The 72,089-nt window shown below is 47.3% G+C and overlaps 2 pseudogenes; one reads left to right on the top strand and one right to left on the bottom strand.

Annotated features, from left to right (window-relative positions):
* The first annotated feature begins 15,206 nt into the window (after window positions 1–15,206).
* On the top strand, window positions 15,207–41,583 carry LOC149299251 (neural-cadherin-like; annotated as a pseudogene).
* Window positions 41,584–62,515: 20,932 nt separating this feature from the next.
* LOC149299250 (alanine--tRNA ligase, cytoplasmic-like) lies at window positions 62,516–67,049 on the bottom strand (annotated as a pseudogene).
* Window positions 67,050–72,089: the final 5,040 nt, after the last annotated feature.

Below are 72,089 nucleotides of genomic sequence, written 5' to 3'. Positions count from 1 at the left end.
TCAGTATGCTGCATGAAGAACACACTCACTATTTCATTTACCAGCTGCTTCTCTCGGTGCAATGATCATCCATCCCCACCAGAGGGCAGCAAGGCCCAAATATATCATATATAATTTTATAGCAAGACAGGAGGCTTCGTATTTTGCATTAAACCTTCTTTACTGTTAACCTCCAGCAGCAAAACAGTTAACAGAGAAACCTTAAAAAACAACCAATAGGAACACATGAACAGTCTATAAATGTCAGCACATCCAGAAACTCCTCCTCTTTCTTTGCTGCTTAACCTCCAGGTGAGAACATTCCTTTTTATATGTGGATATTCTTATATCCATTATTAGATTTTATGTGAATTATTTTTTCTGATTTGGTGTATATTTCTGTGTTTTTGGTTCCTATTTCGGTACCTTCCTATCGGATTTACTTTGATTTTAGTTCCCTTTTCCTTTTACTTGTGCTCCACCTTGTGTCTTTGGCCTTTACTTTATTTTACCTGACTTTTATCTGGCTCCGCTGTTTCAGCGTTTCCTCCGTTGCTATCTCTGCCTTCGGGTGTTCCTCCTGCTCGTTTCTGTCCTCCGCTCCGAGGCCACGTGCTGCCTCGCGCTTCTGCTACTCCCGTTCATTGCCTCACGCGCCCGCTTTCGGCCGGCCGCGTGTGTTTTTTGTTCTGTCTCCCGGTCTCCCGGTCTCCCGGTCCCTCGTTTCGGTGCCGCTTTGCGGTTTTCGGTCCGGGGTCGGTTCTGCACCCCCGTCCTCGGCCCGCGGCGCGGTGATTTCGGCGGGCTTGTGCTGCGGCCGTTTATTTCGGCCGTGACGCACTTGTCAGTTTTTCACCGCGCTGCGCGCCATTTTGTCAAGTTGTTCCCCCATATCGGTATATTTATATATATATATTTTTTGTGTAAGTTTTTTTTGATTCTGCTATTTTTCCCTGCCCTGCCATTAGTGGCATTTTGTAATTGCTTTTCAGGTTTTCTAGCAGGTGTTTTATTTTTAGGTTCATATCTCGGGCTATTAAAGTGGTATTACCTCAGGGATTTAATTACTGGAATTACACTACTGCCTATCTTTAAGGTGGACCCCTGCTGTCTCTTCCTGGGGTGAACCCCTGCTGCCTCTGCTTGGGGTGACCCCCACTGTTATTGGAATTTGATCCTAGCCTTCCCCGGCTTCGGAGTTTGAAATTTGCTTTACAGGTGCTTGCCACCTTGCTTTAGGGGTGACCCCCTACCATTACACCTGACCTTTGTGGGCGAACCCCATTTTCCTACGGGCGAACCCCGTGTTTTGTTCCAGCCACATGATTATGATTATTTCCACTCACCGCCTGCGTTTGTGTTATCCATAGAGTTTCACCTGGGTGTAAAATGGCTGATGATTCCCAAGCTCAGATTCCGGCCGCGGTCCAGGCCTGGCTCCGCTCTGCACTGGCCGTATCCTTCCCTGACCACGCTGAGGAGCTCCAGTCTCGCTCCATCCAACCTCCTTCCCCTACGGACGTGGAAGATGCGGAAGCTGGCGGCTCCGCTTCGTCGGTTGTGGCCAGGTCTTCTCTCAAACGCTCCTGGACTGATGCCCCCTCTACATCTGGCAAGGGGAAGGCTCCGCTCAAGAAGTCTGGCGGCGCCATTCTCCCTATCATCTCTCCAACTGAGGATCTCACAGAGTATGAGATATTGGACGAGTACAGTGCGGGCTCCTCAGGTCCGACCTCGCCTGTTCGGGCTCAGGGCCTAGTGCCTGAACTCCCTAAGACCCGGCACACCCCGTTCAACGCACCAGACCAACCTTTTGAGGTGACGGACGATTGTGGCACTCCACTTTTCGACCCCAGGGCCCTGCGCCACCCACGCTCCTCTGAATGGACACCTTCGGCCCATATTGCCAAGTTTCTAAGATTTTGGATCCGTCGTCCTCTTGACAAGGAGGTTCGTCAGCGGCTGCGTTCCGAGTGCCCTCGTCCCACCATTCAGGACAAGGTGTTGCACACACCGGAGTTTGATCAACCGTTTGTTACATTCCTCACCTAGAACGGCAAGGACCCTCGTAAGGGCATTGAATTGGGGCTACGTTCCGCACAGGACAAACTGTTGGATGTTTCTGGCCCTTTAACTCAGGTGTTCCAAATGGCAGATGAAGCCATAACTGACGGCTCCTCCTTGGATCCCCATTTGGTCCGTGACTGGACCCAGAGGGCCCTATGTCTATTGGGCAATGCAAACTGTGCAATCTCCACGGAGCGGCGCAAGGCAGCCTTGTTTAAGTTGGATGCCAAACTGGCAGACCTCGCACCCAAGGAACTCGGTGCGGACGCTAAGGGCTTACTCTTTGGTGAAAAATTTATTAAGGACCTTAGCCAGCATGTTAACGTGTTTACGTCACTCACGAAGGCCCAGAGCAACATGAGGCGAGTCTTCAACACGGGGAACCGTTTTTCCTCCAGAGCTGGTCGGCAGAGGGGTCGTGCCACCAGCAGATCGGCCTCGTATGGCGCAAGACCCCGGTTCCCGGAAGCCTCCACTGTTTACCGCTCACAGTACCGGCTCCCTTTCCCCAGAGGTGGATCCAGAGGCAGAGGCTATTCATCCAACAGAGGAAGATCAGCCTCAGGTAAGACTCACCTCTTTTCTTCCTCATATTCCTATCGCTGGTCGTCTCGCCCATTTTTCCCATGTCTGGTCCCGGCTCACGTCGGATCCCTGGGTTCTGCAGACCGTAGAGGGTTTCCGTCTGGACTTCCTCTCTCCTCCCCGTCAGGATTTTGTCCCTCGGTTTCCCAGGTTGTCTCGCGCGGCGGCGTCCCTGGTTCATTCCGAGCTTTCGTCCCTTTTGGTAAAAGGAGCCATAGAAAGGGCCGAGTCTCCGCCTCGGTTCCTCAGTCACGTCTTTCTGGTGCGCAAGAAGTCGGGGGATTTCCGCCCCGTCATCAACCTCCGGTCCCTCAACCGGTACGTTGTGTATCGACATTTCAAGATGGAGGGGATCCATCTCCTCCGCGATCTTCTCAGGGAGAACGATTGGTTCTCCCGTCTCGACCTCAAGGACGCTTACCTGACGGTTCCTGTTCATCGCGACGATCGAGGTTTCCTGCAGTTCCGCTGGCAGGGCCGCCTCTGGCAGTTCACTTGCCTCCCTTTCGGCCTCAGCTCGGCTCCATGGTGCTTCACGAAGCTCATGAAGCCGGTCATGGAGTTCCTCCGGGCGCGCGGTATCCGCTCCATCATTTACCTGGACGACATCCTTCTCATGGCCCAGGATGTCGATTCACTTCGGCGAGATACTTCTCTCACGGTTCATCTTCTGCAGGACTTGGGCTTCGTTATCAACGAGACCAAGTCGGTTTTGACCCCGACGCAGACCATACAATTCCTCGGTTTCTCGGTAGATTCGGTGGCGGCGGTTCTCCGGCTCCCTCGCGAAAAGGTCCTGGGCATCAAGAAGGAAGTTCGCAGGCTCCTTCGTGGCGGCCTGGTCTCTCTCAGGAGCTTGGCCAGGGTCTTAGGGCTTCTCTCTGCGTCCATTCAGGCCATCTTCCCGGGCCCGCTCCACTATCGGGCCCTCCAGCGTCTGAAGACACGACACCTTCGGGAGTCGACCTCCTACGACTCTATGATCACTTTGTCGGACGAGGCTCGGCTAGAGCTCCATTGGTGGTTGGTCCACATGGACGCGTGGAATGGCCGTGCCATTTTCGGGTCAAGCCCAGACTTTGTCCTAGACTCCGATGCAAGCCTATCTGGTTGGGGGGCTGTTTGCGGGGACGTGGCTACCGGGGGTCCTTGGACCACGGAGGAGCACGGTCTCCATATCAATTGCTTGGAGCTCATCGCTGGCTCGTTCGCGGTTCGCAGCTTCATGAAGGATGTCACTCATTGTTCTCTGGTGCTGCGCATGGACAACGTGTCGGCCGTCCGTTACATCAACAGGCTGGGGGGCTCGAGATCCAGGCTTCTCAAGGAGCTCACCAAGGAGCTTTATCGCTTCTGCCTGGACAACCATCTGTCTATTCGCGCGGAATACCTGCCTGGCAAGGAGAATCTCGTGGCCGACTGGTTTTCTCGCCATTGGAGAGACGTGAGCGACTGGCGTCTTCGTCCGGATGTGTTTCACTCTCTCCACCTTTGTCGCGGTCCACTCCATCTAGACCTGTTCGCGTCCAGGGCGAATCATCAGACCGACGCCTTTTTCAGTTGGCTTCCGGATCCGTTGTCTTCAGCGGTGGATGCCTTCCTGCAGTCGTGGCCACTCCAGGGAGCTTATGCCTTTCCCCCGTTCAACATGATCCTGCGGGTTCTCCATTCCGTCAGTCGTCAGGGTGTTTCGATCCTCCTGATAGCACCCCTGTGGAGGACACAGCCGTGGTTCCCTCTACTTCTGGAGCTCTCGTGTGCGGATCCACTGATCCTTCTTTCATCCTGGGATCTGCTTCAGGATCCGGGGGGGAACCCTCATCCTCTCATCCTCCAGAATCGTTTGATTCTGGTGGCTTGGACTGTTTCCGGGGATCCTGGCATGTGCCAGGCTTATCGGAGTCAGCTCGAGATCTGCTCTGGGGATCCTAGGCCCCGGGCACCAGGAAATCTTACCTCCAGGCTTGGCACGCCTGGGGTAGCTGGTGTCTGGTTCGACACCTTGATCCCCTTACGGCACCTGTGACGGCGGTCCTTAATTTTTTGGCCCATCTTTTTTCCCTCGGCAGGTCCTACCGCACTATTAACTGGTTTCGCTCGGCCATTTCGGCGGCTCATGTTCCGGTACAGGGGCTGGGCGTTGGTAAGGATCCTGCAGTCTGTCGTCTTCTTCGGGGTGTTCGCCTCTCCAGGCCCCCTAGGGCTCGTTATGACTCCTTTTGGGATGTCTCCCGTGTACTCCGTTTTTTGGAGGATTGGCCGGATAACGATGGTTTGTCTTTCCGTCAGCTTTCCGCCAACACCGCTCTTCTTTTGTGCCTCGTTTCGACGGGTATCTGATGTTCGTGCTTTTGATGTTTCCTCGTTTGTGTTTTCTCCCGAGGGTGTTTCGGTATCCGTCTTTCGGCGGACAAAATCTAACTCTACGTCGGTTTCTTACCCTTATTTCCCCGACCGTCCTCGTCTTTGTGTGGCTCGGTGCGTTCAATCTTACCTGGCCAGGTCGGCGGAGTTTCGCTCTTCTCGGTCAGGTCCGTTTTTCATCTCTTATGTGCGTCCCTTTCGCCCTGTCTCGGTTCCCACGCTTTCCAGGTGGATTCGTTGGCTTCTCATGCTGGCTGGCATTGAGGGTTCCTTCGGGGCGCATTCGGTTCGTGGTGCGGCCGCCTCCGCGGCATTGTCGGCTGGCTGCTCCCTCTCGGATCTTTTGTCGGCGGCGGATTGGTCCAGGGAGTCTACTTTCCGGACCTTTTATTTCCGGGCCCCGACGCATGCCGCTTTGGCCTTGATTTAGGGGCGTTAAAACTGCAAAATACGAAGCCTCCTGTCTTGCTATAAAATTAGGGATTAATCTAGCCTTGGTGCAGTATTAATCTAAATTTTATTAAAGACAGGAGGCGAGTATTTTCCCTCCCTTCATATTGTTTTTCCCTCCCTTCTTCTTGACTTCGGTCTCGCTGGTTTGGGGGGGTTAGTAGTTGGATCTTGGTTTGTTTCTATTGATGTACCTGTTATTTTATGTCATGCTCGACATTTTATTGCTTGGTACTGTCACGATCTCTGTCTTTTCAGGTCGTCCTCCAGTTGTTTGAGGTGTGGGAGCGATGGTTTTCATGTTCGGTTCCGCTCCTGGGTTCCTGAGTTCGTCTGCTGGGAGGTTATTCCTGTTGTTGCAGTTTCTTCGCAAAGAAAGAGGAGGAGTTTCTGGATGTGCTGACATTTATAGACTGTTCATGTGTTCCTATTGGTTGTTTTTTAAGGTTTCTCTGTTAACTGTTTTGCTGCTGGAGGTTAACAGTAAAGAAGGTTTAATGCAAAATACTCGCCTCCTGTCTTTAATAAAATTTAGATTAATACTGCACCAAGGCTAGATTAATCCCTAATTGCATGTCATGAAAATGCTGACCCCTGCTGGTCACTGGTGTGCATGCCGGTTCCATTAACAATATTAAACTGGAATTTGTAATACTTTGGCGCCGTCGTGTGGACATACTATGTAATTACATGACAGGTTAAATGGTGTGAAGTTAGGATTTGTTATCCTTTGGCATCATCATGTACTGTATTACACCATATACTGCATGACAACCTATGAATACATATATATTTAATGGAGTCTGATTTACCCTGTGATGTTATTGTTTCCATAATCTGTATGCTGCATGAAGAACACACTCACTATTTCTTTTACCAGAAGCTTCTCTCGGTGCAATAATCATCCATCCCCACCAGAGGGCAGCAAGGCCCAAATATAACATATAAAACTGTCATGAAAATGCTGACCCCTGCTGGTCACTGGTATGCATGACAATTCCATTAACAATATTAAGTTGGAATTTGTTATACTTTGGCGCCGTCGTGTGGACATACTATGTAACTCTGCGTCCCTCCTCAGGAGCTCTCACACTCTGCGTCCCTCCTCAGGAGCTTTCACACTCTGCGTCCCTCCTCAGGAGCTCTCACACTCTGCGTCCCTCCTCAGGAGCTCTCACACTCTGCGTCCCTCCTCAGGAGCTCTCACACTCTGCGTCCCTCCTCAGGAGCTCTCACACTCGGCGACCCTCCTCAGGAGCTCTCACACTCGGCGACCCTCCTCGCACTCTCCGCGTCCCCTCGGCGCAAACACTCTGAGTCTCCATACTCTGCGTCTCCCTGCTCACACTCTGCATCCTCTCTCATCCCCTCTCGCCAGCACTCTTCGACCCCTCAAGCTCACACTCAACATTCCTTCTCGCTCACACTCTACATCCCCTCTTGCCCGCAGTGTGCATCTTCAAACTCTGTCTACTCTTGCCCACACTTTGTGCCCCCTCACATTTTGCGCCACCTCACACACTGCGCTCAATCTGTTTCCCCCCTCTCGTGCGCACACACACTCTGCGTCCCCTCTCTCTCGCGCGCGCGCGCACAGACACTCACTCTGCGTCTCCACACTCTGCATCCCCTCTCGCCTGTACTCTGCATCTCCACACTCTGCATCCCCTCTCGCCATCACTCTGCATCTCCACACTCTGCATCCCCTCTCGCCTTAAGTCCAGACGGTTTCTTATGATGTTGTTCCGATCAGAGTATATCATGGAGTTCTGCTTTTGAGGTCCCTGCATTGCCCCTAAATCAGACTCTGTTTCAAGAACACACCCCTCTGATCACATGACCGATTATAGGACACCATCCCCAAGAATTGGGTCCCATCTTTGATGTGCCAATAAGTTATGGTGGGGTAAAGGTGATGGAAACCCCTCCACTTAAGAGAGGAATGGAATTCCTATAACTCGGGGTCCTTGTCTGTTAGGCCACGAATCACCACAGGGGTCCCCTGGGAAGATGACACCTCCAGCCAGAACAGATACAGAGGGCATGCACAAAGAAACACATTTACACCCTCTAAAAACTTAAAAAGAAAAAAAAAAACACCGGAAGTTTGTCTTCTGCAGTCACAGGGTGAGAATGCCAGCACATCCCTCAGTATAGTTACAAGGAAGAAACATCTGCAAGACAATTCCCTGAGCAGAGAGGTCATGTATAAGATTGTGGCTGACGGTGACAGAGGCTTGCGATCTTGGTCTGTAGCTGGATTTATTGGCTATTGCTGGTGTCATTCAATTGAATGAAAGGAACTGTAGCCCGTCTGGTGAAGAAGAACTTGAGAGGTCATAAAAATAAGACAATTGTAATGATTCAGCTAAAATAAAATGCAGTACGAGTAATCAGGACGTTGATACATTATTACACAAAGTGTTACATCCCTAATACATTCCAGCATCTATTATTATTATTATTATTATTATTACTATTATTGTTATTAATATTATTACTATTGTTATCGATACAATAATTTCTTTGAAAAAATGTTGCATCATTGAATATGTTGGTTGACAATGATTAATTTTCCGGTGCCCCCTGAGGCTGGGGTGAGGATGAACAGACGCCATGTCTGAAACCTTATATAGCACATGCTATTGTCCAATCTTATAGCATAAAGTGCAGATATTGCCCCGTTATACATCGTTCACATAATAATGATTATTATTGCCCCTCTCCATGCGGTAGGTGCCCTGTTACAGCTCCTGTAGCTGTCCTCCGATGAATATCACGGTTTATTCACGTATTGTTACTGCGAGGTCTGCCCCTCGCAGGCTGTCAGGATCTCCTGGTAGGAATGGAGGTGGATCTTGCAGGTAGAGGGCGGCCCTGATTGATCCACCTGGGTCAGGACTGCTGGGCTGTTCAGTGATTTCCAAAGAGCTGCTTTGATGTTGCCTCTTAATCCACTCTTTCTATTAAGAAATGGAAACCCAAAAAGACCCCACAAGTTTGCGTGGGGGGCTGCTGTCAACTTTCTGCCCCCCTGAGAAGCCTGTTTGGGGTGAATTGGGGAATTATCTGCTCAAACAAGCAGCAGGCCAAGGCCCTGGAATATAATATTGGTTGCAGATCGGAGGAGCTCTGGGGTCTGGATTATTACATCGAAATCTACCCCATGGAGGGATTGTTTGGACTCCGGCTGAACTGTTACAGTAAGGACACGGAGGGCCGGTGAGTGGCTTGTTTATAAGACAAGCATGTGGTTTTATTTATCAAGAAATTGTTTTGTTTTTTTTAAATACAAACTGGGCCGAAAGGGTTAAACCCTGTGTTTTATGCTGTTGTGAAGTAGCATCTGAGATGTTTGCCGCTCGCTTCTATGTCTTTAACGATACGATTGTGTTTGCCTTGCGATGGGCCTCACGCCGTTGTGGCACACAGAGGGTTAATATTGTAGCGCTGTTTACTCTTTGTGCAGAGTTTATGTCCATGTTCTGGGGTTTGATTCGCTCGCTGGGCCGCGGCGTGCCGGTTACCCTCTCGTGTGTGTAAAGCTCTTGGTGCTGATACGTTGTATATAAATAATAATGCCGTCTGCCATTTTTGTTTGCTATGTGTTATTTAAAGCCTCCCGCACGCCCCTAGATGCCCCTCGGTTCTCTGCCGTGTGTGATAACAAATGTGATAAGGATTTGGCTCTTTATATTATAACTTTGTATCTGCAGATTTGTATAATAATGCGCCAATACTGGATGCAAGAAATCCGCTTTGGAATGTGGATAAATTGATTGAGTAATTGGAGGGAAAGGGACCGGGGAGGAAAAACTAGAAGCGTACAAGGGGTCACAGGTAAAGTGATGGAAAGGGCCGGCCCATGACTGAGTAATGAGGGTCCTGGTCCAAGACATTTTAGGGAGCGGGTGGGAGGTTTACCTACTTGTATTTGTGTTGTAACCCAAGGCATTAAGTCCTTTTGAGGGCTATTATAAGCAGAGGATCACATGCCCATGCGCAGTCTTATAGACACGCTGGCCTTGGTGCCTTCTCGCCCCCGCCGTAAAGAGAAGGGATGCGTACCCGATGGCGTGTATTCCCCGTGGGAATCCTACTGCCGTGGAACGTGCGTGCATCCGGTGACATGAAACGCACGCATACCCTGTGTATATTGGTGGGCCCATGCGCGTACCCGGTGCCGTGTATCCTGTGCACACATGTGTTAGCATACCCGGTGCCGTGTATCCAGGGCACATACATGCCTCGGAACAGGCTTATATCCTATGTGTGCCCGGTGCTATGGAACGTGCCGTGTTTCAGTGCACCTACGTGCGTATGCGCAGTGCCATGGACCCAGGGACATCCCGGTGCCGTGCCTGAGCGATGGAACGTGCGTATACCTAATGTGTACCCGGTGCCACTTAACAAGCATATCCCCTGTGCCAGGAAGCTTACACGTGCCATGGAGCGTGCAGTGGACCTGTGCGCGTACCCGGTGCCGTGCTTCTGGTTCACATACGTGCGCATACCCGGGGCCGTGCATCCGGTGCACATAAATGCGCGCCGACCCGCTGCCCATTGGACCCGCTGCCTCTGCGCGCCTGCCGGCGGCCTCGCTGCCCCTGCGCGCCTACCGGCGGCCTCGCTGCCCCTGCGCGCCTACCGGCGGCCTCGCTGCCCCTGCGCGCCTACCGGCGGCCTCGCTGCCCCTGCGCGCCTACCGGCGGCCTCGCTGCCCCTGCGCGCCTACCGGCGGCCTCGCTGCCCCTGCGCGCCTACCGGCGGCCTCGCTGCCCCTGCGCCCCTACCGGCGGACTCGCTGCCCCTGCCCGCCTACCGGCGGACTCGCTGCCCCTGCCCGCGTACCCCGCTGCCATTGCGCGCCTGCCCGCGTACCCCGCTGCTCCCGCGCGCCTGCCCGCGTACCCCGCTGCTCCCGCGCGCCTGCCCGCGTACCCCGCTGCTCCCGCGCGCCTGCCCGCGTACCCCGCTGCTCCCGCGCGCCTGCCCGCGTACCCCGCTGCTCCCGCGCGCCTGCCCGCGTACCCCGCTGCTCCCGCCCGCGTACCCCGCTGCTCCCGCCCGCGTACCCCGCTGCTCCCGCCCGCGTACCCCGCTGCTCCCGCCCGCGTACCCCGCTGCTCCCGCGCGCCCACCCCGCTGTTCCCGCGCGCCCACCCCGCGTACCCCGCTGCTCCCGCAGCTCCGATAAAACTACAGCCATGCAGAGCAGTCCTGGATCTCTAAAGAGCACCTGGGGGCGAGAGAGCTCAGCCTGGGACTGGATGGTGTTTGAGAACTGATAGGTCGCTCTGGGAAAGGAGGTTCAGGTGTTGGGTGGCATTCCCTTCGGCTTTTCCTCCCATCTGAAGCAGAGTGGAATAGAATGGGCGCCTGGTTAGCTCAGCACCCAGTGCCCCTCTCTTCCGTACCACGTGGTGTTCCGCATGGTCTGGAATCTGGGATGGATTCAAAGAGTTGTGAACGTTCTGTGGTGCCCATTGCCGGTGGATCCATATGTGGCCGGTCGATCCTGGCTCATGTTTAATACAATCAAGTTACTAGTTTTGGAAAGCCTTATGTGTCATCGCAGAGGACGTTACCGATTGTTATCTTGTTAGACGTTAGCCGCAGAATACACACAGCAGGGATCCTTATTTATGGGTAATGGTTTTTGCATACATATCTTTAAGTGCGATTGATGACATCATCTTTATGAGGCCAGCCCAAAAAATAATTGCAGATGATAGAGACAGATAAGAGCTACATAGTCATTCTACGTTCCAAGCCTCATGTTCTGGGTAGCAGAACGCCTTTGACGTGCATGTTAAATTTCACGCACTGGATTAACCTCCATAATTGGGATGTCTGTAGATACAAAGTTAGGGTTTTCCTTTTCTTGTTTGGGTGAATTTGTGGCATTGCTGTCTGCGATTGGCGCTTCTTGGTGATTGCGCTGGAAGGTGGCGCTTCTTGGTGATTGCGCTGGAAGGTGGCGCTTCTTGGTGATTGCACTGGAAGGTGGTGTTTCTTGGTGATTGCGCTGGAAGGTGGCGCTCCTTGGTGATTGCGCTGGAAGGTGGTGTTTCTTGGTGATTGCGCTCCTTGGTGATTGCGCTGGAAGGTGGTGTTTCTTGGTGATTGCGCTCCTTGGTGATTGCGCCAGAAGGTGGGGATTTTTGGAGATTGCGCTTGCATGTGATTCTATAGCAGATGAATCCGAGACCCATTTCTCGTGGTTTCAGTATTTGCTGTATGTGAGCCTGAGCTGGTCCATCTCTGAAAGTATTTAGAGTAACATTTCACATCCCGTTCCCAAATGTAACAAGATAGTATGTCGCATAAATAACTGACGGGAAGATGGGGGTATCCAAGACGGTCCTAAATTAGGCTACAGGCCATCCATGCGTTGATGATTGTCTCCGATGCTCTTCTCCCTGCTCGATAGTAAACTGTCTATGAGAGCCGTGTCCATTGAGTTTAGGAGAGCCATTAAACAACAAACTATGTACTTGGCAGCAGTGGAACGCGCCTGCTTACTTCATGGATCATACTCCAATGATGCTCCAGCTCAAGGCCTGCTTCCCTGCTGCCCTCACCATAATAGATTAGCGACCTACTCGCATTTAAACGCGACAAACCCATTCTCCACCCGTAATCATCAATTCCTCCTTAATGGTTCCCTGGCACTTTAAATGTAATTTTGGATTCTTTTAGCCCCCTACCGTCTAATTCCTCAGTTCACTTGAATATATGGGGATTTTTTATGTGCGTTAGCCTTCTGCATGAAGTACAGAGCCTCGCGGTGTATGCTCTGCGCCATCTCTCTGATTAGTATTAATGGCGTAAAGTTTACATTAAATTGTCCCCGTAGTAATAAAAGTCACTTTGTAGAAACGATACCCTGGGGATACCAGCATATTTTTGGCTACGGCTTCCCTGTTCTATTTGCATAGTCTAATAGTTAAGATCATTTTTATGTTCTCTCCGTCACAATGAGAATAAGCACCGCGCACGTTATAAATGAACTCCTATTTCTGCCGCAATCTGTTGCCAATTGTCTAAGATTCATATAATGAGTTACAGAAATACTGCTTCGGTTTCAGAGATGCCCTCAGATGTGCAAAAGTCAGAAACCCACTCCAAAAACAAAAAAATTGCCCCGGAGAACCATTCATCAGCCTGTGTGATCTTAATGGTACAGAGCAAGAGCCAGTGTGATGGAACCTGTCTGGGGTTGTGATGTACAAAGAAAAATAGACAAACCCTACGGCTGCTGCGGATCTTCTTTGGAAGCTAAGGTGTCGATGGCAGCTGTAGGGTTCTAAAGGGTTCCTATTGTTCTAAAGCATTTAGTCTGTTGGCTGGTGAGACTGTGTGAATGATGCAGACAAACCCTATGGGTGCTGTAGATCTTATTTGGAAGCTAAGGTGTCGATGGCAGCAGTAGGGTACAAGTTGGGTTCTTAAGGGTTCCCACTAGTCTCATAGCGATGAGATTGTGATGGTTTACACAAACCAGACAACCCCTACAGCTGCTGCAGATCTTCTTTAGAAGCTAACATGTTGATGGCAGCAATAGGGTACAAGTTGGGTTTCAAATGGTTCCTATTGTCCTACAACATCTAGCCTGTTGGCTGGTGAGATTATGTGAATGATGGAGACAAACCCTACAGCTGCTGTGGATCTTTGGAAGCTAAGATGTTGATGGCAGCAAAAGGGTATATGTTGGGTTCTAAAGCATTTATCCTGTTGGCTGGTGAGATTATATGAATGATGTAGACAAACCCTACAGCTGCTGCAGATCTTCTTTGGAAGCTAAGAGGTTGATGGCAGCAGTGGGCTACAAGGTTGGGTTCTTAAGGGTTCCTATTGTTCCACTGCATACATGTTGGGTTCTAAAGCATTTATCCTGCTGGCTGTTGAGTTTGTAATGATGTACCAGACAAACCCTACAGCTGCTGCAGATCTTCTTTGGAAGCTAAGATGTTGATGGCGGCTGTGGACTACAAGTTGGGTTTCTCAGGATCTGCAGCAGTTATGAGCTTTACAAAGAGGATGGTTGATGACGGACAGTTCTGCTTGAGTTTGCATGAGCTCTGAGGTCTTTATGGATACCCCACGTTGACCTCGCCGAGTGGGATTGTAGATTTCATTGCCGTAGATATCATCGGATCTATTTGCACGCAGAGGAAAGATGAGGGTTATCTAAAGCCTGATTTGTGGTCTAAAAGCTGGCAGCCAATCTCAATGTGTAGCCCATTTGGAGAGGTAATAAACTGTAATGCACCTCAATAAGTAGTACTTGAGAATAACTCCCCGGGATATCATACACCAAAGACTGCATCGTACAAATGACATCGTAAGCGGCTTACGGCTCTACGAGTAATTACGTTTGCCACACATTATTTAGCCGAACGCTCGCAGATCTTGTTAAGCTCCTATAGAAACAGCTGGGCTTTGTCACTCTTCCTCGGAATCGGTCACACTGACAGTTTTAAGAGCCGGCTTCCAGATATTTCCTTTCATAACTTTAATGGAAAAAATGTTGTGTCCATAAGGTTTCTGCGTAGAAATATCTGCTAATGTTTCCAAAGGTCACTTGAAGAATTAAAATGTTACTGGGGGGAAAGAATGGTCTTAAAGAAAAAAAACCTGACGTGTAACATTTTAAAAACGTTCTAGAACGAAAGAAAACACCTCAAGTTCCCTTTTTCACGTTACAGGCAGAAAAATATATATTTTTTTTGGATGGGTATTTTTTTTAGGTCTCCCCCCCCCCCCGAAATTTTTGGTGACTTTCTGGTTTGAGGACGTGTGATAATATCACTGATACGCGTAAATATAGAGAAAGGGGGACATTCTCCGATTTAACCTTGTTAACCCAAGTGGCAAAAAGACCGGTTCTGGCACACCGAGAGTTAACACATCGTATATTGTCCCCAATGGAAAGCTCACTGATTTAATTACTGGATGAATCTCAATTCCGCCGTTCTTTGCCTCGTTCTGTGGTAATTCTGAACGTTCTTCGTACCCCGTCTCACGCATCGCTTAGTATATCAAAGGCTTGTTTTGGTAACTGAAATGCCCCCTCCTCTCCCTTCCCATCACATCCTAGCAGACCCCTTGATGTCTCTGCCACACACAGAGAGCGGGCTGAAGGGCTCCATCTCCACCCATAGGTGGTGACCTAAACGCCTCCAACTTGACCAAATCTCTGGCTTTCTGCATCAAACTGCCTTCAGCTCCAGGAGGATCGCAGATGTTGCTGGGTTTTGATACATTGTATCTTCTCGTTTCCATTGAATCTCCTTTTCCTAGCCTGCTGGGGGTGATGAGGACCCGGCTCAGGGGCTGCCTGCTCTGCATCCTCCTTTCCAGGTGGGCTCTGGTGTCTCTGGCCACCTGGACTGATGAAGGACCTAAACTCAGAAGACATGTCTTCTCTGGGTCGGTGCACGAGAACTGGCCCATAGGGACTAAAGTGAATGGGTTAAACATCCCCCTGAACAGGATCAGCCCCCAGCGTTGGTGCTCCGGGGTAACAGGTCGCCGGCTGCATCTGGAGCTGCTCGGGGACAGAGGGTCTCTGTTTGAGGTCTATTTCCACCACAGGTATGCCGAGCTGTCTCTGAAGACCACCCAGGTGCTGGACAGGGAAGAGAGCTCCCGCTATGTGTTCAGGCTGGGGCTGTGCTGCCAGCGGTGCTCCTCTCCGGGGCATACCGTCAGCGAGCTGGCCGTGCTCACCGTGCACGTGTTGGATGAGAATGATAATGCCCCCCCGGTTTGCCCCCGTAAACCGCTCCACGATCAACCTGGGTGAGACGGCGGGGCTGAGGTCCGTGGTGTTCAAAGTCTCTGCCCACGATCCGGATCAAGGGACCAACGCCGAGCTGGTGTACTTCGCCGAGCCCACCAGCGACTACTTCTTCATCGTTCCGAAGACCGGCCAGGTGGTCCTGGTGTGGTCCCTTCTCAACGTCAAGAAGCCCCTCAACCTGACTGTGTGTGCCCGGGACCACGGCCAGACCCCGCTGCGCAGCGCCCCCCTACAGCTGCGTATCTGCCCCAGGGCCAAGACGTTTTCGGTGCCCAGTAAAGAGGAGGCATCTCCGGGCATCTTCAGGCGGAAGAGGGCATCCCCCGTGCCCCAGGCGTTCTATGCCATCTCCATAGCAGAAGACGCCGCCCTGGGCTCTGCTGTGAGGGCCCTGGAACCTGGAGAACTCAGTGGCTCCTCATTCCAGCCAGTCTCCCCTGGGGACTGTCCCATTGGGGTGAACTGGGAGACCGGCGCCGTGACCCTCTTCAGGACCCTGGACAGAGAGTCCGTCGCCAAACACCTCTGTCTCTTCAGAGTGCTGGATGGCACCGGTAAGGGGTCCATTCGGAACTCTGGTTTCCCCCTTTCTCTCTGTTTCCCCCTTTCTCTCTGTTTCCCCCTTTCTCACTGTCTCCCCCTTTCTCACTGTCTCCCCCTTTCTCTCTGTCTCCCCCTTTCTCCCTTCTCTCTGTCTCCCCCTTTCCCTCTCTCTCTGCTTGGAGTGATGCTGTGGGGGTGTAAATGTATATTTCGTTGTGAGGGGTATCGGGGTAATGCAGTTATATGAGGGTCTGGGTTCCCTTTCTGGTGATCTTCACTTATCTGAGTGATTTATTAACTCTTTGGGTGTATTAACTCGTTGGGTGTATTAACTCGTTGGGTGTATTAACTCGTTGGGTGTATTAACTGGTTGGGTGTATTAACTCGTTGGGTGTATTAACTGTCTGGGTGTATTAACTCGTTGGGTGTATTAACTCTTTGGGTGTATTAACTCTATGGGTGTATTAACTCGTTGGGTGTATTAACTCGTTGGGTGTATTAACTCGTTGGGTGTATTAACTCGTTGGGTGTATTAACTCGTTGGGTGTATTAACTCTTTGGGTGTATTAACTCGTTGGGTGTATTAACTCGTTGGGTGTATTAACTCGTTGGGTATGTACAGATAAAGGACAGCCAGCCGGTATCACTCTCTAGCTGATGCAGAACAACTCTCTGGCTCCGGATCATGGGAGTTATAGTCCATAACAAAATCAGCTAGCTATTTAACCCAGATGTTTTGTACAGAATGCCACCCCATGTCATTGTCCTAAACACTCTGCATTGGTGACGTGTTTCATGTCTCTCACAGTCACTGCGTGTTAACATGTGCTTCTCAATGTGTTAGGAGACTGTAAGGGTTAAATACCAGGAGCCCCTCTTATTTTAACCTTTCTCAAAATAAATGTGAATTATTACTTCCCAATCTTCATCGGCTAGCTGGCAAGAGTTACCTGCACTATCCAGTGTAAAGTAGTGGGTGCTGGCGTAAACTCCCAACACGGGTGGTAACGTATAATGAGTGATCCTGGCGAGACCCGCTTCTATCAGTTTTAAGTGCGTTGGTATTGACTGGCTCCTCTCGGAGATAAGGGGAATGATGCGTTATCAGCTGGGTGACATCACAGCCTTCGCCGCGCACTAGATCGCGATCAGTCTGGAGTTAATGAAAGATAAAATAGTGGAATTTATGCATCAGAAAGATATCGGCTCGTGTGCCGGGACGTGCAACGCTGACGCACGCGTTTGGGGAGAACGCACCCCGGCAGGAGACGTTTAGTGGCTTGAGATGTCTCCGCGCGCATGGTATACATTTGGATGCGTTGCTGTGTTATGCAGATTGGATATTTTTCTCATTGAATATCTTGCAGGTGGCGGTTGGAATCACAGATATTAATGACTGCAAGCCGGAATTTCAGCAGCGAATCTATAGCAAGGATAACGTACCTGAAACAGTGCCTGCGGCAGCCGCTCTCTTACAAGGTTAATGTGATAGTCCTTGCTGGCGTGGGGGGGTCTTATAGCTCTCTACCCGTACGCCCCACGTGATAGAATGCACTTTTCAGGTGATAACTCTCGCTTCTTGGTATATTAGGAGATAGCGGCTGAGAAGAGGATCTATCTGTTAATTACTGTAGGAGGTAGCATTTATTATGCGCTTAGAAACCGAGACTGACTCTTCTCCGTTCTGGGATTGGAAAACTTTCATTTTTTAAGACTGTCATATTTCTATAGTATAATATATGGTATAATATATAGTATAGTATATGGTATAATATATAGTATAGTATATGGTATAATATATAGTATAATATATGGTATAGTATATGGTATAATATATAGTATAGTATATGGTATAATATATAGTATAATATATAGTATAATATATAGTATAATATAGCTTCCTGCATCAGTCGGAAAGATGTCACCCATGCGGTGAGATACTCGGTGCTCTATTTCTATAATGCTCCTACTTCCAGAAGTGGAATTAGCAGAGTATGTATATGTGTGTGTGTGTGTGTTTATGTATGTGTGTTTGTGTGTGTATGTATGTGTGTTTGCATGTATGTATATGTATGTGTGTGTGTATGTATGTGTGTGTATATATATGGATGTATGTGTGCGTATGTGTGTGTGTATAAATATTTTTGTGTGTATGTATGTATGTGTGTATGTATAAGTGTATTGGGTAAAATGTAATTTTCCCTTTAAGGCTTCAAAATAATTTTCACCCAGTGATATCTGGGAAACAAAGAAAGTGAACGTCGAGCGATCAGCAGCAGACTCAATTACAGCCGTAATCCCCCAAACCGTCCGATTGTCCTACTATAGGGCTGTTTCAGCTGCCAGCTGTATTGATGTGTAATTATATGGTGTATCAGAGCGCCGCGCATGCTTATTGTTGTTATGTTTGCTTCTAACCAGTGACAGCCACCGACTGCGACTGAATGGCGAGGTTTCCTATTATTCTTTGAGCCCCGATTTTGGCATCTCCGAGGAGGGCGTTATCAGCCCCGTCCGGGAGTTGGATTACGAGAGGCCCAACCATCTTTACGAGTTTGTGGTTCTGGCGATAGACCACGGAGAAGACCCAAACACCGGGACAGCCACCGTCCGCATCCGTGTCTCCAACGTGAACGATGAAGCTCCGGAGTTCTTTCAAACCACGTAGGTTGCAGCTCACGAGACTCTTCTTAGTTAGGGTAGTGCCGACATGTAGGTGGCAAACCTTTCCCCTTCACAGCGTGGAAGTAATGGATCCAAAACAGATTCAAACTTGAGAGTTTTGGGCAATCTTTCCCAAAGATTAATTGTTAAACTTTGGGCAATTTTCTAAGCTTTGCTTCCAAAGGGGAGGGCAATACAATGCTAGGTGATCATTTTAGAAGAGGGATAGTGTTGTCAGGTAATTAACAGCCACTCTGAATGTCATTCCCGTTCAGCAATGTGTGATCTATACTGCCCCCCGCAGGCCGGGGTAATGGTGCACGCGCTCCGCGAGGCGTATGAAATGCCGTTTCTGTTGTCCTGTATGTTGCACTCGCTCTACCCGGGGTGCCGTATATAGCCCTGATTGTCAGAATGATTGCAGGGCCATTAGTCAGTTTAATGAGCGTGAGATGGTCGTTTAAAGAGAGGCGTCTCGAGGGGCCAAAGTTTGTTTTGTTTTGTCCATTAACGCATCTCGGTGTATTGCCGGAATCTTTCTTCTCTCCCTTCTTCTCCCCATCACAAACTTGCACCTTCTGTAACTGATACATTGTTGCCCTACTTTTATTCTTTAAAGCCTCCTTTGTCTTGCGAGACCTTCCTGCAAAGTATTCCAAACTCCCATCTCTCTCCCCCTCGTCACTTTATAGCTTTAAAACTGTCAAAGCTAAAATCAATTTGCTCGTTAGACCGGAGGCAAAGACAGGGCCTTGGGCTATAATTTGTTGCCGAGCGGCGTTAGCTTCCCTCCAGCCTGGTGCATTAAACGAGGGATTCCCAAATAATCTCCTCTCCAGTCTCCTTCAATTTGCAGCCGTGTGATCCGGACAGAGCAGACGTCTCGGCGTAATGGCCGTTGGTTACCCTTTTTTCTCATTCAGGGTTTTCTCATTTCATATTTCTTCCGCTTGCACAAATTCATGCAATTGTTTTTTTTCTTTTTTAACCTATTATTAACGATGACATGTCTGTAACTGCCGCGATTCTTTGGAGCGCGATACGTTTTAAAGCCGGGCATAGAACGTCTATTACGTCTCTGCCTGGGAGAAGGTCACGGTTCGGTCTTTTTTCTTTATGGCGTAAAATATTGTAGCTTCACTCCCATAACCTAATACATTGTAATACATTGCGGTTCATCAAGTCTCTCCCAACAAAGGCTCGAGAGTTTGTCCCAATACGATCCATAAATGAAAGGCGACTGCATAGACTTCATTCTATAACTTCTTTGCCAGGGCCGGTGAGGCTGGGATGAGTTTTTAGGTTCAGAAGACCAGTAGGTTTGGTGTTGGCCGAGCCTCGGGGTAGGAGGTAGCACTGAATGGGTCTCTTGGCAGCGTTTCTCTGCGGAGGAACTTGATTATGTACTCCGTTTTCCAGATACAGAACGTTTGTATCGGCGGAAGCTGCTCCCAACACCCTGGTTGCCACCGTACATGCCTTTGATCCAGATGGAGATCATGTGACTTACAGCATTTCGGAAGGAAATAAAGAAGGGAGCTTTATTATTGATTCCGAGAAAGGTACGTAGAGCTATATTTTGTATACATCCATAACTAACCCCCTCTCCATGCCACCGATGCTTTTTACAGATACCTGACGTTTTCTCGCATATTCTGCTACATAAAGAAGAAAATTAGTCATCGAGATAAAATCGAGTTCCTCACCAGAATTCCGTCACAGTAACTATAACTTGAAGTTCCTAAATAGTTGAGTAGGGGGTATCACTTACCCTGGGTTAAGGATTTGTAACAATGGGACTGATTTATCCTCAAACCATTTAACAGGAATAATCCGTCTTGGGTCTAACCTGCTTCCAAAGCATCATGGAGCCGAGTATGTTCTGTATGTGACCGCCACAGATGACAACGCTTCGGGGGGTCCTCACAGCCTCACCAGCACAACTACGGTTGTAGTGACAGTCGATGACTTCAACCAGAACAAGCCCGTCTTCCATCAGGTACCTCATACATTAAGTCAAACTCCAGAAAACCGCTTAGGAGAATAATCCCTTACTGAACGCCAATGAACTAAAGCCGCGTTAGAACTGTCCTTGGCTCCAAGATGTAGCCAGATCCTAAAAGAAATGTGTGGATTTAACGTTATTTCCAGTGTGCCCAGTACCGTCACCACACCGTAGTCCTGGAGAACCAGCCCCCAGGAATGTTTGTGTTGCAGGTGGAGGCGAAAGACGCAGACGTTGGCGTCAACGGTCAAGTGAAGTACGGGATCGTTCATCGCGAGGGCTCTCTTCCTGCATTCAGCATCCATCCGGACACAGGTGCCACCGCCTCCTATACCTTAAAGCCGTTTAAACATTGTATGGAGAGACGGGCTGCGGCACGGTGACCGAGGACACACTTTCCTCCCAGTGTATTTGTGTTCTAGGTTTTTAATATGCTTTTTGCTGGATTGGTGGATACGCTTCTACCCTTCTACCCCAGGGTCAACAGCCAGAGGTGACATCAGGGAGCTTCATTTGATTCTGTTAAAACCAGTGGGTCAGATAGGCTCGGTGATGCAGGTTTTAACCATGGTTGTAGGTCAGGTTAATCAGCCAAGGTGTTTTTCTCAAAAGCTTATGAGAAAATGTTCTTCACGTGTTATAGCAGGAATTGCCAGTCACATCGCCTCCGTCCTTTCTTTAACACGTTTCCCACGCAGGAGTCCTGACAACCCTTCAGAGCTTTGATCGGGAGAAGCAGAAAGAGTTCCCCGTCACCCAGTAGCGTACCTAGCGGGGGGCGGGGGGGGCGGTCCGCACCGGGTGCCGCTCATCAGGGGGGTGCCAACTTGCCAGCACCCCTCCAGAGACGGACAGTAATGTCCGCCGCTGGAGGAGCAGGCTCGCGAGGGAGCGGTATCGGAGGTCTTTAACAGACCTCCGGCTCCCTTGAGTGATGTTAAGCCGGTTCCCTTAAAATCACTCAAGGGAGCCGGAGGTCTGTTAAAGACCTCCGATACCGCTCCCTCGCGATCCGCGCGGCAACTGCTGCTGTGCGCCGGGGTTTGTTGTCAGATAACGGCGCACAACACTGAAGCCGCGCCCACCGATGTCCGTGCCCTCTGAACCCGGAAGAAGACAGAAGAAGCGGAGCGAAGAGGAAGAAAAGTAGCTGACTGCGTAAGAAGAAAAGAGGAAAGGTAGGAAATCATTCAGTGAGAGTGGATTGGTATGTGTGGATTGGTAAATGTGGATTGGTATGTGTGGAATCTGTGGATTGGTAAATGTGGATTGGTATGTGTGGAATCTGTGGATTGGTAAATGTGGATTGGTAAATGTGTGAGTGATGGATGTTATGCTGTACCATTTCCAATGTCTTTTTCATTATATAATTATGCTCTAAAGTACATCATAACTCCCATCACTCTATACCGTTCCATACAGTGGCAGAGCTGGGAGACAGAGGCCTTGCACCCCCACTCCTGAACTCCTGAAAGGTAAGTGAACTTCAAAGGGGGGAAAGGGTAGATAGGAGGGGGTAGATAGGGAGAAGAGAGTGAGACGGGGGGATAGTGGGGAGAAGGGAGTGAGACGGGGGGATAGTGGGGAGAAGGGAGTGAGAAGGGGTAGATAGGGAGAAATCATAGGTGTATAGTTGATTTGTCAAGAAGGCAAAGATGGTATAAGCAGGGTGTTTATGGGACAAAAATAGCACAGGCAGGGTGTTTATGGGACAAAGATGGCACAGGTAGCGTGTTTATGGGACAAAGATGGCATACACTCGGCTGTTTGGGAACAATGCAGACTCATGCTGGGCTGTTTGGGGGCAAAGATGGCACATCCTATGTGTATGTGTAATTTGGGTGCTGGTCAGGTTCTATGTGGGCAATGTGGACGCCCGCTTTGGGGTGTGCAATCTGTGATATATGCCTGTAATTTAGGGGGTTTTATCTATACCTTTTTTTATGTGATTTCTAGTTGATCTATACCTGCAATGCTGTTTCCGTACATTATTATTGTATATCTGCAAATACAGGATTTGTATGTCTGATTCTATGCCTCCAGTGCGGAGTTCACATGTGAACAATAATAATAACAATATTAATATATATATATATATATATATATATATGATTGCTAACAGCAGTCACACTCCTATCATACCCAGGCAACCAGTACATGCTAGAACCTGGGTATGCATGGGCATGATAGCTGTTAACAATCAATGTCTGCCTCAGTATAAAGTGATAGGTGACATGCTGTACCTCTGTCATTGTCTGCCTCAGTATTTAGTGATAGGTGTTATGCTCTACCCCGTGAACGTCTGCCTCAGTATATAGTGATAGGTGTAATGCTGTACCCCCTTCAATGTCTGTGCCAGTATATAACGATAGCAGCTATGCAGTTTTAAAGTGTGTCTGGGTGGGTGCCACATACAGGATCCGCCCCAGGTGCCAAATACTCTAGGTACACCCCTGCCGTCACCATCAAAGCCACAGACCAGGCGGCCGAGCCTCTCATAGGGCTGTGCCAGATCAACATACAGATCCAGGACCAAAATGACAACGACCCCAGCTTTGAGAACAACCACTACGAATGTAATTGAGTCTCCGTGGGTAGAGTATGAGATCTCTACAAGCACCAAGTCCCCATCATGTTCTTCTGTCCTCTTCTAATTATAGCTTTAAGTGATATTCAGCGTTAAGAGTCTTCCTAGATCTGCTGGTCCACAAGAGCTTGGCCAGCTCGCCCATGGGGTATTTGGGACCTCAGTGGACAACATAGAATTCAAATGTTTTTATTCTTGTCCCAGATTTCCTGAGAGAAGATGCTGCCGTGGGAACCAGCTTCCTCTGCGTTGCGGCCCGTGATGACGATTATGGCGTGAATGGAACGATCACGTACTCCGTGTCTGGAGAGGAACCAGTGGCCTTCAGCATTAACACCTCTACGGGGTGGCTTTATGTTCGCCAGCCAATATCTCGGGTAACGTAGCAAGCGTTTACATGCCGTGTTTAGAGAACCAACTTACATTTCAACAAGTGATAGTACTCTTAAATGAAAATATCGCGGGGTCACCTTCTGACCCCAGACCCCTTTATACAATATGACTTATAGTAGGATTGTAAGCCACTATAAATATAATGCAGTAATAAGATATGGCGCACTTGTATCTCTCTTTTGTTCCTAATATTAAGTAACCGGTTTAATGTACATATTGCAAAACTACAATGTATCTCTTATGACAGCGAGTAGCTTTGTGTTTGCATATTTCAACTTTATGCTTTGCAAACACAGCTGGTGGCTTTTTAAGTGGGGACGTAACGGGGCTTTTTGGATAGTTTTAAGGCATTGTCAAGCTGTCATGTTTGCTTTTTCTGAAATCCAAAGTCTCTACGGCCAGACGATGACATCTGGACACTGATTGGAAGGCCCCCGTGTGAGTCCCCGAGGTTACCGCTAAATGAGACTCTCCATTGCAGAATGCCAGCTGTTTGCTGGGAATCATCCACTGTCTTTTTTTTTTTCTTGTTTGTTTGTTTTTTTTTTTGATACGTGCCTCTGGGTAGCTCTGTAATAGGAAATCAGTTGGGCGATAGAATGAAAAACCCTCTAGAAAAAGTACCATACAACTAAATAACACTGAGTACCAGAGTATGTGAGTGGTGCATGAAACTCCTCAACCATCTGTCACTCACAGCTTTTAAATCAATTGGGAGAGCAGTTTTGGGTTTGTTTTTTTTGTCGGGGAGGTTGCTGAATGGAGAAGGTTTAAGTGAATGTAATTAATTTTTTTGTCTTAACCTTTTTTTTCCCATCAGAAATCATTAATAACACTAGCAGTCACCGCCGCGGACGGAGGAAATAGAAGCACGCAGGTGGAAGTAGCCGTTCGAATCACAGATTCTCAGAATCAGCCTCCGGTCTGGGAAAAACAAAGATATGACCTGGTGATTCCAGAAAATACCATGAGAGAGACGCCTGTTGTGGTATGACGTGACCTCTGACCTGGAAACCAGTGGAATTTTTCCACCCGTCGGTGGGAACTGTACAATGCTTCCAGCCATTGGTTGGGCACCTTACAATGCTTCCAGCCATTGGTAGGAGTCATAGAAGGATTCCGCCCATTGGTGTATGATCTCATTTGAATAAGGATTTCTCCCTCATGCCTGGCTACCAGGGATCATACCCATCTAGACATCTGCTTCCCGTTAGGCCTGATATGAAACTAGTGAGAGGAAACGGGGGTATGGAGACATCACCTCTAAGGAGCTTTAATCACCCTTCTAATGTCTGTCATTTCCGAGTGGACTTCCTGCTGTTGAGGGCTTCTTTTTACTGTAATTTACTGTTAATTACACAATGTTTTGCCATTCCTACAGACCGTTAAAGCTTCCTCACTGCTGGGAGACCCTCGTGTGACGTACAATTTAGAGGAAGGATTGGTCCCAGAGACTAACATGCCCGTTCGTTTCTACCCGACGGTAAATCGAGAAGAAGGCTCTGCCTCCGTTCTTGTAGCTGAACCTTTAGATTATGAAACAACCAGGACTTTTATCCTGAAGATCCGAGCTCAGACCGTTGCTGCTGTGCCATTGGCTGCCTTCACTACGGTGTACATTAACATTACAGGTAGAATCTCCGGATATCAATTATGTGCCTGCGCTGCTAGAAGAGCAAATGTGAAGCCGGACTTGTTTATATTGCAGATGTGAATGACAATGTGCCCTTCTTTACGTCGTCCATATATGAGGTCACCGTTACAGAAGGCCTTGAATTGGGAACATTTGTCCTCCAGGTGTCTGCATCTGACCAAGATCTCGGACTGAATAGAGAGGTGAGTTCATACGTGAAACCTCATCACACGCACACTCTGACTCCTATAGCTCTGTGTTCCTAGGTATACTAAATGCGGTACCAACTTATAAAATCTGCACCCATTGACGCATGTTCTTCAGATATCCCTGGTCCTTCTAGCCATAGCATATATTCCTGTAATTTGCACATGTAAAACAAAGTGCTTTATGGCCATATCAATCCGTAGGACAGGGCCATACCAATCCGTAGCACTGGGGCATACCAATCCGTAGGACAGGGGCATACCAATCCGTAAAACGGGCATACCAATCCGTAAAACAGGGGCATACCAATCCGTAAAACAGGGGCATATTAATCCGTAAAATAGGGCCATACCAATCCATAAAACAGGGCCATACCAATCTGTAGGACGGGCATATCAATCTGTAAAACAGGGCAATACCAGTCTGTAAAACAGGGCCATACCAGTCTGTAAGACAGGGGCATACCAATCTGTAGGACAGGGGCATACCAATCTGTAAAACAGGGCCATACCAATCTGTAAAACAGGGCCATACCAATCTGTAAAACAGGGCCATACCATAGGGGCCGTACTGGTTCAAAGGACAGGGGTGTATACCAATTCATAGCACAAGGCCATACCGATCCATAGGAGAGGGGTGTATACCACTTCATAGTACAGGGCCATACTGATCCGTGGGACACGGCTATACCAATATCTACACTAGACCGGGGGTCAGCACGTTAACTAGAGTTACTGATGCCACATAGGGGGGTTTTCTTGCCTGATAACACTGTCTGTTATTAGGGATAGATTGTTGATTGTTGAGGGGTCACGTGTCAGTTAAAGCCACAAATAAATAATAAAGAGAAATTAAATTGGTTTGCGGCAGAGCAGACAGACATTTTGCTCATCGGATCGCAGCATTTCCTGCGCACCGGCATTACTGTTACATTAATAATATATGTAGTCCTGGCAGCACATGTTCAGTAAAAGCTTCCAGGCCTTTGCAACAAAGAGCATTAGTGATTTTCCATCAGTTCCACCTTATATCAGCAAAGTGTTTTCAGGCCAGCCTGCGCTAACTGTGGTCTGATTGTCTTGCTCCAGATCACCTATTCTATTTTAGAAGATCGCAGCGGAGACCATGCTCTGTTCCACATCGATCCCCAGACAGGAGTCAATTACACAGCTGTCGTGTTTGACCGGGAGACCAAGGGCTCGTATCTCCTAGACGTTATGTCGTCAGATGGATCAGAGTCTGCTCGACCTGGAAAACATGGGCAACCCAATTCTGGTGAGGATAATATGGGGTTTATTTTGGCACAGTGGCCTTACTGCTCAACAGAAATGCAGCATACATCCCAAGATCTATTACTAAATAGTTGCCCACAACCCTCCCCATCCCTAGGTCCTGCCGAGATGCCCATAGCCCTCCCTACCCCAAGGTCTGATCCTGCTGAGATAACCATGCCACTCCATACCCCAAGGTCTGTTCCTGCTAAGTTGCCCACAAACCACCCCCATGTATGTTCACAAAGCAGTGCCCATAGCCCACAGCCCATAAAACCCCAATGCCTCATCCTGCTGAGGTGCCCATAGCCCTTCATACCCCAATGTCTGATCCTGCTGAGGTGCCCATAGCCCTTCATACCCCAATGTCTGATCCTGCTGAGATACCCATACCCTTCCATACCCCAACGTCTGATCCTGCTGAGATACCCATGTCCCTCTTTACCCCAACATCTGATCCTGCTGAGATACCCATACCCCTCCACACCCCAACATCTGATCCTGCTAAAATACCCCAAAGTCTGATCCTGCTGCAGTGCCAGAGGGAGGGTCAATTGTTACGTTGGTAACTCTCAGCCCTGTTACCTCCTCACCTTTTAAATATTTAGGGTTGGGTACACCTGTCAACATGTAAAGAAACCCAGGGATTAACTCATGCAGTTCTGTTTGTATAAAATGACTTTAAGCTGCCAGAAGCTTATGTAAATCATGTCACTTTTTGTGTACTTAAATTAAGTTATGCACAAAAAATGAAATGTATTCTTTTATGCAATGCTAATGAAAATTATTCTAGAAGCAGCTTCAGGCTTCACAAACGGCTTATTATTGTGAATTTAGAATGGTGTTCGGAAGGATCTACATCCTAACTCTCCTCTGAAGAGCAGCGCGGTTTGCAAATGAGAACAAATGAACCCCAATAAAATGCGTTATTGGGGCGATTGGGCCAGAAATTTTTTTTAAAAAAAATGAGCCATTGACATGGGGCATCAGTTATACTCGTGTTATCCATTGAAACAAATTCCCGTCCACATTCATCTCATCTTCAAGAGCTTTGGAATAACGCGGCTGTATAAATTGTTTCCGAGCCGCAGGGTCTGTCCGCGGATTGTCTGCATATTAGTTTTCCGTGAAGAGACAGATACTTACTTTCTTCTTATTGAAGTTGAAGATGGCAGAGGAATGAGTTCCACCGGTACGGCAACTATTCATGTTCTAGATATCAACGATCACGCTCCGGTGTTCACCCAGGATACGTGGCATGCTACAGTCTGGGAGACAAGTGAAATCAACTCTAACGTCCTTCAGGTGGTGGCAGTAGATGAAGATGACGGAGAAAACGCTTTATTGTCATTCAGCATCGTTGGAAGAGACCCAGGCCACGCATTCACTATTGAAAGCAACCAAAAGGAGAAACACGCGATAATTAAACTTAATAAGAAGCTGGATTATGAGATCCCTGAGGAACGGAGATTTAACCTTACCATCGAGGTCCGGGACTGTGATTTTTCTTCAGTTTCCCACTGCCTGATCGAGTTACAGGACTGCAATGACCATCTGTTTTGAAAGTGCCCCCTTTCTTGGAAAATATAACCGTGGGCTCTACCGTTACGCATGTCACAGCTTCTGACGCCGACTCCGAATTAAATGGACAGTTTGCTTATGGCATTCACGCGGAGTCTGATGTCTTCGGTCAGTTTTATGTTGACCAAAGTGGGGCTGTCAAAGTGGTGAAAGCCCTAGACCGGGAGGTGACTTCCCAATACCACCTGGTCATTGTAGCCTCAGACCGGGGTATCCCAGTTCAAACAGGAGGCGCAACTGTCATTCTAGACCTTCTGGATGTTAACGACAACGGGCCAGCATTGGCTGCTCCGTACAAACCTATTGTTTGGGAAAACGCAGTCTGGCCTCAGAGCGTCCATGTCAACGAGACATCGGATTTTTTGTATGCTGTGGATCTGGATACTGCAGAGAACGGAGCCCCGTTTACTTTTACTTTGCCAAATGACCATCAGAATTATATCTTTATGTTCTCTGTCCCAGATGCATTATTTTACATGTTTTGGCTCAGAAATCTAATTTTCTTCTTGTCACCAAGTCTTTAATAACCCTTCCTATCCCCCCCCCCCGAACATCAGTTTGGTTATACGTACGTTCTCTTGATAAAGAGGCAGGAATAATGTTTGTTTTTAAATTGATTATAGAGACCCGCGGTGAATGGTGGCTGTAAGATAAAGGTCGTTCTAGACATGTCATTTTTTGCTAGAAGATTTATAAATATGAATTTTATATATGTACATAAAATGAATGAATAATTTAAGCATACGAGAGATCGAAACAAAGGAAAAAATAATTAATCTCCTTGCCAAGGACAGACGCGCATGCCCACTCTTATTTTTTATTTATTTTTTTACATTTTTTAAGTAGGCTAATGACATGTAAAATATAAGAGTTGATATTTATTAGATCGCTTTAAATCTGCACAATGAGTTTACATCCAAAAATCCCTCCTGGGAAACGCCGCCAAGTGAAAGTGAGCAGCAACAGCGAATGAATAATCTTTAGGCAACGTTAATGGCTGTCAGTTATTTTCATTCCGCGCTTAACTGAGCTAAACAGGAGGGACGTATTGGAAATTAGTCCTAGTTAATTCTCCGGCAGGGCATGCTGATCGTATATTGTACAGTTCCTGACAGCAGAATGTAGGACAAATGATTAAAAATACAGATGGGCACGAATGCAGACATACTTATGAATGTCTTACCATTTTTTCTTGTTTAAAACAGCCGGGTGGTCATCAGCAGAGATTGGGAAGGTCGTTGTGCTGGATGAAGATGAATGGGATACAAAACACTATTCCGCCGTCTCTCAAATACCCAGGTGAGTTCCATGGCTCGAATAACACACGCATTTCATGGTCATTAATGCACTTCACTATTGACACGCAATGGGTTATAGGTTGACCATGTCGGCCGGTGGCTGACCAGTTGCTTAAAGAGGTCTCAGAGAAGTTGATGGATATTTATTCATCAATCCAGAGGTAAATTGGAATACTCTGTCATGACAAGTGTTTGAGATGTCAGACTTTGATCATTCAGGTGGATCACTGCTAAGGTAGGACGATCTTTAGTGCCGGTCTATAAGGTGTATGAAGGAACTGGATGACACGTCTGGTGTATGAAGGATTGAGCAGACGTGTCTGGTGTATGAGGGAGATAGATGTGTCTGATAAATGACGGAGTGAGAGGACATGTTGTATAAGAGAGGAAGTAGACGTGTCTGGTGTATAAGAGAGGGAGAAGACGTGTCTGGTGTATGAGGGAGAGAAAAGATGTGTCTGGTGTATGAGGGAGAGAGAAGACGTGTCTGGTGTATGACGGAGCAAGAAGACGTGTCTGCTGTATGAGGGAGAGAGATGATGTGTCTGGTGTTTGAGGAAACGAGAAGACATCTCTGGTGTATGAGGGAATGGGATGACATGTCTGGTGTATGACGGAGCAAGAAGACATGTCTAGTGTAGGAGGGAGAGAGAAGACACGTCTGGTGTATGAGGGAACGGGATGACACGTCTGGTGTATGAGGGATTGAGCAGACGTGTCTAGTGTATGAGGGAGATAGATGTGTCTGATGAATGACGGAGTGAGAGGACATGTCAGTTGTATAAGAGAGGTAGTTGACGTGTGGTGTATAAGAGAGGGAGAAGACATGTCTGGTGTATGAGGTAGAGAAGAGATGTGTCTGGTGTATGAGGGAGAGAAGAGATGTGTCTGGTGTATGAGGGAGAGAAGAGATTTGTCTGGTGTATGAGGGAGAGAAGAGATGTGTCTAGTGTATGAGAGAGAGAAGAGATGTGTCTGGTGTATGAGGGAGAGAAGAGATGTCTGGTATATGAGGGAGCGGGATGACATGTCTGTTGTATATGAAAGGGATGGGACAACTCTGGTGTATGAGTAAGCGAGCAGACGTGTCTTTTTAATGAGGGAGAGAGAAGACGTGTCTGGTATATGAGGGAGATAGGTTTGTTTGTTGTATAAGAGAGGGAGAAGGCATGTCTGGTGTATGAGGGAATGAGAAGAAATGTCTGGTGTATGAGGGAGCGAGCTGATGTGTCTCGTGTATGAGGAAGATAACTGAAGTGTCTGGTCTATAAAGGAGAGAGAAGACATGTCTGTTGTATAAGAGAGGGATAAGACGTGTCTGGTGTATGAGGGAGGAGATGTGTCTGGTGTATGAGGGAGAGAGAAGACTTGTCTGGTGTATAAGTGAGAGAACAGATGTGTCTGGTGTATGAGGGAGTGGGATGACGTGTTGTATAAGAGAGGGAAAAGGGATGTCTGGTGAATGAGGGAGCGAGATTACGTGACTGATGTATGAGGGTGTGAGATTACGAGTCTATTGTATAAGGGAGGGAGAAGACATGTCTACTGTATGAGGGAGAGAGAAGATGGGTCTGGTGTATGAAGGACTGAGAAGCCGTGTCTGGTGCATGAAGGAGAGGGAAGGTGTGTCTGGTGTATGAGGGAGCGAGAAGACATGTCTGGTGTATGAAGGAGCGAGAAGAAGTGTATCTGGTGTATCAGGCAGAGAGAAGACATGTCTAGTGTATGAGGGAGAGAGAGGATGTGTATGAGGGAGAGAGAGGATGTGTATGACGGAGAGAGAAGACGTGTCTGGTGTATGAGGGAGAGAGAAGACGTGTCTGGTGTATGAGGGAGAGAGAAGACGTGTCTGGTGTATGAGGGAGAGAGAAGACGTGTCTGGTGTATGAGGGAGTGAGAAGACATGTCTGATGTATGAGGGAGCAAGATAAAGTCTCTGGTGTATGAGGGAGCGAAAAGACATGTATGATATATATATATATATTTTTTTTTTTCCTCCCTCATACACAACACGTCTTCTCCCTCCCTCATAAACCAGACATGTCTTCTTGCTCCCTCATATACCAGACATGTCTTCTCTCTCCCTCATCCACCAGACACATCTGCTTGCTACCTCATACGCCAGATATGTCTTCTCCCTTTCTTATACAACAGACACGTCTTCTCGCTCCCTCATACAACAGACACGTCTGCTCTCTCCCTCATATACGAAACATGAATTCTCCCTCTCTCATACACCAGACATGTCTTCTCTCTCCTTTATACACCAGACACGTCTTCTCTCTCCCTCATACACCAGACACGTCTTCTCGCTCCCTCATAAACCAGACACGTCTTCTCGCTCCCTCGTAAACCAGACACATCTTCTCTTTCGCTCATACACCAGACACGTCTTCTCTCTCCCTCATACACCAGACACGTCTTCTCTCTCCCTCATACACCAGACACGTCTTCTCTCTCCTTCATTCACCAGTCACGTCTTCTCTCTCCCTCATCCACCAGACATGTCTTCTCTGAACCTCATACACCAGACACGTCTTCTCTCTCCCTCATACACCAGACACGTCTTCTCTCTCCTTCATTCACCAGTCACGTCTTCTCTCTCCCTCATCCACCAGACATGTCTTCTCTCTCCCTCATACACGAGACATGTCTTCTCTCTCCCTCATACACGAGACATGTCTTCTCTCTCCCTCATACACGAGACACGTCTTCCCTCTCCCTCATACAGCAGACACATATTCTCTCCCCCTCAAACACCAGACACATCTTCTCTCACCCTCATACACCAGACACGTCTTCTCGCTCCCTCGTAAACCAGACACATCTTCTCTTTCGCTCATACACCAGACATGTCTTCTCTCTCCCTCATACACCAGACACGTCTTCTCTCTCCCTCATACACCAGACACGTCTTCTCTCTCCTTCATTCACCAGTCACGTCTTCTCTCTCCCTCATCCACCAGACATGTCTTCTCTGAACCTCATACACCAGACACGTCTTCTCTCTCCTTCATTCACCAGTCACGTCTTCTCTCTCCCTCATCCACCAGACATGTCTTCTCTCTCCCTCATACACGAGACATGTCTTCTCTCTCCCTCATACACGAGACATGTCTTCTCTCTCCCTCATACACGAGACACGTCTTCCCTCTCCCTCATACAGCAGACACATATTCTCTCCCCCTCAAACACCAGACACATCTTCTCTCACCCTCATACACCAGACACGTCTTCTCTCTACCTCATACAGCAGACATGCCTTCTCCCTCTCTTATACACTAGGCACGTAATCTCGCACCCTCATACACCAGGCACGTAATGTCGCACCCTCATACACCAGACGTGTCTTCTCACTCCCTCATACACCAGACATGTCTTCTCTCTCTCTCATCCACCAGACACATCTGCTTGCTATCTCATACGCCAGCTATGTCTTCTCCCTTTCTCATACAACAGACATGTCATCTTGCTCCTCAAACACCAGACATGTCTTCTCGCTCCCTCATAAACCAGACACGTCTTCTCGCTCCCTTATAAACCAGACACGTCTTCTCGCTCCCTCGTAAACCAGACACATCTTCTCTTTCGCTCATACACCAGACACGTCTTCTCTCTCCCTCATACACGAGACACGTCTTCCCTCTCCCTCATACAGCAGACACATATTCTCTCCCCCTCAAACACCAGACACATCTTCTCTCACCCTCATACACCAGACACGTCTTCTCTCTACCTCATACAGCAGACATGCCTTCTCCCTCTCTTATACAATAGGCACGTAATCTCGCACCCTCATACACCAGACGTGTCTTCTCACTCCCTCATACACCAGACATGTCTTCTCTCTCTCAAATGCAACAGATACATCTGCTTGCTACCTCATACGCCAGCTATGTATTCTCCCTTTCTTATACAACAGACATGTCATCTTGCTCCCTCATACACCAGACACGTCTTCTCGCTCCCTCATAAACCAGACACGTCTTCTCGCTCCCTCATAAACCAGACACGTCTTCTCGCTCCCTCATAAACCAGACACGTCTTCTCTTTCGCTCATACATCAGACATGTCTTCTTGCTCCATAAGACATGTCTGGTGTATGAGGGAGCAAGAAGACATGTCTGGTGTATGAGGGTGAGAGAAGACGTGTCTTTTGTATGATAAAGAGAGAAGATGTGTCTGGTGTATGAGAGAAGACGTGTCTGGTGTATGAGGGAGAGAGACGACATGTCAGGTGTATGAGGGAGTGAGCAGACGTGTCTCTTGTATAAGAGAGGGAGAATACATGTCTGATATATGAGGGAGCAAGAAGACATGTCTGATATATGAGGGAGAGAGTTGAAGTGTCTGGTGTATGAGGGAGAGAGAAGACGTGTCTGGTGTATGAGGGAGAGAGAAGACGTGTCTGGTGTATGAGGGAGAGAGAAGACGTGTCTGCTGCATGAGGGAGAAAGAAGACGTGTCTGGTGTATGAGGGAGAGAGACGAAGTGTCTGTTGTATGAGGAAGAGAGAAGATGTGTCTGGTGTATGAGGGAAGATGTGTCTGGTGTATGAGAGAAGACGTTTCTGGTGTATGAGAGAGTCAGCAGACGTGTCTGGTGTATGAGGGAACGAACAGACGTGTCTGGTGTATGAGGGAACAAACAGACATGTCTGGTGTATGAGGGAGAGAGACGACATGTCTGGTGTATGAGGGAGAGAGACGACATGTCTGGTGTATGAGGGAGAGAGACGACATGTCTGGTGTATGAGGGAGTGAGCAGACGTGTCTGTTGTATAAGAGAGGGAGAATACATGTGTGATATATGAGGGAGAGAGCTGAAGTGTCTGGTGTATGCAGAGCCGGCCTTAAGTATTCTGGTGCCCTGTGCGGACTACTCTTCTGGCGTCACCCCCATCCCCTTCTCACTGCCCCTCCCCCCACTCTGCCCCTTCTCACTGACCCCCCCTTCCCCTTCTCACTGACCCCTCCTCTGCCCCTTCTCCCTATCCTTACTTACCTCGTTGCCGGAGTCCTGCGGTGGAAGCGGGAGGCGTCCGTCTTCCCGATCTGCCGCGGTGCATGCTTCACAGCTGAGCGCCGGAATATTAAGAGTGAGGGGCGCCGAGCGGTCGCTGAAAACGTCACGAGCGACCGCTCGGCGCCTCTGCCAGGACTTAAATTGAAACATCGGGGTTTTTTTGTTTGTTTTAACTTTATTTAACATCATCCATGTTAAATAAAGTTAAAAAAAAAACAAAAAACAGAAAAACGATGCTTTAATTTAAGTCCCAGGCAGGCTCCCCTGTTGCCATGGCGCCCTGTGCGGCCGCACAGGTCGCACACCCCTAAGGCTGGCCCTGGGTGTATGAAGGAGAGAGAAGACGTGTCTGGTGTATGAGGGAGAGAGAAGACGTGTCTGGTGTATGAGGGAGAGAGAAGACGTGTCTGGTGTATGTGGGAGTTAGAAGGCGTGTCTGAGGAAGATAACATTGCATTGACAGTTTTTTTTCTGTAGGTATTTTTGGTTGAACCAAAACAACGCGACAATCCTAATGACCGAGAGACCTCCGCAGGGAACGTACGACCTCAATATTACGGTTTCTGACGGTGTGTGGCCAGATACCTTCTCTACTATCAAAATGTATGTACAAGAGATTGGAAGTGACGCCTTCCGCAGCTTGGTGTCTCTGAGACTCACAAGTAAGTAATAAGTCGTGCGGAGGGGTCTCAGGTAGATTCTTGTAGGACTCCGCTGGGACATTTGATGGGAAGACTGCCTGGTTTGACCATCATAGAGTTTGCACTAGATAAAGAAGTGATGTACAGGTCACCAGAGCTACATATGTATGTAACCATTTCCCTGGACTCCTTTACATTGTACCATAAAGACATTAAAATGATGTAGTATCCCTGCATAGGGATAGAAGGAAATGGTGGGACAGGAACGCTCTTGGCATTAAGTGACCCCTGTCCTACTCAGTGCGTAACCCCAATTCCCTTCCCCGCTCCTATCTGGGTAAATACGTTACTATCTCTGCTTCTCAGTCACAACTTTTTAATCCGCATTTTAGGCATTACAGCAGAGGAATTCATAGAGAAGGATGAGTTTGGAGTCAGCAGACGTGACCAGCTCCAGGCCGTCCTGGCAGACGTGGCAGCTGCCCATCCCAGCCATATCCACATCTTCAGTGTGGTGAATGCAGAGGATAACGCGACCGACGTGACATTTTCAGTATGCAGAGCTGCCTCCTGCCACAAACCCGAGATCTTACGGAGCTTATTGACAGCCCAGAGAGAGAAGGTATGGACAGAGTGTTTATGGCGTTATTACTGAGTAAGAATAACGCTGGCTGTCTCTTAAAATTAATGATATTACAAAACGCAGAATATTTATCAGTCTCGTGATACCTAGATGTATCCTGTTTGTCTTTCAGAGTTTTGTGGAAATAATTCCCTTGATTTTGAATCTCTGAGGGTACAGCTGGGGGTTTATTACTTTATAACAAAAGTAAAGATCTAAGAGCGATGCGTTTTAATCATCTTTATCTGCATTTGTTGTGGGAGGGAGCTGGTCCTGGGGTGCCTAATGGCAACAGAACTGTGATGGTGTCTAGATGAGTTTTTTTGTATTCTTCTCAATGACAGATCCGATCAGTTCTGAAGGAAAGGAATTCCCAAGTATCCATTGATTTCTGTTCGCAGGATGGCGGGTGCGCAGTCAGCAGATCCCCGCCTCTCGTGGATGGAGGTAGCGCATCTTTAGTCTCAATTCCCCAAGTCAGAAACGTGTCCTGCACAGAAACAATTTTACCAGAACTGTTATTCTCTGCTCCAAAACCCTTGCCTGAATGGTGGGACTTGCACATCGTCTCTCACCGGTTACAGGTAGGCAGATTCTCTGGACTATGTTCCCGTGTGACTTATCCCTTACATCACCAACTTCAGACAGTCTACCTTTGGAACTAAAATATTTCCGTTTGTTTTTCTAGGTGTCACTGTTTGACTTTGTTCTTTGGGCCACGCTGCCAGCAGAGTTAGAGAACATTTCACGGCAACGGCTATGCATGGATTCATCCTATCGGCCACTGCTCGGACAGCCATCTATCGCTGGAGTTCGTGAGCGACAGCACAGATGGATTATTACTACAGAGCGGAGCGTCAAGAGACAGTAAGAACTTCATCGCAGTTGGTGAGTATCAGGAAAGGGCGTACAGAGGAGGAGCAGCAGCAGCATGAACAACTAAAGAGCAGAGGCAGAGCCCCTTCTCTCCCTTGTACTGTATAGTTATTATGTACCCCCGGCTGCTTCCTTTTGAACCTTCTTCGGAGGAAGAGAAGCTTGTTTGTTTCGTGGTGTGCTCTAATCAATTCAAACTGAGAAGAAATAGAGAACTAAACCACTTTTATTGAATGTCTACACCGTACAATACAGAGAGTCAAATCACAAATACAATGCAAAGCGTAACAAATCACGAGTAACAAATCACGAGTCAAAATGTAACAAGTACAGTGCAAAGAATAACAAGTACAGTGCAATGAGTTACAAATTACAAGGCTTAGAGATACAAATACAATTATGAAGTCATGAGTAACATGAAGTGAAAGTAACAGTAAGTCTACATTGACAATAATCACAGTTAAATTACATTCTTAGTCTGCTCCGGGTCCAGCCGCACTGCTGTGAATGTGGTTTTGTTTCCATTCCCAAAGAGATTACGAGCAGTCGGCTCCTTCTCATCTTCAGACAAGACCTGACCACGCTGAGGCTTGGCTTTCCAGAGCAGGTGAACGTTACAGACAGAACGGCATCGGATAGACCTGCGCGTAAAAGATAAAGTAAGTTAATTATCACATCGTGAGCCAGATATGTAATTAATGCAGCCACAGGAAAGCTTAAATATTCTCCTTTACTCACAGAAGTAGAATGAAGGCGAATCTTTAAGAGCAGACACAGAGCTGCATTATACTCAACTAACTGACCCTCAGCTAACTCTACATGGAACATAACCAAGACAAGTCACACCAAATACACAACGATTCGAGTCGCACGCAGTCAAATTTACTTAAGGAAAATGTCAACGTCGGGCAGTTAGGGAAGATGAATTACTGACTTCATTTACTTCGGTGCAGGGAGTCAGCCTGACTCAGAATCGCTGCCGCACGGCTTTGATAAATGAGACAGAGGGGAATCGGAAGAAAGCTACTTACAGAGGATCGAACGAGTTGTGACGTCCACGGAGTCATCATGCAGGACAGAAGGTACGGAGCACACGGAGGGCTTGGGCTGGAGATCAGGGCTGACTTTACTGCAGTCACAGACGATAAACCGGGATTAATGCCTAGGGGCTGCTCCACTGGGTTTGCAATCTGCATGGATGAAGAGAAAGGAAGTGTTGAAGAATCATGACAATTTTTATGCATGTTTAATATTATCTGCAGTAGTAAAGCCCCACACCACGTGTTACTGTGACCCGTGTCTGATATGCATGCCATTCTCTGCAGGTTTTGGGAGCCGGATGCCGTTCAGCAGCTCGGAGGCGTTAAGCAGTCATCTACTCGTTCCCACAATCTCCTTCCGCACAAACCCTTTAAAGGCCGTCTCCGCAACGTCGTTCTTAATAAGCAGGTAATGACTTTCTATCACGCAGAGTATTGCTTTCCTCTTACTGCAGACGGCCGCTCTGTAGTGGACGTGGGAGCTGCGGATGCATCCGGTACACTGGATCAGCTTCAGTACTTTGGGGGTCTCTGAGCAGAGGGACGCGGTATAACCAGGTGGGTTAGCAGGATCGTCCCGGCTGGTATCACGTAGGACAGAGGTTGGTAATGATTCCTATAAGACACGAATACATTAGAAAGTTCTTTGTTTGGTAACGTGTATTAACATTCAGTAGCAGATGGGGGGGCTCCTTCTGGTTGGACACGAATTTGACAACTTGAATTCAACAAGCATCTCGACAAACGCGATGAGCAATAAAACACAACTCGCAGATATGCAGCCAAACTGTGTAAGGAGCCGGCTCAATAGACATTCTAAGGGTGACTGAACCGTAAGAACGTAACATGTAGGTCCGTATCAAAGCTTTCCGCCGAGTAATCTGAGCTATTTTGTGCTTATCCTGAGTATGATATCTAATAATTTTCTTGATGCAGTGTGTGTTTCCTTTAACACAGGTGTATGATCTAGCAGTCCCGCTGGAGGCCGTTAATAGCTCCCCAGGCTGCACGAGGAAGGGTACAGCTTGCTCATCACCCGTACCCTGTGACTCTCCTTGCGTCAGTGACCCCCGGACCCCCAGCTGTGATTGCCCACCCGCTCACCAGGACTGCGTAAAAGGTACAGGCTTGGCTTACACCGAGGTGCTCATGGGTAATAACACTACAAGAACATTAAAAAGGAGAGACAAACATGAATGGTTCCACCACCTCGCTGATCAGAATGTCTCCCAATATAAAGTGTGTTTTATATTAAGCCATTTAGAAGAAGTGCTATTTTTCATGCCAATATTTATGTTATATTAAAGAGACTCACCTGAACCGGGACATCTTTGTGAATGCCCAGAGTATAGTGTAGATTATTGGAAAATGGGGAGTCGAGGTGCGATCATCAAGGAATCCATTCGAATGTTTGTGGCCAAAGCTCTGCCAGAAAGGACTCTTCATACATCGCATCATCTGAATGCTCTGCCACCGCCTGGTGCTCTGCTGGGCGATCATTTCTGTATCATAGTGAATAGCGTAATCTGCATTATATACTCATCCTTTTGCAGATGTCCACGAACACTTCTTCCATCCTGGAGGCCACATCCGGTACCTGCTCCCTCATGCTCTCCATCCGCAGCGGACACATTTTCAGGCAACGTTAACACGCAACGCCGACAGCATCATCCTGCGTTTGTCTTCTAAGGACCGGAGCGAATCCATCCACCTGCAGGTACCAAACACAGCATGAAGTCCATACCGTGACACGCGCCATGCTGCACGTTGGGTAGAGTTGCGTCCACATCTGAAGCTCCTGATTCAGAGCAGCCGGTAGATGGGACAGCTTTAGGGTCATTGTATTTCAGCGTTCCCTGCGAGAGCCCACAGTGCTCCACTGTTAGGTGGTCTGGGTCCGCAGCAATGGCGAGCAGCCTGTAGATCATAGCGGAGCTTCAGCACCCGATGGTTAAGCATGACCCGGGGATCTAACGGCACCGTTTGTTTTGTCGAGGTGAGGCATGGGCTTCTAACAGTCTCCTACAATCTCGGAGTGGAACAAAGTTGGCTTGGAAAGGAGGCAGAACGAGTTCACGCTTCGCTTTAATGGAGGAGGGGAGCACAGAGACAACAGCAGCTCACGGGATCTACAAAGATATTAAAGTCGTTCCGAGATGCGCGACTCTGGGAAGCATCAACCAATCGGGTTATCAAGGTAAAAAAAAATTGTTACAGATAGTAAGCGTTTACGCTTTCGCAACAATGGGCTTCAATAAAACTAAAAGCATTTCTAGTGAATGTAAGATTAGAAGCCATCTGTAAATCCATGGGGTATAAAGACTCTCCCTGCCCGTCATTACCTGGAATACACCATACGATGCTGAATTCTCACTGTCCCATCATGCGCTGATCTCCAATTCCTTCTGTGTAATCAGGATGCATAAAGAACGCGAGACTGAACGGCTGCCGCCTGCCCATGGAGAACACGACAGCCTCGCCGGTGTCCATTATAAGCCGGGAAGGAGTGACCGAAGGCTGCGTCTAAGACATCTGTAGCAGTGGCCCCTGCAGCCGCGGCTTTGTCTGCGTTGATCTATGGATGAGCCACGAATGCAGGTATCACCCAACGCGTGCTGGGGTCACAAGACTTCAGAAGAGATTAGAGCTTTGGGGTCTTACCTTGTGATTTCTAAGCATTCCCAGTTAAGCTGCACTCCATACACCGGCATTCACTCCACTCGATTGTTAAACCACCAATCCCATGTGTCGAGGGTTAATGAGAATCGTTGTCCTGTATGAAAGAGAAAAACATTTTGAAACACTTTGTTTATACAGCGCTGGAAGTCCTACCAAGGGTGGATCAGGGCAAGATAAGATTGGTAGCAGCCCTGTTATTCATGATGGATCAAGAAAAAGCATTAAAATATAAAAAATATTCAGTACCTCGCATGCTTCAAGAGGATAATTCTTGTGTCTCCATTCGCAGCGCTGATAGTCTGAATTCTGTTGTGGTCTCAGTGTAAGAGGAGTAAGACCATAAACCAAGGAGTATCACGGATCTGGGCATAGCCAGGACCTTGAGGACACCAGAAAAAACATCTTCCATTAAAACGAAGAAGGCGGCACGAAGACCACGTGAGTTTGTGGGATACAACGTTACATTTTTTTATATGTAATCGTAGCAAGTTTAAGACTTTGTTCCACTCACCAACTAATACCAACCATGGACAATTACAGGCCGGTAACGGGTGGGAGCTGCTGCTGATCCTGGAATTCTGATACAATCCGTACTCCATACGCCTTAAGCCGCTTCATACACAGCTGAAAAGTTAAAGGGATAAAGGCCTTGTGTAACGAGATGGAATGTTTTAATTACCCAAATCACACTCAAAATACATTTATGGGGGGGGGGGGGGGGGGGGAGTAGGCAAGCACAGATTTGGTGCAGGACAGGGTCAATTGGCTGAATGCTCGTTTGGCAACTTGCTGAGACGAACGAACCAATCAGTTTTAATTCGAGTGAATGTTCTCTGCAGGACGCATTCAACGCGACAGAGCTCCAGCTGTGTGATCGGAGCAGCGCCGCGCACGCTTTCTGCAGGAAGACTGGAGGGCTTCATGGAAACGGTCCCTTAAGCTGCGATTCCGAGACGTCTGTCAGCCTGAAGGAGCCGTCAAAGTTCCCTGCGTCGGAGCGGAGCCGTTTTACCAGCGGAGATTTCGGCCGATACTTCTATGACGCGTTCCAAGAAGCTGCCTACATCCAGCAAGTGCTTTCATGCGACAGCTTAAAGGTCTATCACGTGGAAGGAGACGGCTCCCCGGCGGGCAGCCTCAGCACGCTGGCGTCGTCCGGAGCCGAGGGGGACGTGGAGTACGAGGAGGAGATGAGACGGCGGGGGCCAAAGTCTGTGACTCTCTTTAAACTCTACTCTTACACGGCCGCCGAGGATCTGCAGTGAAAGAGCAATGATAAGGAAAGACATCCTATGCTTTTGGCAGAGACTTGCGGTGATAACATTGAGGATTGTGCAGCCAAAGCAACAATGGTTTGATCTGGAGAAGCTGCAGAAATAAAGGAGAGAAAGCGGACCAAAGAGCTTACAGTCTAACCAGTGGTATCCCCCCGCTCACCTTGGGACGGAGTCCGCCGAGTCTGAAGATGTCCAGAACAGCAGCAAACAGGTCTGCAAACCTAGAGCCGGGACAAGAAGCTTGCATTAGTTCTCTAGTTACCCTTTATACCCCCGCGTGACTCCAATTAACATCTAATCACCGCACCCCTATCAAAGCTTTAACGACTCCATTTAACGAGCTCCACCCCGGACTGGGATTCCATTTCCTTACGAGGGCCCAATAAGGATACAGGATTTATTTCATTTTAACATTACGGGGCTCACTCAGCCCACGGCAATTCAGCAGACCCCTGCTGTAAGACACAGACGTGACCCCCCCCCCTTCATGCCTTGCCGCCGGCATGCATTCACCTGTGCCAAAGCCCCAGCGCCCTCTTCTGTTTTCACCTTTAAAGATTGAAATAAACTAATTAAAATGATTCGGCTCTTTGTCCTCAGTTTGTAGTAAAACATTGTCAGGGGCCGGCGATTAAAACAAAATATGCAGACAATTGGAGGCCAGCCCAAAACTTCATGAGGCCATTTTTGCTGCACGTGGTAAGTTCCAGCCCCAGTATTTGTTTTATATAGCGCCATCATATTTAGTAGCGCTGTACAATGGCTAGACAGGGTATAAGTAGTATGTAACATAATTTGACTTAAAACACAGGTGAGGAGGGCCCGCTTGTGTTAATAGGGGGCAAACCCTGCATTTTCAAAGTATATTCGACAAACACATTATTTCAAATAAAAGATATATATATAGAAAACCGCTTCTAACAGGATTATGGCCCACGAGAGCTCCTGTATACTGCGAAAAAGCATCTAAGAGTATGAAATTAACCATTTAAGCGTAACCAAACTACTGAAAAACTTATGTAAAACAAAGAAATTACTTTCACAGTATTAACAAACACGCAAATAAACTCCACAACAAACTATGCATACCCCGACCATGCGAGACACTCTGTGACTGAAAGAAACGATCTCTGCTTCTGGGGGGTAGATCTAGAGGGCTGCATTCATTTCAAAATCACAGAATTCACAAACCTTTGCCGGTCCTTCTCCAAGCTCAAGACCAGAGAATCAGCTCCTCAGCACCAAGAAACAGTTCTGGCTAGAAGGCTGGAGAAACACCCGGGTTAAATAAACTTTTGATTGATTGAGGAAATGAGGTGCAGGTGTGAGTCAGGAGCAGGCAGACATCTTATGTCCATGGAGAGGTAAATAGTACAAAATATAGCAAAATACATGTAGATATAGCTTGTTTCATGGCAAAACAGCAAAAAGTCTAGTTGTCTTGTGGCGTAATGGTGATTCTATTCCTGGTAAATAGATATTATTATAGCGGCTGCGCGTATATCTAAGTCTTCAGAGTTGGTGAATTTGAGTTTATCTATTATGGACGAATGCACTTGGGATGTAGAAATAGTGAGGCAAACTATAGCATTGGGAATGCTGTTCTGCCAGTGACAGCAGACGAGAGGGATTTAGAGTAATAATTACTGATGACTTAAAGGTAAGCAGACAATGCCGTAAAGCGTTGGAAAAAGCAAGCAGGGTGCTGGGTTGTATAACAAGAGGCGTTGGTAGCAGGAAGAGTTTCTGCCTTGTATTGTAAATTATCCAAAATATATGGATATATTTTGTGCTGTTTCAATAGCATGAGCATCCTGCCATCGTGTACTATTCACCATACGTCAATGGGCCCATCAGGAAATACTACTTTACAGAAAGGGTAGTGGATGCATGCAATCACCATACAGGAGAAGTGGTAGATGTTAATACGGTGAAGACATTGAAGCAAGCATGGGATAGGCATAGGGCTAAGCTAGATATAGGATGAGGCCAGATACTAAGGAAAGGATTCAGAGGCTGGGCAGACTGGATGGGCCGAATGCTTCTTATCTGCCGTCACTTTCTATGTTTAACACAGGCAGCTAGAAGGGACCCTTGCACTCTCTCGGAAACTTTACTAAAGGAGCCAGTCGACATTGGGTGCTCATTGACTCTTACTATTAGGTCCCTCAACATCGACATCCCTCACATCACAGTGTAACAAAATACACATCCTGACTGTAAGCAACGTCCACCATCCATTATATTTCCAGAATATGAACTACTTCCTAATCACAAATTCACCCGGCTTTTTGCAATCCATTTATTAAATGCAAGGTTTTCTGTAATATAAATAAAAAAAGGACAAATCTCTTACTAATAAAGCTTTTCGACGCGCTGGGATTAGAACCAGCAACCCTTTGGCTGGAAGGTTGATCGCTTACCATTACGCCACACAGCAGTCACACAAACAATTCTGTTTCACATTTATATAGCGGCTCCGTGATCCAGGCACAGGCAAGCATTATATATCCACGGGGAGCGGGACCATTTGTAAGAACCTTGTGGCGTGATGGTTATGTGGGCTGCCTATGATGTGCAGGGTTGTTGGTTTGATTCCTCATGGTTGTGTTTGAGGAAAAAAGCTGCTGTGTAAATATATAAATAGCTGTATGCACCAATTATTATTTTTTTCCAGCACAAAATATCTTTAGATAACGGCATAAAAACAGGTGCCTTATCTCGTGATTCAATTCCCATGAGTCCTGACATACACAAACACGCCATCACACACAAACACAAACATACTCATACACAACCACACCGACTCAAGCGCTCAACCTAAGGCCGACACCGCCACCGCTAGGGCTCATGGGAATTGAACCAGCAACCTTTTAGTACGGTGCATAAGACACCTGACCATTGTGCCACCCGCATGGCCGAGAATTTTAGCTTTCCGTAGTCCTCTTATACTCACATGCACTCGTTCTAAAACTTATGTATATTTACATAAATCAAGCTGGGGGAACGAACCAGTAACCTTCTGTATCGGAGGATATACACCTAACCTTTGCGCCACCACGTAGTTGGAAATTTCTCCACCCCACAGATATATTACACTCGCCTGCGGCCCCTACGCACATCTCCTCAGGAACAGGCAGGCTTTATACGCCAAATGGGGAGACAAAGCACGTAACAGCGTTGTGGCGTTGTGGTTAGGAGCGATGCCTACAAAGCGCAAGGTTTCTGGTTCCATACCTAAGGGTTCTTGTACCGTGTGGTTGTGTAAATATGAACACAGCAGCTCTAACTTATACACAGCTCACAAAAGTATTTTGTCTTATATTTTTAGAGCAAATATTTTTACATAGGGGCATAAAAGTCAAGCGTCCTATCGACTGTTTTATACTTTCCATGATTCCTGACTTACACAGCCACTCAAACACATACACACACACCAACACCGCAATGTTTATTTGAGCTATCCCTGTACTGTAAGGAGGGAGGAAAAAGGAGAGAGGTGCAGCTTAGTGAATGAGGGGACAAAGGGACTCTGGGGATGATTATGGGGGAGAGGACCCCCCAAAGTTACAGTATGGTCAGAACGATGGAAGACTGCATTAACTCTCACAGTCTTCACTCAGCCAGTGTGGCAAATATTTTATTTTGAGTTGTGGGAGCAGAGGGAGTGATTGCATGCTAGGGGGTGTGGAAGGCCCAAGTTTTGTTACAAACATTGCTCTGTTACCGGTGTTTAATATATTACTGTATTTGTTTGCGCTTGCACATAAACAATCTCTTATTAAACTATCGGTAGTTGTTTGTTACAAGATGTTTTCCTTACGTTTGTGTGGGGCGGCAGAGCCAGAGTAATCGTCTGCACGGGGAGCCTGAACATTCTAAGCGTAACCTTCAAACAGGGGGCGGAACCCAACTTTGATTGGGGTCAGCTGTCATTCAATTCGTTAAATGGAGTCGTTAAAGCTTTGATAGGGGTGCGGTGATTAGACGTTAATTGGAGTCACGCGGGGGTATAAAGGGTAACTAGAGAACTAATGCAAGCTTCTTATTTAGACATAATACATCTTTAACCAAAACAGTGCACTGCTAATAATCTTAAACATAACCGTACATTAACCCTAAGCTATTTTTTAGTTCTTGTCCCACATTTTTCCATTCGCATACCTGCCAACACACCCAACATTTTTGCGGACAGTCCTGCTTTTTTCCAGTTCTGTCCCATCAAATTTAGCTAAACTAGGTATACTAGTGCACGTAGGTAGGTATAGCTGGGTAGGGTAGCACTACAACGTTAAATAAATATAATAAAGTAAACAATAAATATAACTTTAAAATAAAATTAAATAATTCATTTGTTGATGCCAGACCAGCCCCCTTCCGGCCACCAATAGAGTCGCACACACGTACCTTCACGGCGCGAACGCATCTGCTGCTGCGGCTCCGATGTGTTCTTAACCCCGTATTAAACCCTGCTACGCAGCCGGGAGAAAACGAAGATGAAACGAGCACGAAGAATGTCCGCGAATATTCGCCCGTTCCTGTCTTCTTTTCGGGCGAATATTCGTGGACATTCTTCGTGCTCGTTTCATCTTTGTTTTCTCCCGGCTGCGTAGCAGGGGTTAGGCTAGGTTTCCACTTGTTTGTTTTTTTCTAAAAACGCCCATAAAAACGCCAATAGCGCCACCTGGCGTTTTTTTAGTGAAAAAACGCTGCAGCCAGATGTTAGCTGTTCTTCAATAGGAAATTGCAAAATGCCATTTCCACTTGGCGTTTTTCTGTTTGGCGTTTTTTCAGTCCTCTTTGGCGTTTTTCTGCTTTTTTGGGCTCTGTGGCAGTTTTTCAAAATCGCAGCATGTTCACACTCTGGCGTTTTTTCAAGGAAATCTTGGCGTTTTTCTCCAATAGAAGTCTATGGGAGAGAAAAAACGCCATGAAAAAGCCATGTGGGTTTATTGCCTTGGCGTTTTTTATGGCGTTTTTTCCACAGTTACAATGCAGAGGATGGACCCAGTATCTGTGTGTCCTACGAGAAATAGGCTGAAAACAAACAGTTTCACACAAAACAAAGTCCTGGACTGGTTCATATTGAATTTTACACCATTTGGAACAAACATACCATTACAAACAAACATACCCGACGCATCAACTGGATCCTGCGTGCCAAAAGCAACAGCAAACAATTTGCACCATCATTTGGGGCCAATCTTCCCAGAGGAGCAGACATTCGAAATAAAGCATGCCTTACAAACCACAGAAAAGAGACAAAAGGGTCTTCCAAGTAAATGACATCAGGAGAGGGCAGATACTTGCCATTTATCCTAATCCCTTTTAGCTGGGTGAAACTTCTAACTTGTAAAGGCTGGAAAAACTGCCTAAGGTCAAAAAAAGCAATTTCCACAGAAAGGCTAAAACGCCAGAAAAAACTGCAGAAAAAACGCCAAAACGCAGGTAAATGCAGTGGCAGTTTTCTTGGCGTTTTTCCTGGCGTTTTTCATCAAGAAACGCAGGACAAAAACCCAAGTGGAAACCTAGCCTTACGAAGATTTTTTCCCCCCTGAAGACGAACACGAAGAGCTCCCTGGTGCCCAAGTCTAATCGTTATAGTGGATCTGTGTATTTGTATCATTTTATACTTGGTGCATATGATTATATGTGGAGCAGGCAGACATCGTATGCATTGCTAACCATATAAAAGTATTTTGGTTCTAAACTCCATGAAAGCTGGATCTACGTGTGTAGCGCGTCTGCATGTTCTTCTTATGTTTTTAGAGGGGGTCCGTATGAGTAAATGTAGAGCAGGTGGGCGGCCGACGCCATGTCGTGGTGTGGCGTAACGGTTAGGTGTATCGCCTAAACTGTGACTGGTTTCTGGTTCAAACCCGCTTTGCTCCCATAGGTAACTGTATAGTGCTTCTAACCCCCTTCGCTTCGTGGCTAATTTATTTCTAATGTTTTTAGAGTCGGGAGATATTAGTATATGTGGAGCCGGTGGGCGCCCATCTCTTGTAATGGAATGGCGTGATGGTTAAGTGAATTGTGTAACGTGTGGCTGGCTGCTGGTTCTCACCCGTCGGTCTGCTGTATGAGCTGATTTCTAATCTTTTAGAGCGGGTACATGAGAGTATTGTGCTGTGGAAACAGCAGCCAGCAAAGATCAATTTGCGCCGGTGGTGTAGATGTTATGTGCGTTACCCACCACCCAAAACGCTACCGGTTCTAGTCTCCATGAAACCCGTGTTGATGTGTGCAACATGTCCGTGTGTTTTCTTTTAATGTGTTTAGAGGGGGTATATATGAGTATATGTGGGGCAGGGGAAGATCAGGAGCCGTGCTGCAGCGTGGTGTAACGGTTAGGTGCGTCACCTACTATTTCTCTTGTTGTTGGTTCTAACCCCCATAACTCCTGTCGGTAACTTGATGTTGGCTTGAATGTTTTTTTTCTTAAGTGTTTAGAGTGGGGTACATAAGAGTATTTGGGGGACAATCAGCCAAGTCATAACCAGCCGCAGTGGTAGGTTAGGTGTTTGGTGCATTATCTACCATGCAGCGCTTTGTTGGTTCCAACCCCGTGATCTCAGTAAACAAACGTCTGGTGAATGTGTTTTTTTTAAATGTTTTTAGAGCGTGTGAATCTAAGTATATGTTTATCATGCCATGGTGTGGTGTGGTGTAGTGGCTGCGTGTATTACCTGTAATACAACAGGTGAACTCGCTGTGTATAGTGTGGCTGTGTTATAGTGAGTGTTATAGTGCGTGCGTGTGACTTATTTTATATTTGGTGCATGTATGTGTATCAGGCAGCCGGCGAGCTCCCGTTCATGCGGTGGCGTAAAGGTTGGGTGCGTTATTCATGTTGTGAATGATAATTTTAGTCCCTGTGAATGTGTGGTGCGGTTGTGTTTATTGTTATAGTGGATCTGTGTATTTGTATCATTTTATACTTGGTGCATATGATTATATGTGGAGCAGGCAGACATCGTATGCATTACTAACCATATAAAAGTATTTTGGTTCTAATCTCCATGAAAGCTGGATCTACGTGTGTAGCGCGTCTGCATGTTCTTCTTATGTTTTTAGAGGGGGTCCGTATGAGTAAATGTAGAGCAGGTGGGCGGCCGACGCCATGTCGTGGTGTGGCGTAACGGTTAGGTGTATCGCCTAAACTGCGACTGGTTTATGGTTCAAACCCGCTTCGCTCCCGTAGGTAACTGTATAGTGCTTCTAACCCACTTTGCTTCATGGCCGATTTATTTCTAATGTTTTTAGAGTCGGGAGATATTAGTATATGTGGAGCCGGTGGGCACCCATCTCGTGTGGTGGAATGGCGTGATGGTTAAGTGGATTGCCTAACGTGTGGTTGGATGCTGGTTCTCACCCGCCGGTCTGCTGTATGATCTTATTCTTAATCTTTTAGAGCGGGTACATCAGAGTATTTGTGGAACTGGCAAACCTCCTGACCCAGTTGAGATGGTGGTCTAGGTGTTTGGTGCGTTACCTCCGCCCCCCCCATCCATACAAGAGGATGCAGGTTCTATTCTCCATGTATCCTGTATATAAACTAATGTTATGTTTTCAGAGTCGGTGAATCTGAGTATTTGTATAACAGACAAGGCCTTTTTGCCCCATGGTACTGGTGGCGCATGTCTTAGCTGTGTTCATCACCGTGCTCCTGGCCCCTGGTTCTAATCTCTGTGATTCCTGTATAACGTATGATTTTATGTTTTTTGGAGTAGGTAAATTTGAGTATATGTGGATGGGACGAGGGTGGCCATCCAGCCGTGTGTGTGGCACGTGTGTTTGGTGTATCGCTCACTATGTGTGAGGCTCCTGGTTCTAATCCCTGTGCGGCCTGCATGTTAGGGTGGATATTTGTGAAATTATGTTTTTCCAGTGGGTGAATTTGTGTATTTGTATTAGGGATGACCAGCTTTTCTCCATCTCGAAGGTGGCGCGTGTGATGCGTGTGTCACACACTGTGCCGTGAGTTCCGGGTTCGAGTCCCAGGAAGTCCTGCGACTGGAAACATTAAGTTATGTTTTTAGACTCTGTGAATTTGAGTATAAGTATTACGGACGAGCAAATTCGGTCTGCCACAAGGGTGGCGCAGGTGTCAAGTGTACTTACTTACCAAGCGGTTTGGTTTCTGGTTCTAATCCCCGTGAGGCCTGGCGAGCGGTTGCGGTGCGGTTGCGGTGCGGTATGGTCGGTGCGGTGTGTAAGGCGTATGGGTATGTTCGGTGCGGTGTGTAAGGCGTATGAGTATGTTCGGTGGTGTGTGAAAGTGCGTATGTGCGGGTCAGGATGATTGGGGGTAAGAGCCAGTCGGTAGTACACAACACCTTTTATGCTTTTTTCTATAAATGCTAAAAAAAAATAATAATAATACGGCAGCGCAGGTTTTTTTTTCAGGGTAAGACCGCTGTACGCACAGAGACATTGTCAGTAGCTGTACCTAGCCACACGGAAACGAGCTATCAACACATTATCTCGTAAGCAACACACCGAACCTTCAAGCGAAACCAGACCGGGACCGCAGCATCAAGTACGCAACGCACCGAACCTTCAAACCACCGCATGGCTAGATGCTCCCCACGGAGCTACAGGGAATCGAACCGGGACCGCAACACATGGCAGGCAGCGCACCTAACCATTACACCATCGGATGATTGAAGGCGCTTCGTCGCCATGAACATATGACGCCTGCGTGTGATGCACCAATACTTATACCATCTAACATAATGCACACAATCTAAAAGGTGCACTGCCTATTGCTTAGTGTGTCTAACTGCTTAGTGTGTAGAATTATGGTTTGGGGGGGGGGGTGTGAATTTGAGTATTTGTATTACGGACGAGCAGCTTTGTCTGTTGCAAGGGTGGCGCAGCGGCAGTGTTTGTTACATCCCATGCAGGTTGGTCCTGGTTCTAATCCTGTTGAGCCCTGTTCGTAAAATTATGTTTTCAGATTGGGCGAATTTGAGTATTTGTATTACGGACGAGCAGATCCATTCATAGGAAGTGTAACGCGCAGGTAAATTGCGTTACTCGCCGTGCGGAAAGTTACAGGTTCTAATCTCATTAGAGCATCTGTCTCGGTGTATGTTATGTTTTGTGAGTTTGAGTATAAGTATTTTTTAGGGACGAGCTCATTCGGGTTATAACACATACATGCTGCAACCACGGGGTGACACTCAGCAAGCCGTTATAACACATACATGCTGCAGCCACGGGGTTACACTCAGCGAGCCCTTATAACACATACATGCTGCAGCCACGGGGTTACACTCAGCGAGCCCTTATTACACATACATGCTGCAGCCACGGGGTTACATGCACCAGGCCAGGACTGCAAACACTTTACTTATTAAACCCAACCCGCTGCACCCTCAGCGGCTCAGCATGATGGGAATTGCTGCACCAACAGCAGCCGCTGGCCTGAAATGCAGATAAATTAGTAGATCAGCCCCATTCGGCCCCCGTCCAGTCTCGTCTTAGATTCAGGAGCCGTATGTCTATCCCACACGTTTACGATCCCTTCACTGTATTAGCCTCTACCACTTCTGCTGGGGGGCTGTTTCACTTATCTTCCACCTCCTCTGTGTCAGGGGATTTACCCCCCCATCTTAGCTGAAGCCCCCTATATAGTGATGGGGTGGTTTTACACTGTTCAGCTGCACTGTATATACCTCCCTGCCTGCCCCAATAATAACCACCAGTGCAGGTAAGTGCAGAAAAAATGGCCTCATGAAGTTTTGGGCTGGTCTCCAATTGTCTCCATATTTTGTTTTAATCGCCGGCCCCTGACACTGTTTTACTACAAACTGAGGACAAAGAGCCGAATAATCGTTTTACTGAGTTTATTTCAAACTTTAAAGGGTGAAAACAGAAGAGGGAGCTGGGGCTTTGGCACAGGTGAATGCATGCCGGCGGTAAGGCATGAACAGGGGGGGGTCACGTGGGTGGGCCGAGTGAGCCCCGTAATGTTAAAATGAAATAAATCCTGTATCCTTATTGGGCCCTCGTACAGAAATGGAATCCCAGTCCCGGGTGGAGCTCGTTAAATGGAGTCGTTAAAGCTTTGATAGGGGTGCGGTGATCAGACGTTAATTGGAGTCACGCGGGGGTATAAAGGGTAACTAGAGAACTAATGCAAGCTTCTTGTCCCGGCTCTAGGTTTGCAGACCTGTTTGCTGCTGTTCTGGACATCTTCAGACTCGGCGGACTCCGTCCCAAGGTGAGCGGGGGGATACCACTGGTTAGACTGTAAGCTCTTTGGTCTGCTTTCTCTCCTATATTTCTGCAGCTTCTCCCGATCAAACCATTGTTGCTTTGGCTGCACAATCCTCAATGTTATCACCGCAAGTCTCTGCCAAAAGCATAGGATGTCTTTCCCAATCATCGCTCTTTCACTGCAGATCCTCGGCGGCCGTGTAAGAGTAGAGTTTAGAGAGAGTCACAGACTTTGGCCCCCACCGTCTCATCTCCTCCTCGTACTCCACGTCCCCCTCGGCTCCGGATGACGCCAGCGTGCTGAGGCTGCCCGCCGGGGAGCCGTCTCCTTCCACGTGATAGACCTTTAAGCTGTCGCATGAAAGCACTTGCTGGATGTAGGCAGCTTCTTGGAACGCGTCGTAGAAGTATCGGCCGAAATCTCCGCTGGTAAAAACTCCGCTCCGACGCGGGGAACTTTGACGGCTCCTTCAGGCTGACAGACGTCTCGTAATCGCAGCTTAAGGGACCGTTTCCATGAAGCCCTCCAGTCTTCCTGCAGAAAGCGTGCGCGGCGCTGCTCCGATCACACAGCTGGAGCTCTGTCACGTCGAATGCGTCCTGCAGAGAACATTCACTCGAATTAAAACTGCAGCGAGTTGCCAAACGAGTAGTCATCCAATTTAACCCGTCCTGCCCCAAATCTGTGCTTCCCTACTCTGTCCGGAGTCAGAGCTACTACTGCAGAAAATGTATTTTGAGTGTGATTTGGGTAATTAAAACATTCCATCTCGTTACACAAGGCCTTTATCCCTTTAACTTTTCAGCTGTGTATGAAGCGGCTTAAGGCGTATGGAGTACGGATTGTATCAGAATTCCAGGATCAGCAGCAGCTGGTGAGTGGACCAAAGTCTTAAACTTGCTACAAACTACATATATAAAATGTAACATTGTATCCCACAAACGCTTTACTCATGTGGTCTTCGTTGTAATGGAAGATGTTTTTTTCTGGTGTCCTCAAGGTCCTGGCTATGCCCAGATCCGTGATAAACTCCTTGGTTTATGGTCTTCCTCCTCTTGCAGCGAGACCACAACAGAATTCCGGCGATCAGCGCTGCGAATGGAGACACAAGAATTATCCTCTTGAAGCATGCAAGGTACTGAATATTTTTTATATTTTAATGCTTTTTCTTGATCCATCATGAATAACAGGGTTGCTACCAATCTTAACTTGCCCTGATCCACCATTGGTAGGACTTCCAGCGCTGTATAAACCAATGCCCTTGGGTTAATGAATGACCGATCCCCTTAAAGGTGGTGCTGAGCCCCCCTCCCGAGTTACATGGGAGGTAATGAGGGAGACGGTGTGTTAAATTTACCTATGATCGTCAGGAGGCAAATCAAGATGATCTAAGGATTGCTGATCCAGAGTCCGGGGCTGAAGACGTGACATCCGCTCCCACCGTACCCCTCTGCGCAGAGGTGGGTGAATTCGGCTGGCGAGCGTGGCACGTGCCGTGTTTGCAGGGGTGGCTGGCACATACCGTGTAGACGCAGTGAGCCTCTGTGCTGTTCTCTGTAAGCAGGTATCTGGGGGGGCACCTGTGGAGTTACAGGGAGAGAAGGGGTTAAATCTACCATAACAGCGGAAGATCAGATACATTTTAAGCCAGTAAAACTAAATCATGTAAAGTGTTTCAAAATGTTTCTTCCTCTTTCATACAGGACAAAGATTCTCATCGACACATGGGAGTGGTGGTTTAACAATCGAGAGGAGTGAATGCGGTGTATGGAGTGCAGTTTAACTGGGAATGCTTAGAAATCACAAGGTAAGACCCCAAAGCTCTAATCTCTTCTGAAGTCTTGTGACCCCAGCACGCGTTGGGTGATACCTGCATTCGTGGCTCATCCATAGATCAACGCAGACAAAGCCGCGGCTGCAGGGGCTGCTGCTACAGACATCTTAGACGCAGCCTTCGGTCACTCCTTCCCGGCTTATAACGGACACCGGCGAGGCCGTCGTGTACTCCATGGGCAGGCGGCAGCCGTTCAGTCTCGCGTTCTTTATGCATCCTGATTACACAGAAGGAATTGGAGATCAGCGCATGATGGGACAGTGAGAATTCAGCATCGTACAGTGTATTCCAGGTAATGACGGGCAGGGAGAGTCTTTATACCCCATGGATTTACAGACGGCTTCTAATCTTACAGTCACTAGAATTGCTTTCAGTTTTATTGAAGCCCATTGTTGTGAAAGCGTAAACTCTTATCTTATTATCGGTAACTATTGTTTTTTTCCTGAAAAGAAAGGAAGTGTTGAAGAATCATGACATAGTTTTTATGCATGTTTAATATTATCTGCAGTAGTAAAGCCCCACACCACGTGTTACTGTGACCCGTGTCTGATATGCATGCCATTCTCTGCAGGTTTTGGGAGCCGGATGCTGTTCTGCAGCTCGGAGGCGTTAAGCAGTCATCTACTCGTTCCCACAATCTCCTTCCGCACAAACCCTTTAAAGGCCGTCTCCGCAACGTTGTTCTTAATAAGCAGGTAATTACTTTCTATCACGCAGAGTATTGCTTTCCTCTTACTGCAGACGGCTGCTCTGTAGTGGACGTGGGAGCTGCGGATGCATCCGGTACACTGGATCAGCTTCGGTACTTTGGGGGTCTCTGAGCAGAGGGACGCGGTATAACCAGGTGGGTTAGCAGGATAGTCCCAGCTGGTATCATGTAGGACAGAGGTTGGTAATGATTCCTATAAGACACGAATACATTAGAAAGTTCTTTGATTAGTAATGTGTATTATTACCAATATTCACTAACATACAACTCGCAGATATGCAGCCAAACTGTGTGAGGAGCCGGGTCAATAGACATTCTAAGGGTAACAAAGGGTAACTGAACCTTAAGAACGTAACAGGTAGGTCCGTATCAAAGCTTTCCACCGAGTTATCTGAGCTACTTTGTGCTGACCTGCAGAATGATATCTAATAATTTTCTTTATGGGGTGTGTGTTTCCTTTAACACAGGTGTATGATCTAGCAGCCCCACTGGAGGCCGTTAATAGCTCCCCAGGCTGTGCGAGGAAGGGTACAGCTTGCTCATCACCCGTACCCTGCGACTTTCCTTGCGTCAGTGACCCCCGGACCCCCAGCTGTGATTGCCCACCCGCTCACCAGGACTGCGGAAAAGGTACAGACTTGGCTTACACCGATGCGCTCACGGGTAATAACTCTACAAGAACATTAAAAAGAGAGACAAACCTGAATGCAACGTGAAAAAGGGAACTTGAGGCGTTTTCTTTCGTTCTAGAACGTTTTTAAAATGTTACACGTCAGGTTTTTTTTCTTTAAGACCATTCTTCCCCCCAGTAACATTTTTATTCTTCAAGTGACCTTTGGAAACATTAGCAGATATTTCTACACAGAAACCTAATTGACACAACATTTTTTCCATTAAAGTTATCAAAGGAAAGATCTGGAGGCCGGCTCTTAAGACTGTCAGTGTGACCGATTCCGAGGAAGAGTGACAAAGCCCATCTGATTCTATAGGAGCTTAACAAGATCTGTGAGCGTTCGGCTAAATAATGTGTGGCAAACGTAATTACTCGTAGAGCCGTAAGCCGCTTACGATGTCATTTGTACGATGCAGTCTTTGGTGTATGATACCCCGGGGAGTTATTCTCAAGTACTATTTATTGAGGTGCATTACAGTTTATTACCTCTCCAAATGGGCTACACATTGAGATTGGCTGCCAGCTTTTAGACCACAAATCAGGCTTTGGAAAACCCTCATCTTTCCTCTGTGTGCAAATAGATCCAATGATACTACTGTCCGTCATCAACCATCCTCTTTGTAAAGCTCATAACTGCTCCAGATCCTGAGAAACCCGACTTGTAGTCCACAGCCACAATCAACATCTTAGCTTCCAAAGAAGATCTGCAGCAGCTGTAGGGTTTGTCTGGTACATCATTACAAACGCAACAGCCAGCAGGATAAATGCTTTAGAACCCAACATGTATGCGGTGGAACAATAGGAACCCTTAAGAACCCAACCTTGTAGCCCACTGCTGCCATCAACCTCTTAGCTTCCAAAGAAGATCTGCAGCAGCTGTAGGGGTTGTCTGGTTTGTGTAAACCATCACAATGTCATCGCTATGAGACTAGTGGCAACCCTTAAGAACCCAACTTGTACCCTACTGCTGCCATCGACACCTTAGCTTCCAAATAAGATCTACAGCACCCATAGGGTTTGTCTGCATCATTCACACAGTCTCACCAGCCAACAGACTAAATGCTTTAGAACAATAGGAACCCTTTAGAACCCTACAGCTGCCATCGACACCTTAGCTTCCAAAGAAGATCCGCAGCAGCCGTAGGGTTTGTCTATTTTTCTTTGTACATCATCACAACCCTAGCGGCCAACAGGTTCCATCACACTGGCTCTTGCTCTGTCCCATTAAGATCACACAGGCTGATGAATGGTTCTCCGGGGCAATTTTTTTGTTTTTGGAGTGGGTTTCTGACTTTGCACATCTGAGGGCATCTCTGAAACCGAAGCAGTATTTCTGTAACTCATTATATGAATCTTAGACAATTGGCAACAGATTGCGGCAGAAATAGGAGTTCATTTATAACGTGCGCGGTGCTTATTCTCATTGTGACGGAGAGAACATAAAAATGATCTTAACTATTAGACTATGCAAATAGAACAGGGAAGCCGTAGCCAAAAATATGCTGGTATCCCCAGGGTATCGTTGCTACAAAGTGACTTTTATTACTACGGGGACAATTTAATGTAAACTTTACGCCATTAATACTAATCAGAGAGAAGGCGCAGAGCATACACCGTGAGGCTCTGTACTTCATGCAGAAGGCTAATGCACATAAAAAATCCCCATATATTCAAGTGAACTGAGGAATGAGATGGTAGGGGGCTAAAAGAATCCAAAATTACATTTAAAGTGCCAGGGAACCATTAAGGAGGAATTGATGATTACGGGTGGAGAATGGGTTTGTCGCGTTTAAATGCGAGTAGGTCGCTAATCTATTATGGTGAGGGCAGCAGGGAAGCAGGCCTTGAGCTGGAGCATCATTGGAGTATTAGCCATGAAGTAAGCAGGCGCGTTCCACTGCTGCCAAGTACATAGTTTGTTGTTTAATGGCTCTCCTAAACTCAATGGAAACGGCTCTCATAGACAGTTTGCTATCGAGCAGGGAGAAGAGCATCAGAGACAATCATCAACGCATGGATGGCCTGTAGCCTAATTTAGGACCGTCTTGGATACCCCCGTCTTCCCGTCAGTTATTTATGCGACATGCTATCTTGTTACATTTGGGAACGGGATGTGAAATGTTACTCTAAATACTTTCAGAGATGGACCGGCTCAGGCTCACATACAGCAAATACTGAAACCAAGAGAAATGGGTCTCGGATTCATCTGCTATAGAATCACATGCAAGCGCAATCTCCAAAAATCCCCACCTTCTGGCGCAATCACCAAGAAACACCACCTTCCAGCGCAATCACCAAGGAGCGCAATCACCAAGAAACACCACCTTCCAGCGCAATCACCAAGAAACACCACCTTCCAGCGCAATCACCAAGGAGCGCAATCACCAAGAAACACCACCTTCCAGCGCAATCACCAAGAAGCGCCACCTTCCTGGGTACGTGCGGGGTGCGGGCGCGCGGGGGCAGCGGGTCCATGGGCAGCGGGTTGGCACGCAGGGGCAGCGGGCCCATGGGCCGCCGGTAGGCGCGCAGGGGCAGCGAGTCCGCGGGCAGGGGCAGCGGGTCCATGGGCAGCGCGTTGGCACGCAGGGGCAGCGGGTACACGGGCAGGCGCACAATGGCAGCGGGTCTGCGGGCAGGGGCAGGGAGTCCGCCGGTAGGCGGGCAGGGGCAGCGGGTCCGCGGGCAGGCGAGCAGGCGCGCAGGGGCAGCGGGTCCCATGGGCAGCGGGTCCCATGGGCAGCGGGTCCCATGGGCAGCGGGTCGGCGCGCATTTATGTGCACCAGACGCACGGCCCTGGGTATGCGCACGTATGTGAACCAGAAGCATGGCACCGGGTACGCGCACAGGTCCACTGCACGCTCCATGGCACGTGTAAGCTTCCTGGCACAGGGGATATGCTTGTTAAGTGGCACCGGGTACACATTAGGTATACGCACGTTCCATCGCTCAGACACGGCACCGGGACGTCCCTGGGTCCATGGCACTGCGCATACGCATGTAGGTGCACTGAAACACGGCACGTTCCATGGCACCGGGCACACATAGGATATAAGCCTGTTCCGAGGCATGTATGTGCCCTGGATACACGGCACCGGGTATGCTAACACATGTGTGCACAGGATACACGGCACCGGGTACGCGCATGGGCCCACCAAGTATACACAGGGTATGCGTGCGTTTCATGTCACCGGATGCACGGACGTTCCACGGCAGAAGGATTCCCACGGGGAATACACGCCATCGGGTACGCATCCCTTCTCTTTACGGCGGGGGCAAGAAGGCACCAAGGCCAGCGTGTCTATAAGACTGCGCATGGGCATGTGATCCTCCGCCTATAATAGCCATCAAAAGGACTTAATGCCTTGGGTTACAACACAAATACAAGTAGGTAAACCTCCCACCCGCTCCCTAAAATGTCTTGGACCAGGACCCTCATTACTCAGTCATGGGCCGGCCCTTTCCATCACTTTACCTGTGACCCCTTGTACGCTCCCAGTTTTTCCTCCCCGGTCTCTTTCCCTCCAATTACTCAATCAATTTATCCACATTCCAAAGCGGATTTCTTGCATCCAGTATTGGCGCATTATTATACAAATCTGCAGATATAAAGTTATAATATAAAGAAACAGATCTGCAGATATAAAGTTATAATATAAAGACACAGATATAAAGTTATAATATAAAGACACAGATATAAAGTTATAATATAAAGAGCCAAATCCAGTGAAGGTAACGCGTGGCCGAGCCAACTCCCCACAGCCATTAATATCACATTTGTTGCACGAAGTCAGAATTATCCGGGCGATTAAACACGGAACGTCCAGAACACGGCAGAGAACCGAGGGGCATCTAGGGGCGTGCGGGAGGCTTTAAATAACACATAGCAAACAAAAATGGCAGACGGCATTATTACTATTATTATTATTATTTATATACACAATATATACAACGTATCAGCACCAAGAGCTTTACACACACGAGAGGGTAACCGGCACGCCGCGGCCCAGCGAGCGAATCAAACCCCAGAACATGGACATAAACTCTGCACAAAGAGTAAACAGCGCTACAATATTAACCCTCTGTGTGCCACAGCGGCGTGAGGCCCATCACAAGGCAAACACAATCGTATTGTTAAAGACATAGAAGCGAGCGGCAAACATCTCAGATGCTACATCACAACAGCATAAAACACAGGGTTTAACCCTTTCAGCCCAGTTTGTATTTAAAAAAAACAAAACAATTTATTGATAAATAAAACCACATGCTTGTCTTATAAACAAGCCACTTACCGGCCCTCCGTGTCCTTACTGTAACAGTTCAGCCGGAGTCCAAACAATCCCTCCATGGGGTAGGTTTTGGTGTAATAATCCAGACCCCAGAGCTCCGCCGATCTGCAACCAATATTATATTCCAGGGCCTTGGCCTGCTGCTTGTTTGACCAGATAATTATTGTATCGATAACAATAGTAATAATATTAATAACAATAATAGTAATAATAATAATAATAATAATAGATGCTGGAATGTATTAGGGATGTAACACTTTGTGTAATAATGTATCAACGTCCTGATTACTCGTACTGCATTTTATTTTAGCTGAATCATTACAATTGTCTTATTTTTATGACCTCTCAAGTTCTTCTTCACCAGACGGGCTACAGTTCCTTTCATTCAATTGAATGACACCAGCAATAGCCAATAAATCCAGCTACAGACCAAGGTCGCAAGCCTCTGTCACCGTCAGCCACAATCTTATACATGACCTCTCTGCTCAGGGAATTGTCTTGCAGATGTTTCTTCCTTGTAACTATACTGAGGGATGTGCTGGCATTCTCACCCTGTGACTGCAGAAGACAAACTTCCGGTGTTTTTTTTTTTCTTTTTAAGTTTTTAGAGGGTGCAAATGTGTTTCTTTGTGCATGCCCTCTGTATCTGTTCTGGCTGGAGGTGTCATCTTCCCAGGGGACCCCTGTGGTGATTCGTGGCCTAACAGAAAAGGACCCCGAGTTATAGGAATTCCATTCCTCTCTTAAGTGGAGGGGTTTCCATCACCTTTACCCCACCATAACTTATTGGCACATCAAAGATGGGACCCAATTCTTGGGGATGGTGTCCTATAATCGGTCATGTGATCAGAGGGGTGTGTTCTTGAAACAGAGTCTGATTTAGGGGCAATGCAGGGACCTCAAAAGCAGAACTCCATGATATACTCTGATCGGAACATCATAAGAAACCGTCTGGACTTAAGGCAAGAGGGGATGCAGAGTGTGGAGATGCAGAGTGTGTGTGTGCGTGCGAGAGAGAGAGGACGCAGAGTGAGTGTCTGTGCGCGCGCGCGAGAGAGAGAGGGGACGCACAGTGTGTGTGAGCGCGAGAGGGGGGAAACAGATTGAGCGCAGTGTGTGAGGTGGCGCAAAATGTGAGGGGGCACAGAGTGTGGGCAAGAGTAGACAGAGTTTGAAGATGCACACTGCGGGCAAGAGGGGATGTAGAGTGTGAACGAGAAGGAATGTTGAGTGTGAGCTTGAGGGGCCTAAGAGTGCTGGCGAGAGGGGATGCAGAGTGTGAGGACGCAGAACGTGGGCGAGAGAGGATGCAGTGTGAGCAGGGAGACGCAGAGTATGGAGACTCAGAGTGTTTGCGCCGAGGGGACGCGGAGAGTGCGAGGAGGGTCGCCGAGTGTGAGAGCTCCTGAGGAGGGACGCCGAGTGTGAGAGCTCCTGAGGAGGGACGCCGAGTGCGAGAGCTCCTGAGGAGGGACGCCGAGTGCGAGAGCTCCTGAGGAGGGACGCCGAGTGTGAGAGCTCCTGAGGAGGGACGCAGAGTGTGAGAGCTCCAGAGGAGGGACGCAGGGTGTGAGAGCTCCTGAGGAGGGACGCAGAGTGTGAGAGCTCCTGAGGAGGGACGCAGAGTGTGAGAGCTCCTGAGGTGGGACGCAGAGTGTGAGAGCTCCTGAGGAGGGACGCAGAGTTACATAGTATGTCCACACGACGGCGCCAAAGTATAACAAATTCCAATTTAATATTGTTAATGGAATTGTCATGCATACCAGTGACCAGCAGGGGTCAGCATTTTCATGACAGTTTTATATGTTAGATTTGGGCCTTGCTGCCCTCTGGTGGGGATGGATGATTATTGCACCGAGAGAAGCTTCTGGTAAAAGAAACAGTGAGTGTGTTCTTCATGCAGCATACAGATTATGGAAACAATAACATCACAGGGTAAATCAGACTCCATTAAATATATATGTATTCATACATGATGATGCCAAAGGATAACAAATCCTAACTTCACACCATTTAACCTGACATGTAATTACATAGTATGTCCACACGACGGCGCCAAAGTATAACAAATTCCAATTTAATATTGTTAATGGAACCGGCATGCACACCAGTGACCAGCAGGGGTCAGCATTTTCATGACATGCAATTATATATGATATATTTGGGCCTTGCTGCCCTCTGGTGGGGATGGATGATCATTGCACCGAGAGAAGCTTCTGGTAAAAGAAATAGTGAGTGTGTTCTTCATGCAGCATACTGAATATGGAAACAATAACATCACGGGGTAAATCAGACTCCATATATGTATATAGGTTCATATGTATATATGTATATGTATACATATCATAGGTTCATTGCTGCCCTGTGGTGGGGATGGATAATCATTGCACAGAGAGAAGCTGCTGGTTAATGAAATGCATCTGCAACAAATGCAATAAACGCCACTGCAGGTGACATGAAGGGTCCTGATGTCGGTTTATATTATTATTATCATCTTGTATTTATATAGCGCAAACACTGTATGCAGCGATTCTTACAATGCATATATTCAAGGGGTCTGACAAGACTAGAAATGACAGACTGAGACAAACCCATACATTTGGTGGAGAGCCCTGCCCATATTACCTGCCATGGAGAAAGGTCACTTCTCTAGCGAGGTTTCCTGCAGCTGGATGCAGAGGTAGCAGAGTTAAGCTCAGGATCGCCCCTGCCGTTACTCAGATTCTCAGAGTACCTCTTTATTAAGGAGTCCCACGTGAACATGCACTCAGTAACACAGAAGACACCGTGACATTGCATGATTTTTATTTTACATGAATGATTTTCTACAACATACAATACTTAGAATGTTAGCACTGAGCCCGAACAGCAACGGCGGTACAGATTTTAACAGAGTGAGCCGGGTTCGAGCGGGGATGGGGCTGATTTTTGCAATGTCCCAATAGGAGGGATGGATTCGGCTCAATGTATCCGTCACATTTCTAGAGACGCGTGTAATCTAGTGTAAACCAGTGGAAGTAGTCACACTCCATGTATTGAAAGAAACTGGTCTGCCAAAGCAGCATTTGACTACCATGCGTGAAACAAGAGATCCACGGAATCAACCCCTTCACTGCTGGACGGAACCCCTGCTGTATATTACTGGAGGTGGTGAGTGGGGTTGATGTGGAGATGAGTATCTGACATTCAGTTCTTCATAGACAGTTAAAGTTTAGCAAAGTCTTCAGCCAGCCTCAGCACCTCAGAGAGACAGCCTACATTCTTTCCCGTGGCCTGAGCAGACGTGTCCTTCGCTCCTCCTTTTCCATCCATCAATTCACATACCTGCTGCACCCATTCGCTGGCCTTTAGACCCGTATCTGCCGCTCCCTGCAAATCGACACAACGCACGTTAAAGAAGCCCCAGAAAGCTCACTGCCTGGCAAGCCCATAAGTCTAATAAATGCCTTATAGTAGAACTCAGAAAAGAGATGAGAATTCGAAGAGATGAGCCTATGACCTGAGGCACCTGACACAAACACGTACTGTATTGGCTTGAATATAGGCCGCACTTTCCCCCCCCACTTTAAGTCTTTAAAGTGGGGGTGCGGCCTATTTTCGAGGTCTAGCGCCCGACGCCCGGGACATGCAGTCCCGGGCGCCGGGCAGGCAGCAGGGTTAGGATGCAGATCCCCCGCAGCGGTGCAGGGGACCTGCATCCTACTCTCTGATACGCTCAGACAGCCTCCCCTGCCAGCACTTCCCACGGGGGAAGTACCGGCATGGGAGGTTGTCTAAGCGCATCGTGCAGACGTTCACCGGCAGCGGCGATCGAGCGTAAACAGCCTCCGCTGCCGGCACATCTGCACGATGTGCTTTAACAATCTCCCTTGCCGGGAATTCCCACGGCGGGAGTCCCGGCAAGGGAGATTTTTAAAGAACATTGTGCAGACGTGCCGGCAGCGGAGGTTGTTAACGCTTGCATCGCCGCAGCCGGTGAACGTCTGCGTGATGTACGCTAACAATCTTCCTTGCCGGCACTTCCCACGGCGTAAGTGCCAGCACCGGAAGTTGAGTACGCGTACTGCATAGCCAGTGGCGACTCTAGAAACAATATATAGGGGGGGCACACAAGATACCACAGTCAAACTGGGGGTGCATTAATAATTTCCAAAAGTAATGTGTTATGGAATTATACTTTTGTTATTGGACTAACATAATACTTGATCATTCAACATCGGAAGCCTGAAGCCACAATTGAGTGCGACTAATCCTTGAAAAAAATATTATAACACAATAAATAACTTTTCCACTAAATGATTTCAGGGCTTTGAACGTTTTGTCCCCTTAAGTCACTACAACTTCAGGAGGGCAATTTATCTCTGGATAAATATAAATTAAATAATTCCTACTGTAAGTTAAGTGCCAGGAAACAGATGACCAAACACACACACCAACACAGGCTCTGTCACACCGACACCCAGACACACACACCAGGACAGGCTCTGCCACACCGACAACCAAACACACACACCAGGACAGGCTCTGCCACACTGACAACTGAACACACACACCAGGACAGGCTCTGTGACACAGACACACACACCAGGACAGGCTCTGCCACACACACACCCAGACACACATACCAGGACAGGCTCTGTCACACCGACACCCAGACACACACACCAGGACAGGCTCTGTCACACCGACACCCAGACACACACACACCAGGACAGGCTCTGTCACACCGACACCCAGACACACACACACACCAGGACAGGCTCTGTCACACCGACAACCAAACACACACACACCAGGACAGGCTCTGCCACACCAACACCTATACACACACACCGAGGACAGGCTCTGCTACACTGATAACTAAAAACACACAAACAGCAGGACACAATCTACGTCACAGACGTCTACATCAGGATGGATTTTTCACACTGCATTGTCGTTTATACCCCCCTTAGTGTTTTTGCCCCTTGTGTATTGATGCCCCTGCTGCCCATATATATTAACATTAGCCCCAGTTGCCGATAGCAGGTATAGATCAATACATTAACACACAAACTAAGCTTTGCATGTATAGATCAACTGAAATTCACTTGTGATCTCAAATAAACTGAATAAGACATATTAACCCTGTATTTGCAGGTATACATAAATAATGTATGGAAACATAGCATAGCAGATATGGATCTACAGAATAACACACAAACCCAGCTTTGCAGGTAAAAATCAATTGGAATTCACACAAAAACACGTCATTAAAAGGTATATTTAAAACCCCCTAAATTACACGCATAGATCACAGGTTGCATACCCCAAAGCCAGTCCTGGCGTCCACACTGCAATCACACTCCTATCATACCCAGGCAACCAGTAAATGCTGGTACCTAGGCATGATGGGACTGTGCTTGCTTTTAGCAATCACACTCCTATCATGCCAAGTCAGCCAGTACATGCTGGTACAGGGTGGCTGTAAGTGATGTGTAGACCCCATACTGCTGGCAGCATCAAAACACAAGGGGGGCAGCTAGCTAGGTTTCAGCATGTACTGGCTGACTTGGCATGATATGAGTGTGATTGCTAACAGCAATCAAAGTCCCATCATTTACACATCCAACCAGTAAATGCTGGAACCTAGGCATGATGGGACTGTGATTGCTGTTAGCAAGATCGGTTGCACTGGCGAGGTCTCGCGGGCTGCATTTGGCCCGCGGGCTGCATGTTGGACGCCCTTGCCTTATCACTTTCTAACCCCCTCTCCCTCCCTTATCACTTTGTAACACCTCTCCCTACTCGCTATCTAACCTCCCCCTTTGTAGTTCTCTCACCTTTAGGTCCAGCGACGGGAGCACGAGGCTTCTGTCTTCGTTCTCTGCTGCGGTGGCCGCTGCTTCACTGCTGAGCGCCGAAATATGACATCATATTTCGGCGCTCAGGATGAAATGCCGGCACCGCGAGGGAGGTAGAGGCCTCGTGGAGGAGAATGGGGGGCGCCGAGCGGTTGCTAGGCACCCCTCTCTCCCCTCCGCATTAAAAAAAAAAAAAAAAGACGGGATTTAAAGTCGCATTGCGACTTTTTCCAAATTCTGCAGGGGGGCAACAGGGGGGGCAAGGATTAACCTGGGGGGGGCAATTGCCCCACCTTGCCCCCCTGTAGCGACGCCACTGTGAGTTGCTGTCCCCCGCCGGCCCTGCAAGACCCCGGGGAGTCTGCACCGGTAAGTCAAGGGGGGGGACCTCTTGGGGCAGAGTGGCAGCATATCTCAGGGGGGGGCGGTAGAAGAGCAGCATATCTCGGGGGGGGCAGAGTGGCAACATATCTCGCGGGGGCAGAGTGGCAGCATATGTAAGTGTTTTTTTTTTACTAAGACATTTTTTTCTTTAATAAAGCCCCTAACTTTTAAGGTGCGGCCTATATCCCAGCCAATACGGTAATCTTCCCGGCATCGTTATCTACAGTAAAGATAATGGCTGCAGTGTTTGGCGACTGAGACTTCAGGAGTTTCAGGGATTCGTTCACAGCCTGTTTAAAAAAAACAAAAAGAAGAGCGATCGATCAGAAGACGTCTTGGAGATGAAACCCGACATGCAAAGTGCTGCGAGGCAGCTCTGGAGACTGGTGCTGCAGCCACGCTCGGGGTGACCCTTCCAATCAAGCAGCCCCGCGGTGGCTCGTGTCTGCGCAGTACCTTGGCAGAAGCTCCACTCTCCATCTCTAGGACAAGCAGAGGCTGGTTGGGGTTGTTTTCAATCAGCTGTTTGGTCTTTTCCAAAACCTGACAAAATCAAACACAAGCACAAAAAATATTATTATTATTATTAGGTCTGTGAATTTACCGCGTATGTGTAATAAAAACAAAAGCCGCAGCGTAAAACCTATATATATATATATATATATATAACCAGAAAATTCCGAGACATCACGGCCCCCCCACTTAACCGTTTCTGAATATCGGCTTTGCTGGCACGGTCCAGATCGTCCATGGCTTTCTTCAAGGTTTTTAGCTGCTCTCTGAGCTCATCCTTTTGCCACTGAGAGATGACGGCTGTGGCCATAGTCTGAAAGAAGAGCAGCAGTCAAGAAGCCCCCCGTTAATCAGAGCACACACCGGCCCATCACCGGTACATCCCCCGCGCCCGTACCTCGCTGAGATCTGCTATTTCTATCTGGGGGAAGTCTGCTGCTTCACTTTGCCCTCCAATGTGGAGAGCGCAGCCTTCAGAGCCTCCTGTTTGCACACAGCCTGCGATACAGGATCGGGGTTAGCGGGTAGCCATTCCCAGAGCGATTGTAGCGGGGCTCCTGTAGCGTGTGCGTCTTACCGTCACGCTCCCGAAATACTCACCTTTACCGCCTCGGCCCCTGTGACAGCCACAATCCTACGGATCCCTTTGGCAATGGCCTCTTCTGTGACGATGACAAACGTACCGGCGTGGCCGGAATTCTGCGCCACGAAAGGTTTAAGGGCACCGGTAGCCGAGAGGTACCGGCTCGCTACGCTCGGTATAGGAGTAATATAAATATATATCGGGGGCTCAGGGCCATTACTCACGTTCCTCCGCAGAACTCCACCGATGTCACAGAACCGGCAGGACCAGAAGCACCCTTAGCTGTGAAGTCAAATCTTAGTCTGTCGGTGGCAACTAAGGAGCCCCTCTGATCGGCCTCCCCGAGGACGGAGTGCGGAGCAAAGTTCAGAATGTGGGTGGCTGTGTGATTGCTCATCACAGGACGGCCCCTCGATTAGAAGAAGGACAGAGGGCTGTCAGCGTTAACCCGACACTTAAAACACAGAAACAAAAAGCATTCAGCAACGTGCGGACTTCTGCAAAACCCACTGCATTCAATGGAATTTCTCCGTTTCTGACAAATATAATTATTTTTCCCACATTCTCCAAACTGTAGAATAAAGCTATCTGGAATACGGGTTTAGACGGTCCACAGTCTCACTGCTTGCATGGTCGGGGCGCTCTTTGTTCATAAGAAACCCGCTGGGGCTTTTGTGAAATAAATATTTGTAATATCAATATTTTTCCACATAAACAAAGCAGCCCCCAAAAGAACCGTCTCCTTTCCACTTTGTATATTGCAGAAATGTTTAACATTGATACATATGTACATATGTTTTATTTATGACAAAACCTTCACTTATCGGCCCCTCTAAAATAATCCGGTAATATTTAGAAAGTTTGGTGCATTTTTAGAGGTTGTATGACTGGTGTTGGACTCCGAAGAGAGATCCCTTAAGAGATTTAAATCAGATCTATACCATTATAATTAACCCCATTAACAATGTACACGCATGCAAATATAAAAAAAATCAGGTTAATAATTCCATTAAAATATAAGGTTTCCCTGGTCAAGCAGCAACAAGATTAGGGCACAAAAATGTGCATTACCCAATGTCATCCACTAGGGGTGCTATATACCTGCCCAGCTTCTCATCTCCACTGTGTTGTCTTCGTTTACATTACATGGTAACAAAAACATGGAATTAACATGTTAAAAGAATAAAAGCACGCCACATGTTGCCAAAATGTGTCATCGTCATGGTTGTTGGGTAAAAGGAGCTTTAGCTTTTAGTATAACTTTCTAGGTGACATCTGCTTAGACTCATGATTTTTTTTTTTTCCTACAATAAAATCAAGGCAAGGTCTGCCCTTTGTATCTTTACTGTTTTTCGTTAACTAAGATGTTAATTCATAAAATGATTTATTTAGCAGGGTTCCAAAATATCACGGTTATTAGAGTGTTAAGCAAAGATTTGAGATTAAAAACCCAAATAAATAAGCACATTACTTTTATCTCCCGTAACCCTAGGTTACGTGATTCATTGCCAAGGTTATAAAATCGGCAGAAGATCCTGACATCTTACAGACGTGACGTGATGGGGATATTATACACTAATAAATACACTAGTTTCAAAGAACATGTACTAAGACTTAAACCATCACTACTGGGAAACCATTCAATATATCTACATCTGAAACATTGTTCATCCAAACACAAGCGATTACGAAGTCTATCTCATATAACGCTGCCATGTTTGCAGACAGACAAATAACACGGAGACGCCGACAACAACAGCCCATCTTATCGCCGATATCCAATATTTCGGCTGCGAGCCCTGGCCGGATTTTGGATGCTCTTTTTGCTTTTATGTAACGTTATACACAGAGTCATAATGAGATCAGCGGGGTGCCTTCCTGTTATGAAGCCTGGAACCGTAATCAGCGATTAGCCAGCCCAACGTTGCCTTTATTTTCAGATAGATAACGTTTCGAAGTGTTATTAATCATACAGCTTAATAGCTCCGCTGGGAGGACACGAGCGACGCAAAGTGTCAATATTTACTGGGGTTTTGGGAGTCCCTCCAAAGTGAATCGGTCCATTCCCCGGTAACTCTGTGTTCATATTACAAACTTAGAAGAGATATCGGCTTTTGCTTCCACTCTCAGATGGAAAGGCTGGATCATTAAATGTATTTTCGTGGTCTAATGGAGAGATTAACAAAATATATATAATTTAGGGGTTGATAGCGTCTGATTTCACCGTCTGGAACTAGAGAATTGTATTGAGATCCAGAATTACTAAGCTCTTTTCCGCTGCATTAATACCTTTTCCAGGTACAGTACGGGGTCGGTTGCATAAACGCCGAATTAAGTTTATTATAGCTGAATACTGAAAATAATAATTATTTATTTATTCCATTATTATGGAACTTTGCTTATAAACAGAACCGAGTGACATCAGAACACTTCGGGTGACATCAGAAGCGAACGTCGTACAATTAACGCAAATTATTTCATGTTTAATTTTATCTGCTTTTTATTTGAAGCACTTTGGTCTTAAACTGTGGGAAACTTTTCACCATCCATCTGACACCGGTGAATAATGAACGGTCGTTAGAAAAAGAACACAATCGCTTGATGAGGAATCGGAGGCCTGGAACACTCGGTATTTGGAAGACGTTCTGTCTTTGTCAGACACGTACCCATAATCCAGCCGCTGTTATGACTGCTCTTCATGTAGTTATGTCAGATATCATCTCGAGTGTTGTATTAGCAGACGGGAGGAGAGATTACTCCTGTGTGTATTTCTTGAGCAGTTCGAGGGTGCTTATTTTATCAATGTCTCCCAACAAACAGATGATGTTTGAAAGAACATTTCAACAGCCTGATGTTGACAGATGGAGCCCTGGAGATCCCGCGATCCACACATGCTGAGGACTCGAGAGGTGTCGAGAGAAGCAGTCAAAATGACTTGAATGAGTTTGGCAGCTCAGCTAAATGAAGGTCACAGTGACATAAAAAACAAACACAATAGGTGTTTAGAGGAATACGAAAAAATTATAACAAGACCATGACAGCACCGAGCCTGCAATGGAAACATGGAATACATAAAGCCAACTGGATATTATATGACGTTATATGCCTCTTCCAACACCATTACTGTTCGCGATAACGCATAACACAGGCTCCATGTTGTGTTTTGACCTTGTAGACAGCTAATGATGAGGTCATGGATGGAGTCCTTTGGTATCAGTGTAATGTATGTGCTACTTTACCAACCTGTAGATGCCTCCCGGGAAACATACGCACTCTATACAGGATGCCAATAATAAGGGCCCCCTTATCTCAGTGATGCCACTTTGCCCTACCGAGCTCCTTTGCTGTAGGGATGCACATTGGCAAGCCATGGGTTAGTTGCATATTAGGTTGCAGAATGCAGAGACAAACATTTCTCCCTTGGAGGAGCACAGTGTGAAGCAGAAATACAATAGGATTAAGCACTTTAGACTGTCCTCTAGCCACTGCCCTCTAAGTAATAAGATCCCAGCTAATATGATGTAGGGATTAAGATCTGGCCAACAGATGCTCGCACTAAATCTCGGTCAGTCTTGCTCTTTTGTCATATCCCAACCACTTAAGTGTAAGCCACAAAAAAAACCTAAACATATTCCCTGGAATGCAAGAATCTCACAATGTATACCATGCACTAATAATAATACTATATCCTCCAATGAATCTACATACACGCTCACACACACATGCTTTCAGGTCGAAATCTAAAGAGTAGAGGAAGGACTTACTTCACCGCATTTAGAAACAGTTATGCCTAATTTTGGGGAACGTCTCTACCTTCTGCAGGTATGATTCAGAGATATAAACAAAATTATTTTATGTTGGGGTTTATCCACGGCGACATCCAGCGTTAAGAATAGGCGGCTTCACCCAAAACCAGAACCTGAATTCTTTCCATGATGTATTCCTGAACAATGACCTCTACAGACACATCTGATAAAAGTTGTAAAAAGCATTATCTGCTGCATGATCCAAATTTTCATAAATGAGCTGGATGCCTGGGAATGATGAGCCGCACAGACCTCAGCGCCTCCCGAGAGTTATGTTTTTTCCCAATGAATATTAGCTGGATAATGGCTGCTGACAGGCAGGATTAATTGTCCATTAAGATATTTGCTTGCCTGTTGTCTGCATGCTTATGTAAAAGCTTTGTGTGGGTATCTGAGCTAGGATTTCTACATAAATTAGTGCAATGGATATAAATCTGCCGTAGATAATGGCTCTGCTCTTCTAAGCTTGCAATCTATTAGGAGGTTGGGGGAGGAATAGACAGAGAAGGGTTGCTTGTATTATGGGTCGTGTAGAAATCAGTGGCCTGGAGGTTCTTCAGGATACCGTTCTTTTGGTAAAATGTGATCCAAGAGGGAGAATTCATAACTTAAATTCTATTCCTTCTTCACAAAGTATTTTATTCTTTATTCTTTTTTTTTTTAATTTTTTTTGGGGGGGGGGTCTGATTAATTATTAAATTAACCAACCTTGTGTGAATTTATCGAGTTTATATTGATTTTTCTTTTACTTGTCTTTACATTCAGTACAACCCCCCCCCCCAAGGTATAACAATTGCAATGAATATGAGGATTGTAATCTGTAATTATACAGTTGCCACTGTGTTGAGACATTGTATCCAAATATTAAGAGCATTTGAAGTGAGAAAACACAAAAATTGTAAAAATAGTAACTCATTGTCTAAAGCAGGGGTGGGCAATTAATTTTCCCATGGGGCCACATGAGAAATTGGAATGGTTTTAGAGGGCCAGACCTCTACAAACTACAAACTCCGAAGCCTTGTCCATTTTGTTAACTTATGTGCTGTTTAATAAAGTTATTCAAGCCTACGTCATTGGTAGAGGTGCTTGAATAAGTAAGGCCTGAATAACTATTAGCACAGCACAGAAGTGAACAAAATGAACAAGGCTTCGGAGTGCATACCGTATTTTTCGCTCTATAAGACGCACCTGCTGATAAGACGCACCTAGATTTTAGAGGAGAAAAAAAAGGAAAAAATATTTTGAGCTTAAAAATGGGCTAAAATATTTATTACAATAACTGAATAAGCTATGAACACAGTAAGACACACGCAGTAAGACACACACAGACACAGTAAGACACACACAGACACAGTGAGACACACACAGACACAGTAAGACACACACAGACACAGTAAGACACACACAGACACAGTGAGACACACACAGACACAGTAAGATACACACAGACACAGTGAGACACACACAGACACAGTAAGACACACACAGACACAGTGAGACACACACAGACACACACACACAGACACAGTAAGACACACACAGACACAGTAAGACACACACAGACACAGTGAGACACACACAGACACAGTAAGACACACACAGACACAGTGAGACACACACAGACACAGTGA

The sequence above is a fragment of the Sceloporus occidentalis genome, unplaced genomic scaffold, assembly GCF_023333645.1.
Source record: "Sceloporus occidentalis isolate IW3139 unplaced genomic scaffold, rSceOcc1.0.p SCAF_29, whole genome shotgun sequence".
NCBI lineage: Eukaryota > Metazoa > Chordata > Lepidosauria > Squamata > Phrynosomatidae > Sceloporus > Sceloporus occidentalis.
The sequence above is the reverse complement of the archived record's forward strand: the minus strand, read 5'-3'. Positions and strand labels throughout refer to the sequence as shown.